Here is a 72089-nt window from a genome sequence, read left to right as displayed (position 1 = left end):
ATCTCTTTTAAGGTTGGATCTCTTTGTGTTTATGTGCTATGTATGTATGTTATGTTTTATGCCATGCTATGTGTGCTAGTTGAGGTACATTCGGGGACGAATGTTCTTAAGGGGGGGAGAATGTAATACCCGGCTAGACTCCGGTATCGGAATTCCTACCGTCCGGTGGAATCTCGGATGTCGGAAGCCTTTAGTAGGGTAGAAACATGTTTTCATAAAATGTTTTAAGGTATTTCATGGTTTTAAGTATGAAGATTTAATGAGTTTTTGCATGAAAAGTCTTTGGAGGAAAACCCAGGTTCGGCCGCCGAAAGTCAAGTTCGGCCGCCGAACATGCATGCGTTTTGGAGGCACGTTAGGCCCCCGAAAGCATGAGTGAGGGAAGTCCAGGTTCGGCCGCCGAACATGGCATGCATGCGGAAGCACTTTCGGCCCCCGAACGTGGCCTGGCCAGCCACTATAAAAGGGTCACTTAGCCGAAATGGGCGAGCTTTCTCCCATTTTCGGCCATAGCTAGCTTCCGACCTCCCTCTCCCCAGATCTTGTGTTCTTTCTTCAAATCTCCTCCATTTTTCTTGAGTTTTCACCTCTCATTGCAAGTTTTGAGCATTTAAGACAAGTTTTGGAGCTTTGGGAACTCATGAGCTCTTTTGCTTGGATCTCCGAGTTTAGGTCGTCTCTCTCTCGATTTTCAAGAGGTAAGAGCCGATCTTAAGCTCATTATATGTTTTAAGTAAGTTTTATGCAAGATCTTTGGGGTAGAGATGCATGTGTAGGTTTTTAGTGAGTTATGGATGATTTTTGAGTTTATGCAAATGTGGCTTGCAAATGCTTGTGTATGTGTGTTGTAGTTGGGGTTTAAGGTAGTTTGAGACCCCTAGGAGCTTGTATGCATGTTTTGGTTGAGTTTATGCATAATTTGAGGTTTTGGGAGGCAAGAGGTTCGTTTGAACCAAGTTTCTGCCCATTTGGGAGAAACCAGGTTCGGCAGCCGAAGGGAGTTTCGGCCGCCGAACCCCCCTTGTGGAGGCAGCATTCGGCTGCCGAAGCTTGCCCCCGAAAGAGGACTTTCGGATCTGTCTGGAACTTTCGGCCGCCGAAGGTGCCGCCGAAAGTGCCTGACTTTTGGATCTGTCTGGGACTTTCGGCCGCCGAACCTGCCGCCGAAAGTGCCCTGTCCAGCCATTTCTTGCATGTTTTTATGTAGTTATTTTATGATGTTTTAGGGGGTTTTTGGGGAGTATATTAGAGTTATGTTTATGTATGTTTGGTCCCTCATTGGAGTCCACCTATGTAGGTTCGGACCCGAGGAACCGAGGACCCCAGCAGTGAGCCAGCTGCTACAGAGTTTGTCAGAGCTAGCCAGAGGTGAGTGGAATAAACCTTAAGTTTTAAAATAAATGAAATATGAATTTTGAGCATGATCCATGCATCATGAATGCCGTGTGATATATTAGGTTGTTTGCATTAGTATTCACGAATATGTTGCATTGCATTTATAATGTTGATGTGGATTGGTTATTGGATGATCCTTTAGTCCTCATATGGCATGATGATGTTACGGCATGATATGGTATGGAAGTCCAGGTTGTACCCATTCTACGTCCCTGGCACGATGTAAGAGAAAGTCCAGGTTGTACCCATTCTACGTCCCTGGCACATTGGTATGTTATGATATGTTATGATAAGGGAAAGACCGGTTGTACCCATTCTAGGTCCCGGCACTGTTGGACTATGTAGAGGACTATTGGTGACAATACCATCCGAGATGTGATTAGTTGTGATGTGTTGCATTACATAATGGCATGAAATTTTAATGTATGTTTTCACTATTCTGCTCACTGGGCTTTGTAGCTCACCCCTCTCCCCTAACCCCAGATGTGCAGGTACAGGGTAGACCAGGAGGTTAGCCAGAGTTTTGAAGTATGTGTATGTAATAGTTAGATGGTGGACATGACAGTTGTACTATAATGTAATGTAAGAGATTACAGTATGTTATGTAATGAGGTATATTGAGGTTATAGATGTGCTTGACCCTATGAGTATTGTAATCCCTTGTTGATGCATGATTTTAGATATTTGATGATACAGATGTTAGCCAACTCAATGCATGTATATCGCCCATTGGGGCATTGATGAGATCCCATAGAGGGGTCAGGTTATGATGATGATTATGTATATGTTCAGTGCATGCACAGGTTGAGTTTGGTGTATGTGAAATGAATGAAAGAAAAGTTTTAAAATTTTATGTATGTTCTTGATCATGTATGGGATTAAACAGGTTTTCAGGATGTATGTTTGGCTTGCTACGGGTCCCGGCGGCCTTAAGTCGACCCGGATCCTAGCGCCGGTAGCGGTCCGATTTTCGGGTCGTTACACCCTCTAGCAAAGCAAGTCAGATTACCATTTCCTAGAAGCCACACCTTGGCTTCAAAACCTTTTGAAATAATTCACATTGATATATGGGGACCTTATAAGACCAGTTCTATTACTGGAGCTAAATTTTTTCTCACAATTGTTGATGACTAGAGTAGGGCTGTCTGGACTTTCATGATGCACTTAAAAGGTCAAATATTTAGCTTAACTAAACACTTAATTCATAAGGTAGAGAACCAATTTGACACTATCATTAAGGTTATTAGAACTGACAATGGGAAAGAATTTCTAAGTCACAATTATAGCTCTTTGCTTATGAAAAAGGGATCATACACTAAAGATCTTGTCTATACACCCCACAACAAAATGGAGTTGTGGAGAGGGAACATAGACATATTCCTGACACTGCCAAAGCACTGAAAATGCAATCACATGTTCCTATTGAATTCTGGTTAGAATATATTCTTACTGCTACTTACTTGATAAATAGAATGCCCATGGAATACTTTGATTGGACCACTCCCTATGAGAGACTCTACGGGACCTCACCTAACTACTGTCATTTAAGAAAGTTTGATAGTTTGTGCTTTGCAACCTCTATAGGGACACAAAAGGATAAATTTCAAGAAAGAGTTGTTAAAGCTGTAATGATAGGCTATTCTAACACACACAAAGCCTATAAATTGTATAACATGAATGATAAGTCCTTTGTGAGTAGGGATGTCATTTTCTATTAAAATATTTTTCCCTTTCAAGGGACTGATATGATCAAAAGACCTGTGGTTCCTCTTCCTGTGGCTGAAGATGATCAAATAGATCCAGATTCCTCTCCTTCTAGTCTCACCATTGAGGATCTTCATAATTTCCCTTCAGTTAGAAGGACACAAAGGCCAAGAAAGGTCCCTACCTGAATGCAAGACTATATTAACTCTTTACAAACATCCTCTATGTCTTTTCACCCCCTGCATAAATCTTATATTTGCAATGTTAACAAAATCACTAAACCTATTACTTATGCTCAAGCATCCAAGGATGCAAATTGGGTAGAGGCCATGAAGCAAGAGCTTTAGGTCTTGGAAAGTAATAACACATGGGTTTTTACTATTCTACCTAAGGGTAAGAAAGCAATAGGCTGCAAGTGGGTCTATAAAGTAAAGTTTAAACTAAATAGAGATATAGAGAGATATAAGGTCCGGTTAGTAGTTAAAGGCTACAACCAAATAGAGGGCCTGGATTATAAGGACAAATTTTCTCCTGTGGCCAAACTTACAACTGTGAGAATTTTTATTGCTTTTGCCACTTCTAGACAGTGGCCAATTTTTCAACTGGACATCAATAATGCCTTTTTGCATGGACATTTGGATGAGGAGGTGTACATGAAACCTCCACAGGGATATCACAAAGCCCAGCCAAGGGAATTTTGCTTGCTAAAAAAATCTTTATGGGCTTAAACAAGCCTTCAGGCAATGGAACATTGAATTCACCAGCTTTCTCAAAAGTTTAGGCTTTGTGCAATCTCCCAATGACCACTGCTTTTTTACACAGCATACTGAAACTTTAACTTTGGTATTACTTGTCTATGTTAATGATGTCATTCTCACTAAAAACTCTATTGATGCTATAACTGAATGCAAGCTTGCTTTACACTCGAAGTTCACTATTAAAGACTTGGGACCCATGAAATATTTTTTGGGTCTAGAGATTGCTAGATCCACTCAAGCAACCTTCATTAGTCAAACTAAATATATTTCAGATATATTGAAGGATGCAGGCATGTTTAATTGTAAGTCTGCCTCATGCTCTTTACCTCAAGGTTTATACTTATTTCCTGATACAGGGGAGCCCTTTGATACACCTGATTTGTATAGAAGGCTTGTTGGCAGATTGCTTTACATTAATCTCACAAGGCTTGATATTTGCTATGTTGTTCAACACTTAAGCCAGTTTATGAGCATGCCCCGAAAGTCCCATTGGGAGGCTGCTTTACATGTGCTTCGTTAAAGGGTCCTTACATCAAGACCTCTGTTTTCCTGTAAGTGTTGATATGCCACTGAATGCATATTGTGACTCTGATTGGGCTACTTGTACATATTCCAGAAAGTCACTTTCTGGTTATTGTATATACTTGGGACCCTGCCTTATCTCTTGGAAAACTAAGAAACAACCTACTGTTTCTAAATCCTCGACCGAGACTGAGTATCGTGTTATAGCTAACACAGTATGTGAACTCCTCTGGATTAGCTATATTTTGTAGGATTTGCAGGTTACTATCCCATTGCCAATCCCATTGCACTGTGACAGCAAGGCATCCATGCACATAGCTGCGAACTCGGTGTTTCATGAACGTACCAAGCACATTGAAATAGACTGTAACGACCCGAAAATCGGACCGCTACCGGCGCTAGGATCTAGATCGGCTTAAGGCCGTCGGGACCCGTAGCAAGCCTGACATGAAACCTGTAAACCTGTTTAATCCCATACATGATCAACAATCATACATAAAAATTAAAGCTTTTCTTTCATTCATTCCTCATACACCAAACTCAACCTGTGCATGCACTAAACATAATCATAATCATAAACTTGACCCCTCTGTGGGATCTCATCAATGCCCCAATGGGCGATACATCATAAGTTGAGTTGGTTAAACATAAACATCAATAGACATTAAGATCATGTATCAACAAGGGATTACAATACTCATAGGGTCAAGCACAACTAAAACCTCCATATACCTCAATACATAACATACTGTAATCTCTTACTTTACATCATAACACAATCGTCATGTCCACAATCTAGCTATTACATAATCATATACTTCAAACTTTGGCTAACCTCTTGGTCTACCCTGTACCTGCACATCTGGGGTTAGGGGAGAGGGGTGAGCTACAAAGCCCAGTGAGCAGAATAGTAGAAAACAATATTTAAAATCTCATGCCATCATGAAATGCAACACATCACAGCAAATCACATCTCGGATGGTATTGTCACCAATAGTCCTCTACATTCCAAAGTGTCGGGACGTAGAATGGGTACAACCGGTCTTTCTCTTAACATAACATATCATAACATACCAATGTGCCAGGGACGTAGAATGGGTACAACCTGGACTTTCTCTTACATAGTGCCAGGGACGTAGAATGGGTACAACCTGGACTTCCATACCATATCATGCCGTAGCATCATCATACCATATGAGGACTAAAGGATCATCCAATAACCAATCCACATCAACATCGAAAATGCAATGCAACATATTCATGATTTCTAATGCATTCAACCTAGAATATCACATGGCATATATGATGCATGAATATGCTCAAAAATTTATATTTCATTAATTTAAAACTTAAGGGTTTATTCCACTCAACTCTGGCTGAAGCTCTACTGACAAAGACTGATGCAGCTAACTCACTGCTGGGGTCCTCGGTTCCTCGGGTCCGAACCTACACAGGTGGACTCAAATGAGGGACCAAACATACATAAACATAACTCTAATATACTCTCCAAAAACCCCCTAAAACATCATGAAAACATCATAGAAGAACATGCATGAAATGGCTGGACAGGGCACTTTCGGCGGCAGGTTCGGCGGCCGAAAGTCCTAGACAGATCCGAAAGTCCTCTTTCGGGGGCAAGTTTCGGCAGCCGAATGCTGCCTCCACAAGGGGGTTCGGCGGCCGAAACTCCCTTCGGCTGCCGAACCTGGTTTCTCCCAAATGGGCAGAAACTTGGTTCAAACGAACCTCTTGCCTCCCAAAACCTCAAATCATGCATAAACTTGTTCTAAAACATGCCTACTTATCATACATCACACCTAGGGGTCTCAAACTATCATATACCCCAACTACAACACTTCAAACACACAAAATCAACATACATTGTTCAAAATCATCATCAAAACCCATAAACTCAACTTATAGCCTAACATGCATTTCTACCCCATAGATCTTGCATAAAACTTACTTTAAACATGAAATGAGCTCAAGATCGGCTCTTACCTCTTGAAGATCGAGAGTAGAGGCGACCAAACTTGGAGTTGGGAGAGATTTGAGTCCTTGAACCTCAAAGCTCCAAAACTTGCTTTAAACTCGAAAATCTTCAAAACGAAGTTAAAACAAGTGAAAAACTTGAAAGATCTAGAGGAAAAACATCAAAGATCAGTGAGGGGCGGCGGAAAGCTCACCTTGGCCGAAAATGGGGAAAAACTCGCCCGTTTTCGGCTAAGGGACCCTTTTATAGCGGCTGGCCAGGCCACGTTCGGGGGCCGAATGTGCCTCCGCATGCATGCCATGTTCGGCGGCCGAACATGAGGTTCGGCGGCCGAACCTGGACTTTCCTCACTTATGCTTTCGGGGGCCTAAAGGCGCTCCCGAAGGCATGCATGTTCGGCGGCCGAACTTAAGGTTCGGCGGCCGAACCTGAGTTTTCCTTCAAGGTTGTTTTTATGCAAAAACTCATTTCCATTTTACTTAAAACCATGAAATACCTTAAAACATTTTATAAAAACATGATTCTACCCTACTAGAGGCTTCCGACATTCGAGATTCCACCGGACGGTAGGAATTCCGATACCGGAGTCTAGCCGGGTATTACATTCTCCCCCCCTTAAGAACATTCGTCCCCGAATGTTCCTCAACTAGCATATAGCATGGCATAAAACATAACATACATACATACATAGCACATAAACACATAGAGATCTAACCTTAAAAGAGATGAGGGTACTACTGGAGCATAGACTCCCGTGTCTCCCAAGTGCATTCCTCCAAATTGTGGTGGTTCCACAGGACTTTCACCATCGGGATTTCCTTGTTTCTAAGCTTCCTAATCTGGGTGTCAATGATCCGCACTGGCTGTTCAACATAGGTGAGATCCTCTTGGACCTCCACATCAGGCTCACTAAGAACCTTGCTCGGATCTGACACAAACTTCCTCAACATTGAAACATGGAAAACCGGATGGATTCTTGCCATTGAAGCAGGTAAATCCAGCTTGTACGACACATTCCCAATCCTTTGCAAGATTTCAAAGGGTCCGATGTATCGTGGGGCTAGTTTACCTTTCTTCCCGAAGCGAACCACTCCTTTCATAGGAGACACCTTGAGCAATACCAGATCCCCCTCCTGAAACTCTAACTGTCTTCTGCGGACGTCTGCATAACTCTTCTGTCTGCTTGCAGCAGTCTTGATTCTTTCTCTGATTATGGGTACTACCCTGCTGGTGATCTCAACTAGCTCAGGCCCTGCCAAGGCCTTTTCTCCAACCTCTTCCCAGCAAACAGGTGATCTGCACTTCCTTCCATATAAAGCTTCATATGGAGCCATCCCGATGCTAGCATGATGGCTGTTATTGTAGGCAAACTCCACCAAAGGTAGATGCTGCCTCCAAGAACCGCCAAAGTCCAGCACACACATTCTAAGCATATCCTCGATAGTCTGGATGGTCCTTTCTGACTGTCCGTCAGTCTGGGGGTGGAAGGCAGTGCTGAAATCCAACCTAGTACCCATGGCATTCTGCAGACTCCGCCAAAACCTGGAGGTGAACTGGGGTCCTCTATCGGACACTATTGAAACAGGAACCCCATGCAGCCTGACGATCTCATCCACATATACCTGCGCCAACTTGTCCACAGAGTAGCCACTCCTGACAGGAATGAAGTGAGCAGATTTGGTGAGTCTGTCCACAATCACCCATACGGAGTCCACTCTGTTGGACGTCGCCGGTAACCCCACTACGAAGTCCATAGCTATATTCTCCCATTTCCACTCTGGAATAGGTAGCGGGTTAAGCATTCCAGCCGGCTTCTGATGTTCCAGCTTCACCCTCTGACACACTTCGCAGGCTGACACGAACTGTGCCACTTCTTTCTTCATCGCTGGCCACCAATAAACTTTCTTCAAATCTTGATACATCTTGGTGGCTCCGGGGTGAATGCTGTATCTTGCATTATGAGCCTCTCTCATAATGTCTCCTTTTAGCCCTATGTCATCTGGTACACATAGTCTGCTCCCATAGCGGAGGATCCCTTTAGTGTCAAATCTGAACTCGCTGTCCTTGCCTGACTGAATAGTCCTGGCAATCTTGACTAACTTTGGGTCCTCATGCTGTTCTAGAAACACGGGTGTCACTCTCATCTGGGCCACTAAAGCACCGGTACCAGACAACTCCAACTGTAGACCTTCATCAATGAGCTTGTAAAACTCCTTCACCACTGGCCTCCTCTCTGCCGATATGTGGGATAAACTGCCGAGTGATTTCCGGCTTAAGGCGTCTGCCACAACATTTGCCTTACCCGGATGGTACTGAATCTTGCAATCATAGTCACTCAGCAGCTCTACCCATCTCCTCTGTCTCAAGTTCAAATCTCTTTGACTCAGGATGTACTGCAGGCTCTTATGATCTGTAAAGATCTCACATTTTACCCCATAGAGGTAGTGCCTCCACATCTTGAGTGCAAAGATTACTGCTGCCATCTCAAGGTCATGCGTGGGGTAATTCAGCTCATGCTTCTTCAGCTGCCTAGAAGCATAAGCAATCACCCTCTCATTCTGCATCAGTACACAACCCAGTCCCACACGGGACACATCACAAAAGACTGTAAAGTCCTCATCACTAGATGGCAGAGCTAAAACTGGTGCTGAAGTCAACCTCTTCTTAAGCTCTTCAAAACTCTCTTCGCACTGGTCGGTCCACAGAAACTTCTGATTCTTCCTGGTTAGACTGGTCAGAGGAGCTGCGATTTTCGAGAAATCCTGAACGAACCTCCTGTAGTAACCTGCCAAACCCAAGAAACTCCTGATCTCCGTCACTGAAGTGGGTCTAGGCCAGTTAGCCACAGTTTCTGTCTTCTTGGGGTCCACCTCAATCCCATTCTTTGACACTACATGCCCCAAGAACGAAATGCTCCTCAGCCAGAACTCACTAAGTTACCTGCCACCACGGTGTTAGATGCATCTGCCTCTTGCTGAGTCATCGTGAAGATCCGTGCTGGAGCTGATGGACCTTCACCTCTGAAACCTGCTGAAGAAGAGGCTGCCCCTCTCCCTCTGCCTCTGCCACTGGCCTGAGTCATGGCTGGAGCTGCTGGCTGAGCCACACTACCAGAAGCTGTCTGCTGAGACTGTGCTCCAAAAGCTGCCCTAGGACACTCCCGAGCCATGTGTCCCTCTTGCCCGCATCTGAAGCAGGCTGTTGTCCCAGCCCGACAAACTCCCCTGTGTAGCCTACCACACTTAGCACAAACTGCATTATCCGCGCCAGAGCTTGAGCCACTCCCTAGTCCCAGACTAGACTTGACCTTGTTCCAAAACTTGTTCTTCTTGGGCTTCCTAGTGGTGTTACTCCACTTTTTGCTACCTGAAGCTGCTGCACTGAAAGAAGAAGAGCCTGGGGTCTTAGAACCAGAAGGCTGTGCCACTGACTGCTTAACTGTTCCCTGAACGATGGCACTGGCCTCCATTTTCCGGGCCATATCCACTATGGCGTGGAAGCTCTCCCTATCTGCCGACTGGATCAAGGAGGAATATCTAGAGTGGAGTTTCATGATATACCTCCTTGACCTTTTCTGATCCGTGTCAAGGTTTTGCCCTGCAAATGGCAACAGCTCCAAGAATCTGTCTGTGAACTCCTCTACACTCATATCATCAGTTTGCCTCAACTGTTCAAACTCTATCATCTTCAGTTCCCTTGAACTATCTGGGAAAGCCCATCCTGCAAACTCGTTTGCAAACTCCTCCCAAGACATGCTGTCTACTCTGGGGTTCACATAATTCTTGAACCACTCCCGTGCCTTCTTGCACTTAAGAGTGAACCCAGCCATCTGAATGGCTCTACTGTCATCAGCCCCAATCTCATCCGTGATCACCTTAACCCTCTCAAGATACACAAACGGGTCATCCCCTTTTTCATACTGGGGAGCACCCAACTTCATGTAGTCTGTCATCTTGACCTTGCTCCCACTGGCTGAGCTAGGTCTAGGAGGTTGAGTAACTGGGGTTGCTGGTTCTGTAGGTGGTGGAGGTGGGGCAACATTTTCTGAGGTAGGGTTTGGATAGTAAGGTGGGGGTGGATACATTGGGTATTGTGGATATGGTGGGTAGTAGGGTGGGTATGGCATCTGTGTGGGATAAGGGGTGAAACTAGGGTAATCCGATGTACCTCCCATCGAATACCCGGGATTTTGTGAGAAGTGTGGGTAGTGGGGTGGTTGAACAAATCCCGAGGCCTGAGTGCCTCCTTGGGACTCTCCCATTCCCTCTTCTGACATACTAACTCCCAAACTGCCATCCCTCCTCTGCTCTACATCCATATCATCCCCCATGCCTTCTGACGCTCCTCCCTGAACTGTTCCTCTGACTGATCTGCTTCTACCCAGATCCAAAGACCTTCTAGGGTCTCTTACTGTTCTGTCCCTGTTGGACCTGCTTGACATTGCCCTAGGCAATGTAGGAGGACGGGCGCTCATGCCCTCATCCTCAGGTGGCACTCCAGTCAATCGAGCAGATCGACGAGTTCCTCTCATCCTATTTCTGAAAAACAGCACATATAACAAGCAAACATTAGCATCATATGGTTCATGTGGGCACACATGAACCCTCATCACATACATCACATATCATTAATGCACATGTATAAAATCATGGCATTTCACATCATCATGCAAGACAGGACTCCACATCCTATCCTAGTGGACATGATCTTCCTATTGTGCTTGACCTTCTATAACATCTATGAGCCCGACACTCTAGGTCCGACCATATGAACCTAGGGCCCTGATACCATTCTATAATGACCAGAAAATCGGACCGCTACCGGCGCTAGGATCCAGATCGGCTTAAGGCCGCCGGGACCCGTAGCAAGCCTGACATGAAACCTGTAAACCTGTTTAATCCCATACATGATCAACAATCATACATAAAAATTAAAGCTTTTCTTTCATTCATTCCTCATACACCAAACTCAACCTGTGCATGCACTAAACATAATCATAATCATAAACTTGACCCCTCTGTGGGATCTCATCAATGCCCCAATGGGCGATACATCATAAGTTGAGTTGGTTAAACATAAACATCAATAGACATTAAGATCATGTATCAACAAGGGATTACAATACTCATAGGGTCAAGCACAACTAAAACCTCAATATACCTCAATACATAACATACTGTAATCTCTTACTTTACATCATAACACAATCGTCATGTCCACAATCTAGCTATTACATAATCATATACTTCAAACTTTGGCTAACCTCTTGGTCTACCCTGTACCTGCACATCTGGGGTTAGGGGAGAGGGGTGAGCTACAAAGCCCAGTGAGCAGAATAGTAGAAAACAATATTTAAAATCTCATGCCATCATGAAATGCAACACATCACAGCAAATCACATCTCGGATGGTATTGTCACCAATAGTCCTCTACATTCCAAAGTGTCGGGACGTAGAATGGGTACAACCGGTCTTTCTCTTAACATAACATATCATAACATACCAATGTGCCAGGGACGTAGAATGGGTACAACCTGGACTTTCTCTTACATAGTGCCAGGGACGTAGAATGGGTACAACCTGGACTTCCATACCATATCATGCCGTAGCATCATCATACCATATGAGGACTAAAGGATCATCCAATAACCAATCCACATCAACATCGAAAATGCAATGCAACATATTCATGATTTCTAATGCATTCAACCTAGAATATCACATGGCATATATGATGCATGAATATGCTCAAAAATTTATATTTCATTAATTTAAAACTTAAGGGTTTACTCCACTCACCTCTGGCTGAAGCTCTACTGACAAAGACTGATGCAGCTAACTCACTGCTGGGGTCCTCGGTTCCTCGGGTCCGAACCTACACAGGTGGACTCAAATGAGGGACCAAACATACATAAACATAACTCTAATATACTCCCCAAAAACCCCCTAAAACATCATGAAAACATCATAGAAGAACATGCATGAAATGGCTGGACAGGGCACTTTCGGCGGCAGGTTCGGCGGCCGAAAGTCCTAGACAGATCCGAAAGTCAGGCACTTTCGGCGGCACCTTCGGCGGCCGAAAGTCCTAGACAGATCCGAAAGTCCTCTTTCGGGGGCAAGTTTCGGCAGCCGAATGCTGCCTCCACAAGGGGGTTCGGCGGCCGAAACTCCCTTCGGCTGCCGAACCTGGTTTCTCCCAAATGGGCAGAAACTTGGTTCAAACGAACCTCTTGCCTCCCAAAACCTCAAATCATGCATAAACTTGTTCTAAAACATGCCTACTTATCATACATCACACCTAGGGGTCTCAAACTATCATATACCCCAACTACAACACTTCAAACACACAAAATCAACATACATTGTTCAAAATCATCATCAAAATCCATAAACTCAACTTATAGCCTAACATGCATTTCTACCCCATAGATCTTGCATAAAACTTACTTTAAACATGAAATGAGCTCAAGATCGGCTCTTACCTCTTGAAGATCGAGAGTAGAGGCGACCAAACTTGGAGTTGGGAGAGATTTGAGTCCTTGAACCTCAAAGCTCCAAAACTTGCTTTAAACTCGAAAATCTTCAAAACGAAGTTAAAACAAGTGAAAAACTTGAAAGATCTAGAGGAAAAACATCAAAGATCAGTGAGGGGCGGCGGAAAGCTCACCTTGGCCAAAAATGGAGAAAAACTCGCCCGTTTTCGGCTAAGGGACCCTTTTATAGCGGCTGGCCAGGCCACGTTCGGGGGCCGAATGTGCCTCCGCATGCATGCCATGTTCGGCGGCCGAACATGAGGTTCGGCGGCCGAACCTGGACTTTCCTCACTTATGCTTTCGGGGGCCTAAAGGCGCTCCCGAAGGCATGCATGTTCGGCGGCCGAACCTGAGTTTTCCTTCAAGGTTGTTTTTATGCAAAAACTCATTTCCATTTTACTTAAAACCATGAAATACCTTAAAACATTTTATAAAAACATGATCCTACCCTACTAGAGGCTTCCGACATCCGAGATTCCACCGGACGGTAGGAATTCCGATACCGGAGTCTAGCCGGGTATTACATAGACTACCACCTAGTCAGAGATCAGCTTCAACAGGGATTCATACTGCCTCATTATCTCCCCACCGAAGAATAGTTGGCAGACATCTTCACAAAAGTCTTGCCTGCATGTCGTCATGACAGTCTCACTCACAAGTTGAATCTTTTACCTTTACGTAATACCCGACTAGACTCTGGTGTTGGAATTCCAACCTTCCGACGGAATCTCCATTGGAATCCGAAATCTCGGATGTCGGAACCTCCTAGAAGGGTAAAAATATGTTTTTACAAAATGATTTTCATGGTTTTATTGTTTGGTTTTGAGTTAAAGTTTTAAAATGAAAGAAAAGAGTTTGAGGGAAAACACTAGGTCCGGCCGCCGAACTTCAAGTTTGGCCGCCGAAAGTGGTGCTGCCGCGGGAGCTCTTTCAGCCCCCGAAGATGGTCTGGCCAGCCACCTATAAGAGGCCTCCAGTCCGAAAACGGGTGAGTTTTTCTCTCTATTTTCAGGCAAAGGTGAGTTCTTGTCCTCCTTTTGTTGATTTTATGATTTTCTTTCAAATCCTTCAATGTTTTTATGATTTTTTATCTTGTTTCTGAAGATTTTAAGCTTAATCCAAGATTTTGAAGTTTGAAGACCATTTCTCCTCATTTCCAAGTTTGGGGTCGCATCTACCCTTGATCTCCTAGAGGTAAGCCTAGATCCTTGCCTCTCTTATATTTTTAATTAAGTTTTATGAAGGATTAAGAGGTATAGATGCATGTGATGGTTGGATCTAGAGCAGTACGGGTTTTTGTTCAATGTATGCCTATGTGATGTTTTTGTTGTTGTTGTTGGGGCTTAAGTTAGTTTTATGCCCCTATTACATGTTTGAGTGAGTATGCATGTTGTAGGAAGTTGGGAGTGAGGATTTGAGAGTTTCGAGGCTGAAATGCATGAGACAGAATCGGGTTCTGCCATTCTGGAGAACCCAGGTTCGGCCGCCGAACCTGCATGGGAGGCAGCCTAACATGCCCCCGAAAGGATGCACTTTCGGATCTGAAAGGGAGTTTCAGCCGCCGAACCCGCCCCCGAAAGTCTTTGACTTTCGGATCTGTGGAGGACTTTCGGCCGCCGAACCTGCCCCCGAAGGACCCTGACTTTCGGATCTGTAAAGGACCTTCGGCCGCCGAAAGTCCCCTGCCCAGCCTTCCTTTGCTTTTTTCTTATGCATGTTTTATGATGTTTTAAGGGGTTTTTGGGGAGATGTTTAAAGTCTTGTTAGAGTATGTTTGGTCCCTCATTTGAGTCCACCTGTGTAGGATCGGACCCGAGAGACCGTAGAGGCCAGCAGTGAGGTAACTGCTCCTTTGTCAGTAAAGCGTCAGCTAAAGATGAGTAGAACTAAACTAATCTACTGTTTTTAAGTAATCAAACTTTTGAGCATGTTCATGCATCACGATTGCCATGTTTATAGAATGTTTGCATTAGAATTCACAAATATGATGCATTGCATGATTTTACTGTTGGTGTGGATGGATGTTGGATGGCCCACTAGCCCTCAAACAGGTTATGATATGATACGGATACGGAAGTCCAGGGCTTGCCCATTCTACGCCCCTGGCACAATGTAAGGGAAAGACCAGGTCTTACCCATTCTATGCCCCTGGTACAGTTGGACATGTTATGTTTAAGAGGAAGTCCTGAGGAGCTCCGTCGAGGGCCGGGCATTATTTGGATATGTAGGGGGTTACTGTGACAAGTCCATCCTTGATGTGTATTGTTTGTGTAACGGCCCGAAATCGGACCGCTACCAGCGCTAGGATTCAGATCGACTTAAGGTCGCCAAGACCCGTAGCAAGCCTAACATACAACCTATCATACCTGATAAATCCCATACATGATCATACATTTTCATAAAAATTTTAAACTTTCCATCTACCAAGCTTGACCTCTGCATGCACTAATACTGGATACATAAAAACCCCACACTACAGCCCTCATCAAATGCTCTAGTTGGGTCAACATTACATACATCAAGCTTGGTTTACATCACATAAAAGAAAAACATTACATAAAGATCATGTATCGAAGGGATTAACCATAAACTCTAGGGTCAAGCACAATACTAATCCTCAATACAAATTTATACAATATCTTACAATACATTACATTACAATATCTTTCATGTCCACAACTAACTATTACATACACTATGCCTTTACTCTTGCTGACCTCCTGGTCTATCCCGAACCTGCAAGCCTGGGGGTTAAGGGAAAGGGGTGAGCTACTAGAGCCCAGTGAGCAGAATAGTAAAATAATATATTAAAACACATGCTTTCATGGAATGTGTCACATCACAAACAATTCACATCAAGGATAGACTTGTCACCAATAGCCCTCTACACATTCCAATGGTGCTAGGGGCGTAGAATGGGCCTCACTGGTCTTTCTCTTAACATAACATAACATAACATAATATTCCAATGTACCAGGGGCGTAGAATGGGCCTCACTGGTCTTTCTCTTACTCTGTGCCAGGGGCGTAGAATGGGCCTCACTGGACTTCCGTACCGTATCATCGTCATCATATCATATCGAGGACTACTGGGTCATCCAACATCCATCCACATCAACATCATAATATGCAATGCAACATATTCGTGATTTCTAATGCAAACAACCTAGTATATATTATGGCATTCGTGATGCATGAACATGCTCGAAATTCATTTGCTTTGAAACATAAAGATCCATTCTACTCACCTCAGGCTGACTCTGAACAGACTCTGAAGCAGCTATCTCACTGCTGGGGTCCTCGGTTCCTCGGGTCTGAACCTACACAGATGGACTCAAATGAGGGACCAAACATATACTATCATGACTCTAAACATCTCCCCAAAAACCCCCTAAAACATCATAAAACAATCATAGAAAACATGCAAAAGAAGGCTGGACAGGGCACTTTCGGCGGCAGGTTCGGCGGTCGAAAGTCCCTCCAGAGCCGAAACTCAGCCACTTTCAGCGGCAGGTTCGGCGGCCGAAAGTGGTTCCAGAGCCTAAACTCGCCAACCTTCGGAGGCAGGTTCGGCGGCCGAAACTCCCTTCCAGAGCCGAAAGTCCAAACTTTTAGGGGCAGGGTTCGGCAGCCGGAACTGCCTCCCTAGGCAGGTTCGGCGGTCGAACATGGCTTCGGCTGCCGAACCTGAGTTCTTCCAGAATGGCAGAACTCAAGCCTCTCTCACACATTCAGCCAACCAAACCTCCAAACTCAAACCAACTCATGCAAAAACATGCATAAACACATTCTTAAGCATATAGAGGTCTCAAACTATCCTATACCCCAACAAACATCACATAGCAACACATTTAACATGCATTTCATACTTAAACTCACATAAACCCTAACATATACAACTAACCTAAACATGCATCACTACTCCTTAAAACCCCTCAAAACTTTCATAAAACGTAAAAGAAAGGTAGGACTCCACTTACCTCTTGAAAATCGAGAGGAGAGGCGATCCAAACTCGGAGATGGGAGAAATCGGGCTCCGGAGTCTCCAAGCTTCAAAACTTCGTTCTTTGCTCAAAAATCTTCAAAACCAAGTTAAAACTCATCAAAAACATGAACGATTTGAAGGAAAACATCAAAACTAACCATGGAAGGGCATGGACTTACCTTTGCCCAAAAATGGGGAAGAAAACTCGCCCATTTTCGGACATGGGGCCTTTTATAGGTGGCTGGCCAGACCACCTTCGGGGCCAAAGGTGCTCCCCTAAACTGCACCATGTTCGGCGGCCGAACCTAGTTTTCCTTCCTTGGTACTTTTCTTTCAAAAAATCAATTTCTTTCTTACTTAAAACCTTAAAGCACATGAAAACATTTTAGAAAAAATATATTTTACCCTTCTAGAGGTTTTCGACATTCGAGATTCCACCGAAAAATAGGAATTCTAATGCCGGAGTCTAGCCGGGTATTACATTCTCCCCCCCTTAAGAACATTCGTCCCCGAATGTTCACCAAACAAGCATAACACACATAAACACACCAAAACACATAAATACTAACCTTAAAAGAGATGAGGGTATTGCTGGAGCATAGACTCCCGTGTCTCCCAGGTACATTCTTCTACATTATGGTGATTCCAAAGGACTTTCACCATCGGGATTTTCTTGTTTCTCAACTTTCTGATCTGCGTGTCTAAGATCCGCACTGGCTGCTCAACATAGGTGAGATCTCCTAGGATCTCCACATCAGGCTCACTAAGAACCTTGCCCGGATCTGACACAAACTTCTGTAATATGGAAGCATGGAAAATCGGATGGATTCTTTCCATTGAAGCAGGTAAGTCCAACTTGTACGATACATTCCCAATCTTCTGCAAGATTTCAAAGGGTCCGATGTACTGTGGAGCTAGCTTACCTTTCTTCTCAAAACGAATCACCCCTTTCATAGGAGACACCTTGAGCAACACCAAATCTCCCTCCTGAAACTCTATTTGCTTCCTGCGGACATCTGCATAACTCTTTTGCCTGCTCACGGCAGTTCTGATCCTTTCTCTGATAATGGGTACTACCCTGCTGGTGATCTCTACTAGCTCAGACCCTACTAAGGCCCTTTCTCCAACTTCCTCCCAACAGACAGGTGACCTGCACTTCCTTCCATACAAAGCTTCATATGGAGCCATCCCGATGCTAACATGATAGCTGTTATTGTAGGCAAACTCCACCAAAGGTAAATGCTGCCTCCAAGAACCGCCAAAATCTAGCACACACATTCTGAGCATATCTTCAATTGTCTGGATGGTCCTCTCTGACTGTCCGTCCATCTGAGGATGGAAAGTAGTGCTAAAGTCCAATCTGGTACCCATAGCACTTTGCAGACTCTGCCAAAACCTGGAGGTGAACTGGGGTCCTCTATCAAACACTATTGAAACAGGAGCCCCATGCAACCTGACCACTTCATCAACAAATACCTGCGCCAATTTGTCCACAGAATAGCTACTCCTGACAGGGATGAAGTGAGCAGATTTGGTCAGTCTGTCCACAATCACCCATATGGAGTCCAATCTGTTGGACGTTGCCGGTAACCCCACCACAAAATCCATAGCTATATTCTCCCATTTTCACTCTGGAATCGGCAGTGGGTTAAGTATTCCAGCCAGCTTCTGATGTTCCAGCTTCACCCTCTAACATACTTCGCAGGCGGACACGAACTGTGCCACTTCTCTCTTCATAGCTGGCCATCAATAAACTCTCTTCATATCTTGATACAGCTTGGTGGCTCCAGGGTGAACACTATATCTAGCATTATGAGCTTCCCTCATAATGTCTCCTTTCAGACTCACGTCATCTGGTACACATAACCTGTTTCCATAGCGGAGGATCCCCTTACTGTCAAATCTGAACTCTTCATTCTTGCCTGACTGAACAGTCTTGGTAATTTTCACTAACTCTGTGTCCTCATGATGTTTCTGAGCCACCTGCTCCAGAAACACGGGTGTCACTCTCATCTGGGCTATTAAAGCACCTGTACCAGACAACTCCAACTGCAGCCCTTCATCAATGAGCTTGTAGAACTCCCTCACCACCGGTCTTCTCTCTGCTGTGATATGGGATAGACTGCCAAGTGACTTCCGGCTTAGGGCATCTGCCACAACATTTGCCTTATCCGGATGGTATTGAATTTTGCAATCATAGTCACTAAGCAGTTCTACCCATCTCCTCTATCTCAGATTCAACTCTCTCTGACTCAAGATGTACTGCAAGCTTTTATGATCTGTGAAGATCTCACACTTTACCCTATAAAGGTAATGTCTCCACATCTTGAGTGCAAAGATCACAGCTATCATCTCTAGGTCATGTGTAGGATAATTCAACTCATGCTTCTTCAGCTGCCTAGAAGCATAAGCAATTACCCTCTCATTCTGCATCAACACACAGCCCAATCCCACATGGGACGCATCACAAAACACTATGAAGTCTTCATTACTGGTAGGCAGAGCTAACACCAGTGCTGACGTCAATCTCTTCTTCAGTTCTTCAAAACTTTCCTCGCACTAATCAGACCACACAAACCTCTGATTCTTCTTGGTTAATCTGGTCATAGGAGCGGCAATTTTAGAGAAGTTCTGAACGAACCTCCTATAGTAACCTGCCAAACCCAAAAAGCTCTTGATCTCTGTTACTGTAGTGGGTCTAAGCCAGTTAGCTACAGCTTCTACCTTCTTGGGGTCCACTTTAATTCCGTTCTCTGGTACAACATGCCCCAAGAATGAGATGCTCCTCAACCAGAATTCACATTTGGAGAACTTGGCATACAAGCCATGCTCCCTCAGGGTCTGCAAAACTAACCTCAGATGATGGGCATGCTCATCTGCATTTCTGGAATACACTAAGATATCATCAATGAAGACAATAACAAAGTGATCCAGATACTAGCTAAACACTCTGTTCATGAGATCCATGAATGCTGCAAGGGCATTGGTCAGCCCGAACGGCATTACTAGGAACTCATAATGCCCATATCTGGTCTTGAACGCCGTCTTCGGCACATCTTCTTCTCTTATTCTCAGCTGGTGGTATCCGGATCTCAGATCTATCTTGGAGAAATAACCTGCTCCTGTTAGCTGGTCGAATAGATCGTCGATCCTAGGTAACAGATATTTATTCTTGGTAGTGACTTTATTCAACTACCTGTAGTCGATACAAAGTCTCAAGGATCCATCCTTCTTCTTTACAAACAGCACTGGAGCACCCCAAGGTGAGGTACTCGGTCGGATGAAACCCTTGTCTACCAACTCTTGCAACTGCTCCTTTAGCTCCTTCAACTCTGCTGGTGCCATCCTGTAGGGAGGGATAGAAATTGGTATGGTTCCAGGCATCAATTATATTTCAAACTCTATCTCCCTAGCAGGTTGTAATATCCGGCTAGACTCCGGCACCGAAATTCCTACCGTCCAGCGGAATCTCAGATGTCGAAACTCTCTAGAAAGATAAGAATATGTTTTTCTAAAATATTTTTACATGTTTTCAAGGTTTTAAGTATGAAAGAAATCGAGTTTTGAAAGAAAAACACCATGGAGGAAAATCTAGGTTCATCCGCCGAACCTCAAGTTCGGCCGCCGAACTTGGTGGAGTTTTGGAGTCACCTTTGGCTTCCGAAGGTGGTCTGGCCAGCCACCTATAAAAGGCCCCATGTCCAAAAATGGGCGAGTTTTCTCCTCCATTTTCGGGCAAAGGTGAGTCCATACCCTTCCATGGTTGATTTTGAGGTTTTCCTTCAAATCCTACAAGTTTCTAACAAGTTTTAACTTGGTTTTGAAGTTTTTGAGCAAAGATCGAAGTTTGAAGGCTTGGAGACCTCCGGAACCCATTTTCCCCAAATCTCCAAGTTGGGTCACGTTTTCTCTCGATCTTCAAGAGGTAAGCATCGATCCTCGCCTCCTTCGATGTCTTAAGTAAGCTTTATGAAGGTTTATGGGGTAGAAATGCATGTTTAGGCTAGTTGTATAAATGTTAGTTTAAGGATAAATGTGTGCTTAAATGAGTTGCCATGTTGATGTTTGTTGGGGTATAGGATAGTTTGAGACCCCTATATGCTTATGAATGTGTTTATGCATGTTTGGGAGTATTGTGCTTGAGTTTGGAAGGTTTGGGAGGCAAAATGTGCCTAAGGGCTGAGTTCTGCCACTTCTGGAAGAACTCAGGTTCAGCAGCCGAAGGCACTTTCGGCTGCCGAACCTGCCTGTGGAGGCAAGCTTTTGGCTGCCAAACCCTGCCCCCGAAAGTTGAACTTTCAGCTCTGGAGGGGAGTTTCGGCTGCCGAAGGTGCCGCCGAAGGTGCATGAGTTTCGTCTCTGGAAGGGACTTTCGGCCGCCGAAGGTGCCGTCGAAAGTGGCTGAGTTTCGGCTCTGGAGGGACTTTCGGCCTCCAAATCTGCCGCCAAAAGTGCCCTGTTCAGCCTTCCTTTGCATGTTTTCTATGATTGTTTTACGGTGTTTTAGGGGGATTTTTGGGGAGTAGTTTAGAGTTATGTTAGTGTATGTTCGGTCCCTCATTTTGAGTCCACCTGTGTAGGTTCGGACCCGAGGAACCGAGGACCCCAGCAGTGAGCTACCTACTTCAGAGTCAACCTGAGGTGAGTAGAATGGATCTTTATGTTTCAAAATAAATTAATTTTGAGCATGTTCATGCATCATAAATTCCATGTTATATATATTAGGTTGTTCGCAATAGAATACACGAATATGTTGCATTGCATATTATGATGTTGATGTGGATGGATGTTGGATGACCCATTAGTCCTTGATATGATGAGATATGATATGATATGATGTGGAAGTCCAGGTGTGGCCTGCACTACGCCCCTGGCACAATGTAAGAGAAAGTCCGGGTGTGGCCTGTACTACGCCCCCGGCATGATTGGATATGTATGATATGTTGTGTAAGAGAAAGACCATGTGTAATACCCGACTAGACTCCGGCATCGGAATTCCTACTGTCCGGTGGAATCTCGGATGTCGGAAACCTCTAGAAGGGTAAAACCATGTTTTCATAAAATATTTTAATGTATTTTATGGTGTTAAGCAAGAAAGAAATTAAGTTTTGAATGAAAATGGTCTTGAGAGGAAGACTCAGGTTCGGCCGCCGAACATGCATGCACTTCGGGAGTGCTTTAGGCCCCCGAAGGCATAAGTGAGGGAAGTCCAGGTTCGGCCGCCGAACATGGCATGCATGCGGAGGCGCGTTAGGCCCCCGAAAGTGGCCTGGCCAGCCACCTATAAAGGGGTCCCTTGTCCGAAATGGGCGAACTTTTCTCCCCATTGTCGGCCAAGGTGAGCTCTCCGCCGTCCCCCATCGATTTTGAGTCTCTTCCTACAAATCTTTTATGATTTTCATGAGATTTCACTTTGTTTTGAAGATTTTTTAGCATTTAAGTAAGTTTTGAGGCTTGAAAGACTCAGGAGCTCTTTTCCTTAGTTCTCCAAGTTTAGGTCGTCTCTCTCTCGATTTTCAAGAGGTAAGAGCCGATCTTGAACTCATTTTATGTTTTAAGTAAGTTTTAAGTTGATTCATGGGGTAGAAATGCATGTTTAGGATAGTTGAGCTTGGTTAGGTTTTATGTGAACTTGTGGACAATGTATGATATTTGTGTATGTTTGATGTGTTGTAGTTGGGGTTTAGGATAGTTTGAGACCCCTAGGTGTTGATGTATGTGTGTATGCATGCTTTGGGAGAGTTGGATGCTTGATTGGAAGGTTTGGGAGGAAAGTGTGCATTGAAGAGCTGAGTTTCTGCCCTTTGGGAGAAACCAGGTTCGGCAGCCGAAAGGATTTTCGGCCGCCGAACCTGTCTGTGAGGCAAGCCTTTCGGCTGCCGAAGCCTGCCCCCGAAAATGGACTTTCGTCTCTAGAGGGCACTTTCGGCCACCGAAGGTGCCACCGAACCTGCATGACTTTCGGCTCTGGAGGGACTTTCGGCCGCCGAACCTGCCGCCGAAAGTGCCCTGTCCATCCTTCCTTTGCATGTTTTCTATGGATGTTTTGAGGTTTTTTAGGGGGTTTTTTGGGGATTATTTTAGAGTCATATTCATGTTTGTTAGGTCCCTCATTTGAGTCCACCTGTGTAGGTTCGGACCCGAGGAACCGAGGGCCCCAGCAGTGAGATAGCTGCTTTCGAGTCTTGTCAGAGCTAGCCAGAGGTGAGTGGAATAACTCTCTATGTTTTCAAAGTAAATAATGAAAGTTTTAGCATGATTCACGCATCATGAATGCCATGAGATATATTAGGGTGCTTGCATTAGAATTCACGAATCTGTTGTATTGCACACTATGCTGTTGATGTGGATGAATGTTGAATGATCCATTAGCCCTTATATGGTATGACATGACAGACTACTAAAGTCCAGATGAGCCTGCACTACGCCCCCGGCATGACTGGATATGTATGGTATGCTATGGAAGTCCAGGCGAGCCTGCACTACGCCCCTGGCATAATTAGACTGTATAGAGGGCTAAGTGGTGACAAGTTCATCCTTGATGTGAAATGTTTGTATTGTGATGCATTTCATGATATCATATGTTTTAAATACTACGTGTTATTATTCTGCTCACTGGGCTCTAGTAGCTCACCCCTCTCCCTTAACCCCCAGGCTTGCAGGTACAGGGTAGACCAGGAGGTCAGCAGGAGTAGAGTTATGTTATATGTAATAGCTAGATGTGGACATGAAAGTGATGTAATGTAAAAGTATAGTATAGAAATGTAATGTAATGATGTCTATTGAGGTTATAGTTGTGCTTGACCCTAGTATGTTGTTAATCCCTTTGAGTACATGATTTTAATGATGCTTATGTAACCAAACTCAATATATGTTATGTCACCCCATTGGGGCATTGTTGAGACTCCAAAGAGGAGTTAATGTTTATGATCATGTTTATGTATAGTGCATGCACAGGTTGAGTTTGGTGAATGAATGAAAGAATGAATGAATGAAAGAATGAATGAATGTAAGGAAAAGTTCAAAATTATTATGTATGTGTTGATCATGTATGGGATTAAACAGGTTTACAGGATGAATGTTAGGCTTGCTACGAGTCCCGGAGGCCTTATGCCGACCTGGATCCTAGCGCCGGTGGCGGTCCGGATTTTCAGGTCGTTATACCAGGTGTGGCCTGCACTACGCCCTTGGCATGATTGGATTATGTAGAGGACTATTGGTGACAAGTCCATCCTTGATGTGATTTGTTTGTGACGTGATGCATTCCATGAAAGCATATGTTTTAAATTTAATATTATACTATTATGCTCACTAGGCTCTATTAGCTCACCTCATTCCCTTAACCCCCAGGTTTGCAGGTACGGGCTAGGCTAGGAAGTCTTCAAGAGTAGAAGTTATGTTTGTAATAGTTAGTCGTTGACATGAATTACAAGATGATGTATTGTAAAATAGTGTAAAATAATGTATTGAGGATTAGTATTGTGCTTGGCCCTAATGTATGAGAATTCCCTGTTATACATGATCTTTTGTTAATGTTTTGATGTTAAATTATGTTGAACCAAGCTTAGCATATGTTATGTTGACCCAACTAGAGCATTTGATGAGGGCTCTAGTATGGGAGTTTTTATGTATTCAGTTTTAGTGCATGCACAGGTTGAGCTTGGTGAATGAAAAAGTTTGAGTTTTTATGTATATGTATGATCATGTATGGGATTATCAGGTATGATAGGTTGTATGTTAGGCTTGCTACGGGTCCCGGCGACCTTAAGTCGATCTGGATCCTAGCGCCGGTAGCGGTCCAATTTTGGGTCGTTACACAGGTGGTAGTCCTGAAAGTTTATCTGGAAAGACATCCGGAAACTCTCTGACCACGGGCACTGAGGCGGGCTTCCTAACCTGACTATCCAGCTCTCTCACATGAGCTAGAAACCCCTAACAACCTCTCCTGAGCAACCTACGAGCCTGTAGGGCTGATATCAGACCTCTAGGCGTACCCCTCCTATCTCCTCTGAAGACAACCTCTGACCCATCGTGATCTCTGAACCTGAATACCTTGTCTCTACAGTCCAAAGTAGCACCATGAGCAGATAGCCAATCCATCCCTAGAATGACATCAAAATCCGTCAAGTCTAGAACCACAAGGTCGGCTGGAAGGCATCTACTTTCCACAAACACTGGACTATACCGGCAGACTGACTCTGCCACTAATGGGTCACACTTGGGTCCACTGACCCAGAGGGGACACTCTAACCCAGAGACTATCAAACCCAACCTCTCTACGGCTCTCGGAGTAATAAAAGAATGAGAAGCACCAGGGTCCATTAAAGCATACACATCCGAGCAACCAATGATGAGATTACCTGACACCACGGTGTTAGATGTGTTCGCCTCCTGTTGTGTCATAGTGAAGATCCGAGCTGGAGCTGATGGACCTTCACCTCGGGAACCTGCTGAAGAAGAGGCTGCCCCTCTCCCTCTGCCTCTGCCACTGCCCTGAGTCATGGCTGGAGCTGCTGGCTGAGCCACACTGCCAGAAGCTGTCTGCTGGGACTGTGCCATAAAAGGTGCCCTAGGACACTCCCGTGCCATGTGTCCCTCCTGCCCACATCTGAAGCAGGCTGTGGTCCCAAACCGACACACTCCCTTGTGTAGCTTACCACACCTCAAACACTCTGCGCCATCTGAACCCGAGCTCGAGCCACCACCGAGTCCCAGACCTGATTTCAAGCGATTCCAGAACTTATTATTCTTTGGCTTTTTGGTGGTGCTACTCCACCTCTTACTACCTGAAGCTGCTGCACTCAAAGAAGAGGGATCTAGCTTTCCCCTACCTGGGGTCTTAGAACCCGAAGACTGTGCCACAGACTGCTTAACTATTCCCTGAATGAAGGCACTAGCCTCCATCTTCCGTGCTGCATCTACTATAGTGTGGAAGCTCTCCCTCTCTATTGCAAGGATTAGGGAGGAATACCTAGAGTGGAGCCTCATGGTATATCTCCTTACTTTCTTCTGGTCCGTATCATAAGTTTGCTCCACAAACGGCAACAACTCCAAGAACTTATCTGTAAACTCATCCACACTCATCTCTTCAGTCTGTCTCAACTGTTCAAACTCAATTATCCTTAACTCCCTTGAGCTATCAGAGAAAGCCCATTCTGCAAATTCATTAGCAAACTCCTTCCAGGTTAAACTGTCCAATCTCGGGTCCACATAGTTTTTAAACCACTCACGGGCCTTTTTTCCATTTTAGAGTGAACTCCGCCATCTGAATGGCTCTACTGTCATCTGCCCCTAACTCATCCGTAATCATTTTAACCGTCTTCAGATACTCAAACGGATCGTCTCCCATCTTGAACTTGGGAGCATCCAGCTTCAAGTAATCAGTCATCTTAACTCTGCTTCCTCTAGATGAGCTAGGCTTGGGTACTTGGACTTCAGGAGCTACAGATTCAGGGGGTGGTGGAGGAGGTGCAACATTCCCTTGATTAGGGTTTGTTACATTTGGATAGAAAGGTGAGGATGGATACATTGGGTACTGGGGGTATGGTGGATAGAAAGGAGGGTAAGGCATGAAAGAGGGATAAGGGTTAAAGCTGGGGTAATCCGATGTACCTCCCATCGAATACCCGGGGCCCTGTGGGAAGGGTTGATATTGGGGTGGTTGAGCAAACCCCGAGGCCTGAGTGCCTCCTTGAGATTCTCTCATGCCCTCTTCAGACATGCTTACTCCCAGACTTCCATCCCTTCTCTGGTCAACATCCATTTCATCCCCCTCAACTGACACTCCTCCCTGAACTGCTCCTCTTCTGCTTGCATTAAAAGACCTTCTAGGGTCCTTTGACACTCTCTCCCTACTAGATCTGCAGGACATTGCCCTCGGTAATGCAGGGGGACGGGCATCCATGCCCTCATTTTCTGGTGGGACTCCAGTCAATCGTCCAGATCGACGAGTGCCTCGCATTCTGTTTAGTGAAAAACAACTCACATCACATAAAACATTAGCATCATATGGTTCATGTGGAAACACATGAACCCGCATTACATACATCACATATCATTAATGCACATGCATAGAATCATGGCATTTCACATCATCATTCAAGACAGGACTCTACATCCTATCCTAGTGGACATGATTTTCCTATTATGCTTGCCCTTCTAGAATATCTATGAGCCCGACACTCTCTAGGTCCGACCATATGAACCTAGGGCTTTGATACCAATCTGTAACGATCCGAAATCGGACCGCTACTGGCGCTAGGATCCAGATCGACTTAAGGTCGCCGGGACCCGTAGCAAGCCTAACATACAACCTGTCATACCTGATAAATCCCATACATGATCATACATTTTCATAAAAATTTTAAACTTTCCATCAACCAAGCTTGACATGTGCATGCACTAATATTGGATACATAAAAACCCCACACTAGAGCCCTCATCAAATGCTCTAGCTGGGTCAACATTACATACATCAAGCTTGGTTTACATCACATAAAAGAAAAACATTACATAAAGATCATGTATCGAAGGGATTAACCATAAACTCTAGGGTCAAGTACAATACTAATCCTCAATACAAATTTATACAATATCTTACAATACATTACATTACAATATCTTTTATGTCCACAACTAACTATTACATACACTATGCCTTTACTCTTGCTGACCTCCTGATCTATGCCGAACCTACAAGTCTGGGGGTTAAGGGAAAGGGGTGAGCTACTAGAGCCCAGTGAGCAGAATAGTAAAACAATATATTAAAACACATGCTTTCATGGAATGCGTCACATCACAAACAATTCACATCAAGGATGGATTTGTCACCAATAGCCCTCTACACATTCCAATGGTGCCAGGGGCATAGAATGGGCCTCACTGGTCTTTCTCTTAACATAATATAACATAACATAACATTCCAATATGCCAGGGGCGTAGAATGGGCCTCACTGGTCTTTCTCTTACTCTGTGCCAGGGGCGTAGAATGGGCCTCACTGGACTTCCGTACTGTATCATCGTCATCATATCATATCGAGGACTACTGGGTCATCCAACATCCATCCACATCAACATCATAATATGCAATGCAACATATTCGTGATTTCTAATGCAAACAACCTAGTATATATCATGGCATTCGTGATGCATGAACATGCTCGAAATTCATTTGCTTTGAAACATAAAGATCCATTCTACTCACCTCAGGCTAACTCTAAACAGACTTTGAAGCAGCTATCTCACTGCTGGGGTCCTCGGTTCCTCGGGTCCGAACCTACACAGGTGGACTCAAATGAGGGACCAAACATATACTATCATGACTCTAAACATCTCCCCAAAAACCCCCTAAAACATCATAAAACAATCATAGAAAACATGCAAAGGAAGGCTGGACAGGGCACTTTCGGCGGCAGTTCGGCGACCGAAAGTCCCTCCAAAGCCGAAACTCAGCCACTTTCAGCGGCAGGTTCGGCGGCCGAAAGTGGTTCCAGAGCCGAAACTCGCCAACCTTCGGGGGCAGGTTCGGCGGCCGAAACTCCCTTCCAGAGCCGAAAGTCCAAACTTTCAGGGGCAGGGTTCGGCAGCCAGAACTGCCTCCCCAGGCAGGTTCGGCGGCCAAACATGGCTTCGGCTGCTGAACCTGAGTTCTTCCAGAATGGTAGAACTCAAGCCTCTCTCACACATTCAGCCAACCAAACCTCCAAACTCAAACCAACTCATGCAAAAACATGCATAAACACATTCTTAAGCATATAGGGGTCTCAAATTATCCTATACCCCAACAAACATCACATAGCAACACATTTAACATGCATTTCATACTTAAACTCACATAAACCCTAACATATACAACTAACCTAAACATGCATCACTACTCCTTAAAACCCCTCAAAACTTTCATAAAACATAAAAGAAAGGTAGGATCTCCACTTACCTCTTGAAAATCGAGAGGAGAGGCGATCCAAACTCGGAGATGGGAGAAATCGGGCTCCGAGGTCTCCAAGCTTCAAAACTTCGTTCTTTGCTCAAAAATCTTCAAAACCAAGTTAAAACTCATAAAAAACATGAACGATTTGAAGGAAAACTTCAAAACTAACCATGGAAGGGCATGGACTCACCTTTGCCTGAAAATGGAAAAAAAAACTCGCCCATTTTCGGACATGGGGCCTTTTATAGGTGGCTGGCCAGACCACCTTCGGGGCCAAAGGTGCTCCCCTAAACTGCACCATGTTCGGCGGCCGAACCTAGCTTTCCTTCCTTGGTGCTTTTCTTTCAAAAACTCAATTTCTTTCTTACTTAAAACCTTAAAACACATGAAAACATTTTAGAAAAAATATATTTTACCCTTCTAGAGGTTTTCGACATCCGAGATTCCACCGGAAAATAGGAATTCCTATGCCGGGGTCTAGCCAGGTATTACAGTTTGTGTTGTGATGCATTTCATGAGAGCATATATTTATTAAATTGTTTGTATGGTTCTGCTCACTAGGCTCTTGTAGCTTATCCCTTTCTCCTAACCCCAGGTTTGCAGGGTCAAGATTAGCTCGGGAGGTCGGCTAGAGGCTGGTATAAGTGTATGTAATAGATTAGTAGTGGACATGTAATATGTAATGGATAGATTTGTGTTTTGCCTAGTTTATGTTTCTGTAAATCCCAGTGAACATGATTATTATGTAAAAGTTTAATGATGAGTTATGTTAATCCAAGCTTGATGTACATGATGTTGACCATACGAGAGCGTTTGATGAGGGCTCTAGTGTGGGTTTTATGTTTACAGTTTATGAGGAATGCACAGATCGAGCTTGGTATATGAAAAGTTTAAAATTTTATGAAAATGTATGTTTATGTATGGGATTTTATCAGGTACACAGAATGCATAGTAGGCTTGCTACGGGTTCCGGCGACCTTAAGTCGATCTGAATTCTAGCGCCGGTAGCAGTCCGATTTCCGGATCATTACACTTTACCAGTTTCAACTTGAGAAGAGGGTATTAAAACTACATCGTTTATATTATTTTAGTTTGCAACTATGTATTGATTAAACTATGTCATTTTATTGTTGACTTCTCTACTACTAGTGTAGGGCTGATATGTAACTCTGTGATTAGGTTTCTATGCACATGATGTGCGCGAGCTGTTGTCTGGTTTATAAGGAAGCTACAAGTTTCCAGAATATTTTTGTAACATCATTCTTTCTCTTTGAAATAAAATAATTTGGCTTTCTCTCTCGTGTTTTTGAGCAGTCTATTATTAAAAATACTAAAAATTATATTAAATATGGTATATGGTAAATTTTTAAAACTAATTAAGGAGAATATAATAATTTATTTAATTAAAATTTAGCACGAAAAGTTAATCCCTTTAATTTTATTTATTTTAGCTTACAAGTCGAATATATAAGAAAATAAAATTATAAACATATAATTCCATTAATATTTAGAGCTTATAATATGGTTTAATCAACATATGAGTTAAGATAAACATCGGCCAGCCCACACTTTTTATTACTAAACATGATATATAGGGCATTAATATGATCTAGATTTTTTGTAAAATCAACTGAGCACCATATTCTGGCCGAAGAGTTACAAATGTACGAGGAGCATGAGAATAGGAGGGAGAAAGTTGAAAAGAGAAGTGCTGTAATATTATAGCCAAAGCCATTTTCGCTTCCAGCAGAGAAAAGTTTTGTCCAATGCAAATTCTAGGACCCCATCCGAATGGGAAGAATGAAACTTGATTCTTTGTTGCTTTTGAAACTCCTTCAGAAAATCTCTCTGGTTTGAATTCTAATGCATCTTTCCCCCACAGTTCAGGGTCTTGATGTATAATGAAAACGGGCAAGTTAATTTCCATCCCTGCAGGTAATATCAAATCTCCAAGTCTTATTTCTTGACAAACTACTCGAGTAAGTATAGCGGCAGGTGGATAGAGCCTGAGAACCTCGTATAAGATCATAGTTACCTATAAAAATAAGTCTCGTAAATTAAATTCTTATTTCTTTTTAATACAATTCTATAAAGCAGACAAGGAAGGTATATATAAACTTACAACTTTAAGGCGGTTTAGACCATCAAATTCTGGCCTTTTGCCACCAAAAACCTGTAAAACCTCTTCTCTAGCTTGTGCTTGCCAATGGGGATACTTGCTGAGTAAGATCATAGTCCAAACAAGCAATACTGAGGTTGTCTCTTGGCCAGCAAAGTAAAATAGTTTACACTCACCGATCACATCTTGAATATTTAGACGTTCTTTTGCTTGTTTTAAATTAGACTCAATGAGTAATACTAATAAATCATCATTCGGGGCTTCACCTGCTTTCATTGCATCTTCACGCTGATTGATCATTCTTTTAAATGAGGCTTGTATTTCTCTATCAATTTCTTTTGTCTTTCTATTGGCTTTAGTTGGCATAAACCTACGCGAGGTAAAATATAATTATTAATTATCGAGGATTCCATGCAGATCCTATGATAACTTCTCAGACTAGCAAATTATGCTTACCACCAACCAGGTATAATAACTGATTGTGCAACTTGGATTACGAGAATGGTGAGCTCATCGAGGAGTTGGAAAATTCTATGTCCTTGTTCATGATTGCTTCCAAATGCTGCTTGAGAAATACAATCACGTGACAGATCTTGAAGATAAGGCCACACATCTAACTCACACGACTCCTTTGAGGAGATCAACTTCTCCCACTTCTCAATCATCTCAATACAGCATTCATGGAATAAAGGTAACATAAGCTGTAAGAAGCACCATGCATGTAACATATATATCAAAATTTAATAGATGAATTTGAATGGTTATATAAAGATTTTTTTTAGAGAGATTTATAATTTAGTCTTTGAATATTGTTATTATTAATAAGTCAGTTTCTGTATTTTTAAAAACCTATTAAAACATTCTTATATTTTCTTTCCGTTAATGAAATAGTCCTTCCGTTCTCTTTTTCGTTAAAATTAGATAATTAGATAAAGGAGGAGAGAAAAAATTTTTAAAATCCTATTTTACCTTTAAATAAAATCTTTTATTTAGTCCTTGGATATTGTTATTATTAACAAGTTAGTCCTTATATTTTCAAAAATCTATTAAAACGTTTTTATCTTTTTCCATATCTATTAAAACGTTCTTATCATTTTTTTTCGTCAATAAAATAGTCCCTATCTTTTCTCATATCTATTAAAACGTCCTTATCATTTCTTTCCATCAACAAAATAGTCATTTCTTATCGTTTCTTTATGTCAACGAAATCGTCCCTCCCTATATTTTTAGAAATCTATTAAAACGTCCTTATCGTTTCTGTTTGTCAACAAAATAGTCTCTATCTTTTCTCACATCTATTAAAATGTTCTTATCGTGTCTTTTTGTCAACGAAATAGTCCCTATCTTTTTTTTTTTCTCATCCTCCTCCTCCTCCTTCGAAAAAGAAGAAAAAGAAGAAAAAGGAGAAGAAGAGGAAGAGAAAGAAGAAGAAGAAGAAGAAGAAGAAGAAGAAGGAGGAAGAATTGATGAAGAAGAAAAGGAAGGAGGAGGAGGAGGAAGAGGAGAAGGAGGAGGAAAATAATAGGGGTAATTTAGTCTTTTACTATATTTTTAATGTCAAAAATAGACGGAATGACTATTTTGTTGACGGAGAGAAAAGATAAGAACGTTTTAATAGGTTTCTAAAAATACAGGAACTGACTTGTTAATAATGACAATATTCAAAGATTAAATTGTAAATCTCCTTTTGTTTTTTAATTACCTTTAGCTTCTCTAGATGGAATGCTGGGTTGATAATCTTCCTATGCTTAGCCCATTTGTCACCTTCATGGTTTGCAAGTCCTGGAGCTAACACCTGGAACTGTGGATTCGTCTTTACTTTCTGAAATTCATTTATTTTTGCAAATACTTCTTTTATATGCTCAGGATTGGTGATGTTCACCCTCGGTACTGGTCCAATCCAAATAAAAGAATTCTTACCTGCAGTAATATTATATATATATGTAATGATTGCTAATATGTCTGAAGAAATCACTTAAAACTCATTTCTACATCTATAAGGTCTCAGACTCTCATGTCACGAGACTACAAAAAATTTCAAAAGAAAAATGATGGTGGAAGAAGTTGAATCACTGTTATATAATCAAAAGTTATAATCAAGTTGGGTCATTAAATAAATGAAAAATAAAATAACCAAACTGAATCAAAGATTTATATTTTCAGGTTTGTTTCAAGTATGCTATCTTTTTATTGTAAGAACAAGTTGATTATAATTTTTAACAACAATTACGACATATATTCATAAAAGTTTTATAAAATAATAATAATGAAAATGAGAGGAAGAAGCAGCAAATATATAATACCATAATTGTTGAGTGTTTGAAGGAGAAAGGGAGCAACTCGGAGAGCAAGAGGTTGAGAAAAATCAAAGGGCTGAGATCTGGCTTGTTTGATCATCTCCACACTCTGTTTCAAGTCTCCATGAAAAAACCTATATGGATTGCCTGCAATTCCCTGTTTTCTCAGAAATCTCTCAAGATTCTTTGGCCTAAACCACACCCAGTTGAGCACTCTCCATGCCAACGTCCCTATTATCACCAATATAATCGCTACTACAACTGAACTGCTTCTGCTTGATGTCTCCATTTGCATCTCTGTTTCACAGACTCTGGAATCAGGAAATGTCCTCTGTGCTTTTAAAAGCTTCCTTTTTTGTCTTTCTCGTTCATGCAGAGATAACAGAAGCGTGCGGTTGACATGCACTCACTTGTCTTTCAATTATTGAATCTTCAATGGTTTACAGATTTTTTTTTATAGTTTAAAATATCTTCTTTTTTTTTTTAATTTAATAAGTAACACTGCTCTGTTCAAGGTCACTGTCTATTATAATGCTCACTGATGTTCCAATGATTTGAAAAGTTTAACTCATATTTATACCTAAGCCTACTTTTTTTCTTTTTTTAATTTTTTTCTGGTGAAACAAGAGAGCAAAGCTTAGAAGCTATCCCAGTAGCGTGTTTCACAAGTAACAGAATAAGATCCATCGACGGAGAACTCAGCACTTGCAACCCCAAACAGCTTCTGGATACCACATGATTAACACACAGATTACGAAATGGACATACGGCACAGACGTTCTGCCATAGATCACCCCTTGTAATCTCTGAAAATGCCTGCTCCTGCTGCCTTACCATCAACCATCTGTTCAGTTTTATCATTGCAGCTGTGGGGTTTGCACCATAATAGATTCTTGTCTTAGAGATTCCTTGCATTAATTCAATTTATAATATACAGTTTTCATGCTGGACTTGCAAGTTGATAATTGTATTAGAGTGAATTTGAGAAGTCCTATATTCAAATCTTTCCCATCCCCTTTGTAACTTTTCAAGACAAAAAAAGAATAACTATGATTAATTTAATTAGTAATACATGTATATTTTGCAAGCTATCATTTTTATTAATATATCTAAGAAAAACTTTGAATGTTTTATCTAATAAAATGGTATTTACAGTTTAGTTAATTTATAAAAATTATCATTTTGAAGTTTATGCCCTGTTTTGGAATAGAAAATTTTAAAGGAATTCAATTTTATTTTATTTAATTTTTTTATCAAAATTTTTTTATTTGAAATAGAAAAATATTTTAACTTACAAAATTTTTATTTTTAAATAAAATAATATGTGATTTTAAAAAATTTTATTTAAATATTTTTCATATAAAATGATGGAAACTTAATTAAATTTAAATGATACTACATTTATAAGCAGTAATGGTTGTCTTGTCTTACGAACATGGTAACCAATTGAAAAATTAAATAAAAAAATAAAATAAAAATCTTATGATCGGTTTGATTTAAAATTAAACTTAACCAAATAAACTAATAAAATTTTAATATTTATGAAAGTCGAATCAAATCGATTTTGATTAAAAATTAAATCGAATTAAATTAATCTGATTCGATTTAATTAGTTTGAATTTTTAATAAATTTTTTATTTTTTATATTTTTTTAATATTTTAAAATTTAATTAAAATATTTTAATTTTAATATGATGTGATATCTATATTATTAAAAATAATATATTATTATCCTGATGGATTCGATTTGATTTCTTTAATTTTTTTTCTGATTAAAATCGAACCGAATTAAAATAATTAAAATTTTTAAAATTAAAAATCAAATCGAAATAAATAAAAAAATAAATCAAAATTTTAAATTAATTCAATTTAATTGATTTTTTTATTTTAGTCGAATTCTATTCGCTCTACAGGTAATATATATGTATTATGGCTATTTCTTGGTTTTTGTTTTCCTTATTTTAAGAAACTGATTTTTATTTTTTATTTTGTGTTTTTATGAAAACGGTTCTTTTTTTCAGAAGCATTCTATTTTTTTAATGTCATATTCATTATCAAATACATTAAAAATTTATTGAATTCCATATTTCTCTCAATGGCATTGCTAAGAAATTCAATACCAAAATTCTCAATAATCAAAAGATCTTAAATATTGAAAGGCTAATAAAGAAAAATACTGAAAGGATTTTAACATTCAATAAAATAATTTTATAGAATTATTAATAAAAAAATATTTGAAAATAAATCACAAAAACAGATGGGAAATCAAGTTAAAGAAAAGCCATTAATTTAAGTAAATGGATATAATTGTGAATAAATTATATAAATATATTATTAAATAAGTATGTTATCATTTTTATATTTTTTTATGTAAAGTATTATTTTTAGCTAAACATTTATGTTGTTTTTTTAATGTTAACTAATTTTTTTCTTATCATTTCAGCCAAATTAAAAAGTTGTTAACGATTTTATCCAGATATAGAAATAAATTATTAAATAAAATTGTGGAGTCCATATCACTAGAAATAAATTATGTATTTTAACTAATTTTTTGTGCAATTTTACAATTTTAATTAATTAATTATTTAATTTTAATTAAAATTTTATATGATCAAACCATATTTATGCAGTAATTAAAATAAAAATAGTTCAATTAAACCATTTTTGGATAGAACACTTGTTAAAAATTGACACCAACTTAGCTTAAAATTAATAGGTAATTATTTATAAATTAAGTATAACTTAATAGTGAATAAAAATTACTTTTTTGGCTAAAATAATTTATTAACATGAGGTTTATTTCTCATACTTGTGAGAAGTCAATTTATAATAAAAGGCTACTTTTGTAAAATTGTGTGAATTTGAATTTAGAGTGAAAAAAATTTTTTATTTTAGTATATTAATAAAATATCTCTATTCTATTTATTAGTATAAAATTAATATAAATGGTTGAATTTATTATATCAAACTATATTTAGATGAATACAGTAATAAAAAAAATATAAATTATAGATGATTTAAGTGGATTATATATTTAAAAATTAATTTTTACGTTAACCCAATAATCACAATCACAATCACGTCAGTTTCTGTTATATTTTTTTTTTATATTTAAATTAAAATTGATTGAAAAAAGAATTGGCTAAAATTATCAATTTACATAAATATTTAGTTAAAATAAAAATTTATCAAATTATTACATAAGCAAAATTTATTGGTTTTTTTGTTTTAAAAAGCGCTTTTAAGTAATTAAAGGGACTAATTTATTATAAATATTTTAATGTTAATTAATTATCAACTAAAAAATTAATTCAAATTGAAAAAGGTTATTTTGTTATAAATATTAAAATTATTAAATTGTTAATGTATAACAATAAATTTTATTTGAACGATTATTTTATTAATAGAATAAAATTTTAATGTTTAAATTATTTCACATTTTATACAAGTATTTTATTAAATATTTTCTTCATCATGTTAACATAAAGCTTTCATTTATTTTATAAAAAAATATTATTGAAAAAAATATTTTTTAGGTTTTATAATATTTAAATATTTAAAAAAATTAGTTAAGTCTAAACAAACAAAAAAATTAAGTCATAAAAATGATTTTATCTTTTCAAACGAGAAAGTCTATTTTATTTTTAAATCAAAATTAAATAATAAAAAATAAATTGTTTTATTAAAAATATTTCTCATTAAAATTATTTTTTTATTAAAAATATTTTTAAGATATAAATTATTTTCCATAAATAAATGAGGCTTGAGTGATTATATTTTATTATTTTTTCAAACTTCAACCATTTGTAATATATTTAATATGAATTTATATAAATTTATAAAACTAATTTGTTAATTTGTATTAAATTTACTTACTTTAATAAAATTAAAAAATATTTTGATATAAATTAAAATTTAGAAAATTTAAAAGTTAAAAGTTTGAAATCTATATAGTGAATAAAATGTTATCATAAAATATTTTAATATATATTAGAAATTAAGAAAATTGAGATAAGTTTTCAAAGTCTAGTGGATTCCTTCATAACTAATAGTGAATTTAATAAAATAAATATTTTATTGATAAACTATAAATTTTAAAACTAAACTATTTAGTTTGATTCAAAAAAAAAAAAAAAACTAAACTATTTAGTATTTAAAAAGTAGGATTAAATAGTAAGTTTTATTAATTTTTTATGAAATTCATCTATTAATTTTATCTTAATTGATTATTATCTTATTTTTAATATAATCTCTAATTATTAATTAATAATAATGATTTTACTGTTTCAATAAAATATAAATGAAAAAATTATTTTTTAACTAAAATAATAATTATTTTTTAATTTATATGAAAATGTAAAATAAATAAAAATTTTAAAATGGAGAAAATAAATAAATTTGTGAATGAAGAGGGAACAATAATAGAAGATTGTGAATGACACGTAATAAATTTGTAGCCAATTTGAACCAAAATTTTCTACTAGAGAATTTGACAATTTTCTTCAATACTTCCACAACTTTCTTGAATTTTCTTCAATACTTTGTTTGGTATCTTACAAAGTGGTTCATTTTATATCTTCTACCAAAATTAAAAATATTATAATTGAGAAAAATACTTCTTTAAAAATGACAATTAAAAAATGTTTTAAAAAATAATTTCAAATTAAATTTCATAAGTTTTAATTATTATTATTATTATTATTATACAGCTTTTTTAAGATATTTTTTTAAGGAAAATATTTTTTAAATTTTAAAATTTTTATTTACATTATTATATATAATTTTATTAATATCCTTTATTTTTCAATGAAAAATACTTGTCTAAATTCCACGGAAGAATACGCTTCCAAAACATAAATAAATAAATAAATTCTTCTAAAAAAAACCACTTTTATTTTTCAAACTATAAAAGTTTGAAAAAGTAAAAGTATATTATTTTCTTAAAAATATTCTCCTTTAAAAATTATTTTTTATCAAAAATATTTTTCAAATACAAATTATTTTATCAGAAAAATGGTATTTCTTTCTGAAAAATAGTTTTAACTCTCAAATTCCAATGGGGCTATACATAGATCAAAATCTTGTGGGCAATAAATAAGAAAATAAATGCTGCATCTATATATATGTCAAAACTGTTCTAGAGGCGAAATAGACCTGGCCATAGTCCAAATTGGACCAGTAACCAGTCTGGTCAAACTCTCAAGAGCTCAAATCAGACCTGAACTGAGAATACAAAGGACCAAGTACAGTTCTCTCCCGCGACCACGAACAATCTTTTTTTTTTTGTCGAAAGAACAATCAACTTTTCAGTTGTATAATCCAGTGAAGCATTTAAAAGATAAAATAAAATAAAAACAAAAATTTATTAGGATTGAATTGCCGCAACCAGGATCGAACCAAAACATAATCCACCAGGAAGGAAACCAACCCATGGCCAGGACTAAGGGGAACCTAATAAATGATTTGCAATTTACAAACAGGTCCTCAACATCATCAGGAAATCAACTTAAGTAATAACGGATAAATAGAGATGAAAAACAAGAGAGGAGATTGACCCTCATGCTGCAAGAATAATAATACTAACTTTGAAAAAAAAAAAAAATGCAAAAATCTTTAAGAGTGTTGGGAAATGAAAATTATACTGTCACTTATTTCTTGTGATAACTCTGTGGGTGAGATCTATTAGAGCCCGCCTCGACTTTCTAACTTCTTCATCACCAGTTTCTGGTAGCGAATCAATAGTTGCAGCAGCAATGCTTGCGTGCTTTGCAGCCAGCTCCCTTGTTCTTTGTATTCCCCGGCTCTTTCCAAGGTACGCCAGAGCCTGTGTGTTCAAATATCAACACTTCCATTGGTGCATATAGTAACAATTGCCTATTAAGTTTCTCGAAATAGAAGTGATTATAAGTGCAACAGAGCTATCCAAGCCCAAGAAATCGGTGAACGTCTTAGATGAAGACATTGATCTTCTCATTTATATACCCATGAAGAAAATTTTCATATTAAAACCTAAAAAGAAAAAAAGGGGGCACTGAGGTTCAACATCTTAATTGACTTTCTGATGATATTGAAGGAAAAACTAGAAGAATAGAGCGACGGAAATAGAAAGCTTAGATTTCCTTACAGTAGCGTTCATCAAGAGATTAATATCATCCATCAACATTATTTTCTATATCAACTTGTATAGTTGTGTTAAAGCAAAAAAATCATACAAACTTACGATTTCAACATTTTCAGGTTCATCAAAGCCCTGTTGAACAACTGCAAGCAATTGAGGGAACTCCTCTATAGCAAATAATATTGGAGCTGTCACGATTCCCTACAAAATTATCATATATCTGCACATTAATATGACGTAAAATTATCATATTTATTCACGCATGATTATGATAGGCAAATTAATTTACAAAGACTAGTGCAATTCAAGCAGACAAATAAAATGTGCATCAACCAAATTGACTTGAAGTACAATGCAAAACACCTCTATGTAAAGTATAGTTCCCTCTTTAAAATAAAGGTAAAATTGGAGAATACGAACATTCATTTTAGCTTTTAATTGTAATAGAATCGAAAAGAATCATCCAAATTAAATTGAATTCTATCACATTAATTTTTCCAGAGTGTTCAAAGGCATGCAAGCATAGTTGCTTCTCCCTTCGCTCACACAAATCCAAATGCTCAAAAAGGTTGAACTTTTTCCATCAACAAAAATAATGCAAAATATTTAACAAGCTTGCTGACCATATCTTATAAAAGCTTAAAAGTTAAAAACCATCTAGTATTTCCATAATTTGGATATCAAATCAGGATTAGACAGATTACATGTCGAATGTCTGATAATGAACCCTTTCCAAGTGAAGCAGATGTGCCTGTGAAATCAAGGACATCATCTATCAACTGAAATGCCAATCCCTGAAAGAGGAAGCAAATTCAATGATACACAAGTAAACTGCATGAAACCAAGGGTAACCATAAAGAAGCATTAGCAGCTAATACAAAGATATGTAGAGTTACAAAATCGGTCAGTTTAGTTCCAGACTGAATCAGGCTAACTGATTAACCAAAATTATGAACAGAACGAAAAATAATTGAACCAATTAGGTCATGTTCGGCCTTTTGGTCTTGGCATTCAATCACATTCCCTCATTTTCTTCACTTTCTTGCATTACTCTGAAACAAACAATCCCTAGTCAAAATAAAAAACCACAGATTTCTTTCACTTGCCTGCATGTTCCCTCACTTTGTTAGATTATTACAATATACTCCCAGTTAGGTTTAAGTACCTTTGGTTGTCTATAAAAATAGTAATAGAAATGTGAACCAATTGCCATGTCCCAAAATATCAATATAAATTAGATCATGGATCTTTACATAAACAGAAATCACAAACCCTAAATACTTGAGAAATAAGATAAAATATAGAAATACAGATGTCAAAATAAATGTCTAATATTAGTATATTGGATAAAATTCAGAATGACCACATCCACCAAAAAGTGCATGTAGCACACTGGGGATAAAATGAGATAGGATCAATTAAGATCGTTTGGTCATATCCAATATAGAGCATCGAATATCTCAATTCAGCAGTGTGATAAGTTAGTGGTGAAAGAAACGAGAAGAGCAAGTGAGAGACAAATTGAATAAGAGGTAAGCAGTGTTAAAGATTTATAATTTTTGAATATTGATATGGAATTGATTTCAAGTAGAGTTGAACGGCAAAAAAAGAATCTATAGCCCTAACTATTTTGGGATTAAGGCTTAGTTGCTATTGTTGTTGCTACATATAATATAATGAAAGATGATAGACATTCTCATAGTAGAAATAATGTGTCCTGAGAAATTTTTAAGAGATGTCCTGGTACTCCATCTAACGTTGTTAACCAAACATTTGATCATGTTGATGCTCATTTTCCTAGCCTAGGTTGTGATACAAATAATTAGGGTGTTTATAAATTAAAAATGTAATGTTGTATAAGCATTCAATAATGCCACACTAAACACCTCCTGCTATTCATCATTAAACTTCATATTTCTTATTGAAACTGTAAACACTGTTACAACTTTAAAGAAAACGAAAATAATAAAGAATTCAGGGAATTATTAGTACAACAAAAACCTGGCTCAATTATTTTAAAGGAAGTCCTTTAACTTTTTTTTTTTTAATCCTATATCAAGAATAGATGATTTATTTAATTATTTGATAGACGGCTGCAGATGCTTAGGCATAGAAATAAATGCTATTAAAATTTTTCAAGAGTTTAAGGCAACTAGCTATAGATATATAAGAGCCCATCATGCAGTTTGTTCAGACATAAGCCTCCCATTCTTCTTCCCAATTGGAGGTTCATTGCATGTACAGTCAACTACGACAACAGACATTGATGCTACCACATAAAAATTAAGAGTTCTAGTCAATTTTGTTAAATTTGAACTATATCTAACCACTTTTTTGAGTTTGGTGATAGCTCCAATTTTATTTTCCCACCATCCTTCAAAGCCGGAAAAAAATACAAATCTCATTTTCCAATACCATGCAACTCGCAGCACCCATTCAATAATGGCAAATGAACAAGCATTTACTGTTGTTGGTGAGGAAAATACTGGGTCTAATCTAGTTTGAAACTGAAACCATTGCAAAAAGGAGCACCGAGTCAAAGACTGGACCAAGGTTGTGCACAGAAAACAAGAAAATACAGTCTATGACAATCATTGACGACTTCACAAGTCAAGATGCAATGGGTACAAAAACTAAGTTAAGGAATATAGTAAGGATAAGAGCGCTGCAGGGGTTTTGATTCCTCTACTCCAAGCAGATATGTTGACAGTAGGCATCTTTATTATCAAATAATTAACATCAATAACTTTTTTTAAATTTATTTTCCTTTAATTAGCAATACATGTTTGTCTATCTTATTGATAATTAAAACATACACGTATAACAATTTCAATAACTAATAATTTATATCCTTTTTCCTCCTTTCGTTTGCAAATACATGCTTTTTTTTTTACCTATCTTTGTAATTAATAATATATATCATCCAATTTTTTTCATATCATTTATAAATACATGTTTTGCTATCTTTGTAATTAAAAATAAATATACAATGAATTTCTTTTGTTAAAATAAGCATTTAATTTTTTTTCTAAATCAATTTTCAGCAGGTTCATAAATGGAAAGGAACTAGAATAAACTCAACCGAAAACAAAATTGGACTACCTCCTTGAACCAAAAATAGATTGGAACCATATTTATCCAGACCAAAACCTTTGGGAACCAGCCCCTAGTTATCTGGTTCAGGCTTTTGGTTCCACGGACCAGAACTGGACCATAGCTGGGGCTAGGTCAAGTGTAATGGTGCAATTAACCTAAAACATTTTATAGAAGTTAGACTGTAAGTATCAGCAAAGTGCAAAGCAAAGACATTCAAGAATGCACGCTGTCCTAATTGGTTGATCAAGTTGACTAGCAAAATATTAGCACAGAAATGAACAATTTCAATCTACTTGGCCTTCTCTAAGGCCTATTGAAAAGAAAACTACTTGAGCTGATCAATGAGTTCACTAATTCTAAAACTATAGTTACCTTAACACTGTGTTTGTGAAAGAAAAGTGGAGAGAGAAAATGATGATATAGAAGGTTGGAACCTGAGGTCTTCTCTATTGTTTAGATAGGAGGATGAGGTGAGGGAAAAAAGAGGGGATTCTCTTGGTAATAAAAATTAATTATAATTATAGACCCTAAAGAGCACAAACATCTACTACACATGAAAGCAAAACGTAATAAAATGTATAAGTTGCTTCCTAATGCATCCTATGCCATTGTGGGAGAATAGAATCAGTGAACCTAAGAGAGAACTTTAGCCATTTTTTTCCCTTTCATTACCTTTCAATAAGTTTTCCATGCAATAAAATAAGTTAAATTCTCGTCTTCCCCCCCCCCCCAAACCAAAAATCTCCAGTTCCTTCAGCCTAATTTCTTCCATTCCCAAACAATGGGTAAAAGAAAAATCCACTATAAAGTTCACAATTGGAAGTTGTTAAATTCGGGTCAGGCCTAACTCACCCCAAAAGCTAACACTAGGAGGAGGAATGCCTATGGCCCATATAAGGGGCACATTACCCTTTTCACAATCGATGTGGGATTTAACACACACCCTCACGCCCATGCTCAGAATTTTACCGATGCGTGACATATTTATAGAAGACCCAACATCGGATGGAGAGGCTCTGATACAGTGTTAAATTTGGGTCAGGCCTAACTCACCCCAAAAGCTAGCTCCGGGGGGGAAGAGTGCCTATAGCCCATATAAGGGGCACATTACCCTTTTCCACAACTGATGTGGAATTCAATACACCCCTCACGCCCAGAATTTTACTGGTGCGTGACATATTTATAGGAGACCCAACATCGGATGGGGAGGCTCTGATACCATGTTAAATTTGGACCAGGCCTAACTCACCCCAAAAGCTAGCTCCAGGGGGAGGAGTGCCTATGGCCCATATAAGGGGCACATTAGCCCTTTCCACAACCGATATGAGATTCAACAGAAGTAACCAAGGGCAAAAATAGAACTCAGTGAAGAATTACAAACCAGATTTTTCCCATACTCAAAAGCCAACATTGCAACTTCTGTTGTTTGCCCAGCAAGAAGAGCAATAGCTTTGCAGCTGTTTGAAATCAGAGATGCAGTCTTGTAGTATGTCTTTTGCATATAGTAATCCATGCTGCGTTAGCATCAATGACTTTGAGTTAAACAAAGTTAAAAAAAAATGAACATCATGTAGGTACAATTGCAAATCAAGGCATAAAAAATGTAACAGATGCCACACCATGCCATCAGACAGTGTGTGTGTGTGTGTGTGTGTGTGTGTGTGTGTGTGTGTGTGATATACGAGAGCACAAGTATTATCCCATACACCACAAGTCTACCCAGCTGTATGCATTCATATTTGCAACTTACATTGATAGATATCTGGACATTGCCTAACCATTTATTAAATTGGACACCAATTTCATAGTTTTTTCAGGGACACACATTGGCACATGCAATACAACTTTGCTAAGGATTTTATTTTTCTAATTATATTGGTCTGTATAATCCAGAAACACCTTTTGGACATCAGAGGAATTCATTCAGTTGCAAGGATCCTTTTCTCTTTTTTTTTTTTCAAACTAGGAAAAACTTGCAGTCACAAAGCCTCATTCATATAGAACAGATATTAAGCTAAACCAGGAAATGTGTTTTGGTATAAGCAAACAATTGCATCCATAGCTGAAGTTAATGACTGAGAAGGGCAAAAAAAGTTAAAGAATTTTGACCAATAAAAAAGCTTCCAGTCAGTCAAATTTTTATAGGCAACTAGGTCCACAACAATTAGCAATTAATTGAGCTAAAACTAAGATTTGTGATGAGATGTAACTAATTTTGCGGAATTAAACATGCAAGTCTCATCAAAATTAGCACATAAAAATTTGATCCCTTGTTCAGAACAGCAACTCGCATTCCCTGGACAAGGATTCCAGTTTCTGTTGTCCATTGTAAAAGAACAACTAGCAAAGAATAAATTTTTAAAAAATGGACCCCGAGGAAAGATTGTTTGTACAAAAGAGAAATAATGATTGGCATCTTAAGATGCAAATGTTTCAGATAAAAAAGAAACTTCTATGTCATACAACTTTAAATTCAGCAGAACTCCATAAACTGTAGTGAGACTACCTACAAATGGAAGGGAAGAGCAAAGCAGCATACCTACAACGTTGCTCAGATGTACTAGTCATCTGCATGGTTTCACCTGTCACAAGATGCTCTACAACTGTTGCTAAAAGTGAAACAACCTACAAAATTAATGAAGTAAGGGTGAAAACTTGAAAAAATAAACAAATGAATAAATAATAAAAGGAAAAAAGATCCAACATGTTGATAATTTCATAATTACATCCTCTCCATGTGGCTACTAGTAGCAAATTCAGCTCTCCAGGCACCACGCACATTCATGGTCAAAGTAGTATATATTGAAGTGGACAGCAAAAATGAGGCAATTCAACCACAGTTGCATTGCAGAAGCAAAAAGATAAGGATCAGGTAAGTAACTTGGGCAGATAAAGGACGTCCAATGTGCTAGACATCCCAGTGATTTTTCACCAGCTATTTTTACCAGGACGAAAGAGTAATTCTCAAGAAAATTGATGAATATGTGATTGTCAAGAAAATTTAAGAATAATTTGAGAAAGTTAAGATGACAAAGGTCATAATACATGCTATTGCTCAATGTGAATTGCAACAAAAATAAAACGAAAATATATACCTCAGCATTTTTCAAAGAAGCAAGGGCTACACAAGCTCGTGAAAGCAGAAAATCCCCAGCTAACACAGCTACCTGTAATATAAATGAAGAGAAGAAACTTCAATTAGAACCATTAGTGGTTTTATTCTCCTAAAGCAAACACAATATTGACATAGATCTTGATTTAGATATATTTAAAAACAAAAAGGAACAGCTTTCACAATCATGAAACAGAAATTTCTGAAATATCTGGTGCTCATGAGCGGAATAACTCATCCCTACCCTTACTAGCATGCATTAGGAAGAACACAAATAGATTAACTAGGATGATGATATACATTCATATATATATATATTATTGCTATTCCTTACTTGATCATCACTATTTTTCCAAATATATACTCAACTCCATTTAACAAAGTTTTACTCACAAACAGCTGGGAAAACTATATGAATAATTTTTCCTTCTTTTGTGCAGTTTGGGAACACATCTTACAGAAAATTAGGGTGATGTAGGATACCTTCAGATGCCTGCCTAATGTCTAGTAATGTTTTCATGGTGGAATCTGCAATAATTTTGTAAAAGTATTGTTTTTCCACTATGTAATACTCACTGCATGCATCATAAATGATCAATTCAGAGTCATGTAGAACCTCCTCTTCAAATTAGTTTTTGCAGCACCAGCATCAAACAAAATTATTTCATTCACCACTTTGTACAATGATGATATTAGTTCAATTTCTAAGTTCTATTTTAACTTAAGAACTATTAAAGTTCCCAAAGACATCCATATTTTAAGAATTTAGTATGATGCTCAACTTCCATATTTTTATTTCTTGGGTCTAGCACAGCAAGAAATCAGACATATTGGAGAAGCCATTAATGAGTTGTGGTCTCATTGAAGCAGTGCCCTGGAAGGTTCGTGGACAGTTTTAGAATATGAAGAGGCTGCTCTCGAGCCTTAAACTTGTAGTCTCTTGGTTGTGCATCCAAGGACTCTTGTCACTAAATTAGACAATGGCTTTTTAAGGGTTGCAAAGTATGAATTTTAAATGCCTAATCATCCAAAGAGAGAGGAAATAAAACCAGAGTCCATCCAATAGGTTCATAGTTCATACCATCACAGCGTATGAGAGTAGGAGTGAACCATTTACTAGCAGTACCAGACAAATAAAGCACATAAAATGATGATCTGAGCCTCCCTAACTACTTGAATACCCAACTTTAGAACCCAAAATTTTAGAAAAGGGGAAGCGTGTAAAAGGGAAAGAAAATGACATTTTGCATCTATATATTTCACTGATGATTAGGATTGAGAAGAAATATATGATTGAAGTAACCTAGAAATCTACCACAACAAATTGTAAAAAACATAGAAATAAGAAAAAAATATATATTATCAATTCAAGTTGAGGAGTGAACAAAAATAGTTGTACCTTATTGCCCATGACGAAATTCAATGAACCAATACCACGCCTAGTTTCTGCATCATCCAGAACATCATCGTGAAGGAGACTCGCCACCTGAGACATGAAAATGATTGCATTAGTCTCAACATGACCTGCTTGAAATAAAAACAAGGCATTGATCAAGGAAAATACAATAAAATAAAATGATAATTTACATGGATCATTTCTGTAATTTCAGCTATGCACTGCTGCCTTGTACGCAGTTCTGCACCCAAAGTGTCTCCAACACCATTTGATGTTGGTTCATGTATGTGAACATTTAAAGCTGTAGCCATCAGCAACAAAACCTGCACATGATGTGCCCCTTGCTCCATATCAGAATTCAATGAATGATGAGGAACAAAAACACTCAAAACAGTAGATGTCATAAACGTATATGGCTATGGCCAAGCACTTCATAATTTTTCTTAGATGTAAACTTATTAAAAAGTGTGAGATAAATAGATAACTAATTAAAGCCCAGAAAAAACTATCAAGAAAAAGAATAAACATCATCAGATATTTGATAACAGGCAGATATTGCAAACAGGAGGCAAGTTTCAAGAGACAAGGTTATCAACAGATACAGACTTTATGGAGCAAGCTATGCTAGCCATGAGTATGGAACTATAGATGTTTTCTGGAGCATCTTCTCAAAAAAACCCTGAAAAGCCATTTTGAACTGCTACAATTACATTATGAAATACTACCAAGTGAACATACAAAGTACAGTTAGCCCAATATTGGCATCATAAATATCTTGATCAATTCTCCCAAGTAACAAGCACAATTGAGAAAGAACCCAAATAGCAATAACATTAATTGTACATACCGTAGGACGAAACCTTTTTCCTTCTACTCCCATTTTGAAGAAGTATTCAGCCGCTGAGGCAAGCTTAGGAACCTAAATGACATTGAAATCAAATTTTAGAAAATATCATCGCAAATATATACTTCATCTATATATATATATATATATGAGTCAACTTTTTGATTTTGTTGCAATTACACCCTATATTTTTTTCTTTTTTTGCCAATTAAAACATAACCTTTTAAAATTGCTCTAATTGTACCCCACAATTACTTGTGCCGTTAAAAAACTAACGGAATTACCACGTCACTCGCTGCGTCAACGCCATATCACCATACCACGTCAATAAAATTTAGAATTAACCGTAAAAAAAACTCTATTCTTTACTTTTGTTGCAATTCCACCCTATACTTTTATTTTTTGCCAATTAAACTCTGTCTTTTTAATGTCTGACCAAATACACCCTACCGTTACTTATAAATTATCAAGTTATTCTTTCTCATTATTAAATATATTTAAAAATTACTATTTATGTTATTATTCAATTTTTTTTATTAATAATTTTATAATAATAATTTATCTTGATCTTATTTTAATTAAAATCATTATTAGCCGATTTTTCTTGAATCTGTCTAATATGCTTACTATTTAACATTACTTTTAAAACTATCGTTGAAAAAATAATCTTATTAAATGCATTAGTTATGAAATATTTAAAATAATATTTAACATGATGCAGTTTTAAAATATTAAAAATAATAAAATAATTTTTTAGAATGCTTTTTTTAAATTATATTTTAACTCTCAAGTATAATGTTAATCCACCACTTTTTTCTAAATTATACTAATAGTTAAAACGAATTTCAAAAAAATTAATAATATATAGATTAAGTATTTGATTGTGCTAAAAGAATATGTAATTTATCTAAAATTATAAATTCAATTTTCATTCCTCCATCTCCTAAAAAAATTATTAATAAAATAAATCATTATCAAAAAAATCCTACATTTTTAGTTTTGTTGCAATTCTACCCTAAATTTTTAAATTATTATCAATTTTACCCTGAAATTTACAAATACCAGCAGGCTACAATTGCAACAAAAAAAAAGTACAGAGTACAATTGCAACAAAGTCAAAAATTTAGGGTTTTTTTGGCCATTAACTATATATATATAGACACACACGCACACACAGAGAGAGAGAGAGAGAGAGAAAGAGAGATATCCAACATTCCCAACAACAAGCAAAAATAAATCAAAGAAATGACAGGATAGAAAGGAGTAGATACCTCAGCAACTAACATAGCCCGTAACCTATTAGCAAGGATTGATAGTTCATCAGCAACAAGTGAGAACGGATCAAGCGGCTCCTGGAAAATAGAATTTCCTTATCCAATTGAGAGGGCAAACAAATTGTGTGCAGAAATATCAATATGATATGCAAGAGGTATTTGAGCAGTATCAGATAACCAAACAGAACAGGCATAAACAGATCCCATGGTTATTGGTTCCTACAATCAGGACTCTCAGCCTCTCATGCTGCATGTTAATGTTACAAGTGAAAGGAAATGTTGCAAACACAAAGGGACAAGAAAAGGGGGAGAAAAAGAGTAGCATATGGACAGGAATATATTGTTGTACTTCACCTCAATCAAGGAACTGCTCTGATGACGAATTTGCTGTTTGAAGCTATGCAAGGCAGCCAAACTCCAGGAATAAGTTTCTCTGCTATTGAAGACCTACTAATCAACAGAAACATTCGAAAGGTTATATAAATTGTTAATGCATAGGTAGGATAACCATAAAAAGCATCTCTATGGAATTTTTTATGGAAGTTTTATATCCATTGGGTTTTCTAAACGTAGACTGGATATATCTATCACCGATCAAAAACATGAAGATCAGAGGGAAGATTGGGTCGTAAAGGGTATAATAACATCGGGAAGAACAAGTGTACCATTGCAATCATTTCTATTACAAAAGTAACATCTAATTAAGAAGAGAACACAAACTCTAAATATGCTCCAACCTACCCAAGATTGACCAGATAAATGCCACTGCAATTCCTATAAATCTCAAATTCCCAATTACATCTTCTGAATTTCAGTCTCCAAATATCCATCATAATTCATCATTTTAACTTACTCCCTACTCCCAACAGAGAAATAAACAATAGCTCTTATCTTGAACGCGCGCAAATTAAATAATTAACCAGTAGAAATGAGATGAATAAAATAATTATTATTCATAGAGACTGTCCTACGTTACCGGGTTCCACTTGGACAATATCATATCTTGCTTGCATTTGTAAAACAACTGAGCGTCAATTCAAGCAGATATAAAAGCTACCCATTTAAATTACATCTAAATCCCGTCCACAACAACCCAACAATAACTTGTTTGATAACCCCCAAAAACGAAACCCATCACCGGATTAGCACCTCCCTAATAACTCACAACTTCAGGCAATCATTTTAAGCTCAATCCATCACTTCAATCCCTGATTTTAAGCCATTTATTTTCACAGTCGCCTGGCCAAACCGCTGTTTCTTTAACAGCTACACTTTCACCTCCAGTCTTGTTTAACAACACAAAATAAATAAATATATACTCCGCCGCCGCCGCCCAAAGGAAAAAAATACGAAGAGCTTCAATTGGTTGCAAATGAACATTTAAGAACCCATTAATAACAACTTAAAACCCAGTAAATTCCACTTTCTGATTTCCTTTGTCTCCGCAATCAAACAGTATAAAACAGAAAGGGTCGACATAGTCAACCGCAATGATTATTACCTTATGAATAGAGTCTCCAAGAAGGTGGGAACTATTAGTGAGAAGAAACAGGTCTAGTTGCCGAGAAAGAAACAAACGCCGTCCGCTTCTCGAAATCAGAGACAAACCCCGCATGAACTGCATCGCCGCCGGTTCTCCTTATTGCAGCTTCTCAAGGGAAAGCAAGCAGAAAGTAAAAGAAAGAGAGAGAGGGTGTGGGGTGGAGAGAGGGAGCGTGTCAAATAAAAAATTAATTTTAAATCAATATTGTCTTATTAATTTTATTTAGTTTTTATTTAAAAAAATATAGTAATATTTTTGACATACTAAAATGTTTTTATTAAAAAATATTTATTAATTTCTTCAAATTAAAAAAATAATAATTTTCAAATAAATCACTATCTACTATTCTCAACGAGTACCGTTAGCGCTTACTTCAAAAGGAAGCTCTACATTTAAACACAATCTCATCTTTTAAAGAAATGTGGATGGCAAGAGATTTGATCAATGGGTAAATGATTTAATTAATTTATTATAAATTAATTAAAATTAATTAGTATTTATTAATATAACTAAATGTATAATTAATTAATTAATTAAATGTTAGTTTTTAAAATTAAAATTTTAGTTTTATTATATTATATTCACATAAATTTTATCGAAAGAACTTGCCCATAACTCTTGTGATTGTAAATTACCAAATTTTAATACTCATTTGATAACAATGGTGGACCTACGTTGAAACCAAATAAGTAAAACACATGAAAGGCATGAGTGATTTGTGACGAATAGGATTATGCAAGTAATGCGTCATGAGACTTTTTATGAATGGTATTATAGGTTATGAGCAGAGTCTCTTTATGAAGAATAGATTTATTTTTGATAATATTCTACTTAACTATGAGATTATGCATAATCAAATATTGCAAGGGAAAGCAAAATTTTGTGTATGGCTCTTAAACTTGATGTCAATAAAATATATTATTATGTCGAATGGCCTTTATCTTTGTCATATGCTTTTAGTCTTTAGTTTTCATGATATTGTTACGGGATGGATTATGAAATGTGTAACCACCGTTTTTTACTTTGTGCAAATCAATGTTCATCGTTCTGGTTATATTATTCTTTCCAGAGATTTTAGACAGTTCACCTTTTTTATTTAATTTTTGTGTTGAGAGTCTATCTTACTTTATTAAACATTCTATCTTACAAGGAATCTTTATTGCCCGTCACGGTCCTTCTATCTCATATCCCTTCTGACTTCTATCTCATATCTCCTCTTTGCAGATGATTCAATTTTGTATTTAAAGACTTCAATGGAAGAGGCAAGCAAGATCAACAACATTTTGACAAACTATACTTAAGTCAATGGCTAAAGGATGAATCTTCAAAAATCATCATCATTTTCAGTAACAATGCTCCTCCAGAGCTCAAAAGAAGGATTGCATGTTTCTGTGAATTGAGAGGATGGATATTCTTGATAAATTTCTTAGCTTACCAGTCAACTTTCCAAGATCCAAGAGACGAGTTTTCTTTAATATCAAAGTTAACATTCTTAATAAAGCAATGGGCTGGAAGGAACAACTCCTTTTTAAAGGAGACAAAGAAGTATTGATTAAATCAGTTATGACAGCCATTCCAATATACGTTATGTCATCTTTTAGGATACCTACTCAGATTTGTTGCTCTATTAATTTCATAATTTCCAACTTCTAGTGGAGACAACAGAAAGAGGAAAGGGCATCCTGGGACTCCATGTGTGAACCTAATAGTAAGGGAGGGCTTGGTTTTAAGCATTTAAAATATTTCAATAAAGTTGTTGAACGATGGAATCTATGAATGATTCAGTTGTTGTGTATTCTTCTCCGGAAAGAAAGTTATATATAGATACATTTACAATACAAAATCAGGAGAGAAAAATAAAGCAATCATATTCTAAGAAAACAAGATAAGTCTGTATAAGAAACAATATATATCAGATCTGTTAATTGTGCAAATCTCTATGATTACGTAATTTACTCCTAATTAGGCAGTTCATTCCAACACTCCCCCCAAGTTGGAGCATGGATATTTATCATGCCCAATTTGTCAACCATATCATGGAATATCTTCCTAGATACTGCTTTTGTGAGTTTATTAGCTAATTGGTCTTCTGACTTGACAAACGAGAACTGTATAATCTTCTGGTCTAGCTTTTCCTTGATGAAATGCCGATCAGCTTCAACATGTTTGGTGTGATCGTGTTGTTCAGGATTCTGTGCAATCTCAATTGCAGCCTTTGTCCATTTTGGATCTACTAAGGCATCCTGCACACTACTAGAAATAGATACTTTGGATAATTGATTAATAGTAAGTGCATACGACTTGGACAATCTATGAGTAGAAAGATAATTACTAATTGGATACTTGACATTGGCTCTAAGGTCAAGTTCATACTGTTTCATTGGTACACCCTTATTTGATCTTTATGGATATCTAGGAGCCAAATTGTCACGAGAGTTACTTGTTTCATTACACTCATTAAGTATAGGACTGGGGTTTATCTGAGTAGAAATGTTGGTGCTTAGGACATTCTGAGTTGATTCTTTAGTCAATGGTGTTATCATGGGCAACTCTTCAGATGTTGGTGATTTTTCATCAGATATTGGTGATTCTTCAGTAAATGTTGGTATTTGTAATTTTTCAGAAGGAACTAATAAATCTTCATCACATCTTTCAGGGAGACCTTGCTTACTGTTATGCTAAAACTTTCACTTACTTTCTCTAGTTCTAAGAAATCTGTCATGTTTTCTTGTGGCACATTCTCTTCACTAAAACTCTCCTCCTGAATAGAAGGAGGTGTGACTCCCCTTAAATAGTGTAGAATGATAATATTTGTTGTATTTCACAATAGAGATTACAATCTATTTATACATGAGAGAGGGTATCTAAATAGGAAGGAAAATCAAGTCTATTATTATACAATCCTTAGGATTAAGCAACTGATCCATCTATCAATATTTACTTCCTATATTAACATATTTACTTTCTATAACTTATAACACTCCCCCTCAAGTTGGATCATAAATGTTAATCATGCCCAACTTGTTACATATATAATCTACTCGAGTCCCATTTAGAGCTTTAGTGAAAATATCTCCTAATTGTTCTCCAGTTCGGATATGTTCTGTTGATATTATCTTTTGTTGAACCTTTTCACGAACAAAATGACAATCAATCTCGATGTGTTTGGTCCTCTCGTGAAATATTGGATTGGAGGCAATGTGGATAGCTGCTTGATTATCACACCACAACTTAGCAGGCACCGAATTTGAAAACCCAACTTCTTCCAACAGTTGACGTACCCACAAGATTTCACAAACGGCTTGTGCCATGGCTCGATATTCAGATTCAGCACTAGAACGGGAGACCACATTTTGCTTCTTACTTTTCCATGAGACCAAGTTACCTCCCACAAAAACACAATACCCAGTAGTTGACCTCCTATCAACTTTCGAGCCTGCCCAATCAGTATCAGAAAAGTATTCAATATTTGAGTGCCCATGGTTACCATAGAATAGGCCTCACCCTGGGGCCCCTTTAAGGTAACAAAGAATCTGTCCCAGAGCATCCCACTGGGCAACAGTAGGAGAGGACATAAACTGACTTACCACACTCACTGAATATGCAATATCAGGACGAGTCACAGTTAAATAATTCAGCTTACCAACTAATCTTCTGTACCTTCCAGGATCTGCAAATGGCTCACTGTCTTCTGTGGTAAGTTGAAGGTTAGGGGTCATTGGGGTACTACAAGGCTCAGCACCCAATTTTCCTGTTTCTGCCAACAAATCAAGAACATATTTTCTTTGAGATAAGAAGATGCCTTTCTTACACCGCATAACTTTAATTCCCAAGAAATATTTCAAGGAACCCAAATCCTTTGTATGAAACTGTGTTTTAAGAAATTCTTTTAGGGATGTGATGCCAGCAATGTCACTTCCTGTAATAACGATATCATCCACATATACTACAAGCAGAATTACTCCACTATCAGAATTTCTATAAAACACTGAGTGATCACACTTACTCATTTTCATTCCAAACTATTGGACCACCTCACTAAACCTGCCAAACCATGCTCGAGGACTCTGTTTCAAGCCATAAAGGGATTTTCGAAGTCTACAAACCTTACCTGACTCCCCCTGAGCAACAAAACCAGGTGGTTGCTCAATATAAACCTCCTCCTGAAGATCACCATGAAGAAAAGCATTTTTAATATCCAGTTGATGCAAGGGCCAATCATGAGTAGCCGCTAAGGAAATAAACAATCGGACAGATGCGAGCTTGGCAACTGGAGAGAATGTATCAGAATAGTCAACTCCATAAGTTTGTGCATAACCTTTGGCCACTAAACGGGCCTTGAGGTGAGCAATAGATCCATCAGGGTTTACTTTTATCGTAAACACCCATTTGCACCCAATAGCCCGCTTTCCTGGGGGCAAGGACATCAACTCCCAAGTACATTAGTGTCAAGGGCCATCATTTCCTCTTCCATTGCAGCACGCCAATCAGGATGGGACAAAGCCTCAATAACAGTTTTGGGAATTGAAATAGAATCTAAAGCAGTGACAAAACAACGAGAAGAGGAGGATAATTGATCATAAGAGACACAAGATGAAATAGGATAAGTGCAAGTACGTTTACCTTTGCAAAGAGCAATGGGCAAATCCAAATCAGACGGTGAAGGATCAGTGGGAGCAGGATCTGTCGACGAAGAAGCAGGTAGCGGAACGGAGTCAGAGTCCTCTAAGCGTCTGGAATACACATGAAAGATGGGAGGGCGACCTGGCACATGAGCGAAAGGTGTAGGAGTAGTCTGAGGAGACAAAGAGCGAACAGTGTATAACAAGATGTCATCTTCCTCCCCCTCGGTGTTATAAACAGATGATGGCGGAAAAAATGGAGTGGACTCAAAGAATGTTACATCCGCAGACACAAGATACCGATTCAGATCAGGAGAAAAACAACGATACCCTTTCTGACGTCGAGAGTAGCCAAGGAAGACACATTTGAGTGATTTAGGATCCAATTTAGTAATCTGTGGACGAACATCACGAACAAAACATGTACAACCAAACATACGTGGCTCAATAGGAAACAAAGATTTAGTGGGAAACAAAATGTTATAAGGGATATCACCATGAAGGATGGAGGAAGGCATGCGATTGATCAAAAAACAAGCAGTGGATACAGCATCAGCCCAAAAACATTTAGGTACCTTCATTTGGAATAAGAGAGCTCTGGCTACTTCAAAAAGATGTCGATTTTTTCTTTCAGCAACTCCATTTTGTGAAGGAGTGGCAACACAAGATGACTGATGAAGAATCCTTTTTTGTAACAAATAAGATTGAAATTCCCCAGAGAGATACTCTTTAGCATTATCACTTTGTAATATACGGATGGAAGTATTGAATTGGGTTTGGATTTCAGCATAAAATGCACAAAAAACAGAAAATAATTCTGAACGACTCTTCATTAAAAATAACCAAGTAGTACGAGAGAAATCATCAACAAAAGTAACAAAATACTTAAAGCCAGACTTAGACACAACAGGACAAGGACCCCAAACATCTGAATGTACTAACTCAAAGGGAGACGAAGCCCGTTTATTGACTCGAGGCAGTGTAGGTAAACGATGATGTTTAGCAAATTGACAAGACTCACAATCTAGAGTAGACAAAGAATGAAACTGTGGATATAACTTCTTTAAAACTGAGAGAGAAGGATGCCCCAAACGACAATGAACATCAAAAGGTGTTAAACGCGTGGAGCATACCAGAGATCGAGGAGATCGAGGTAGTGGCTGATCCAAGACGTAAAGACCCTCTGACTCACTCCATCTACCAATAATCTGCTTCGTCGAAAGATCCTGAAAAACACAGTGATCAGGAAAGAATGAGACACAATAATTCAATGCACGAGTGAGTTTACTAACGGAAAGCAAATTAAATGCGAACTTAGGGAGACATAACACAGAGGATACAGAAAGAGAAGGGGTTAAGTTGACATGACCAGAACCAATGACAGAAGATTTAGTGCCATCAGCAAGAGTAACATAAGAAGGCGATGTACGAGACTCAAGATTGGACAAAAGGGTAGAATTACCTGACATATGATCGGTAGCACCAGAATCAATAACCCATTTTGAGGATGAAGACACAAGACATGTAGTAGAGTTACCTGACTCGGCAATTGCAGTGATAGAGGAGGAATTAGAGGATTTTAGAGATGCCTGGTATTGGACGAATTGTGCATACTCATCTGCAGATATCAAAATTCCTTGATTGGAAGATCCATTCAATTTGTGTTCCGTGATTTTAGTCATCATAGGAATCACATCAGTTACGGTGGTGGTTTTCACTTCAACCATGACAACAAACCCAAAACAACAGCAACAAAAGAAACACAGAATCAGAAAACAGTACCCGGCGTGAACAGTACCACGTGAACAGTACCGATGAACAGTACCACGTGAACAGTGTCGATGAACAGTACTCGTGAACAGTACCGATGAACAGTAACCGTGAACAGTTCCGATGAACAGTACCGATAAAAACACCTCCCCCAAAACCCGAACGGCAAATAAACCTCAGATCTGACAAGGGAACGATGTGGCGGCTCCAGCGATGGTGAGATCCAAATATTACCCGTTATGGGTAACCCAAATAAACAGAGCCCTAAGTCTCCAAAAAAAAATTTTTTTTTTTTCTTAAAAAACTTTGACGGGAGAGAAAAATTAAATCTCTACGAGAAAGGCTCTGATACCATGTAGAATGATAATATTTTTTGTGAAGTCCCACCATTCAGGATAGCCTATGATTTCATAGTATCTTTGTTTTGAATGCCCTATCTCGCCACAATAACTACAGACAAAATTATTAGACTTGACACTTTGAGTTTTTGTTGAGCCAGATGATGGTCCTTGCTGAGTTCGTTTGGCTACCATAACAGAGCTTTCAGGGATAGGTCGAGAACCTTCCATCGTCTGTCTTTGTTGGTATTCTCTTCGTACATATGTATAAGTGCTTTCTAGATTAAGTTTGGGGTCCTTCCGAAGGATTTCTCCACAAATGTGATCAAACTCAGGATCAAGCCCATTTAAAAAAATATGAACTCGAAGCCTAGCCATTGCGGAATGCAATTGGACCACCCCTTCGACGGTTTCTTCTTGAGAGGTCATCTTGTGATCTATTTCCTGGAAAATAGCAACAAATTTATTATAATATGTGGATAATGGTCTACTATTCTGTGTGGTGGAGAAGGATTTCTGATTGAATTCAAAGAGACAAGTCTCATCCGATCCGTCATAAAAGGTCTTTGCTATAGCCTCCCAAATTTCCTTGGCCGTGGAAAGACAAATGAACCGCTGCATCAGCAATGGATCCATTGAATCAATAAGCCAACTTTTCACTTTGTGATTTTCGATGACCCATATTGCGTAACTAGGATCTTCGAGTGGTGGCTTCTTCGCTTCTCCAGTGAGATTTCTAGCTTTATTACGAGAGCCAATGCGCATCTCCATGATTTGTGACCATAATGGGTAGTTGGTTTTATTAAGTATAACACTGGTGGGAAATGCAAAACTATCTTGGTTGATGATAATCGATGGTGTTTGGTAGAGCTGGGACAATAATTTTGGTCTCAGCCATTTAGGTCCAGAATAGTATTTGGGCAATGACTTGGTGGAAAGAAAAAATGGGAACGCAGATGGTGGTTGAGCAATAATGGTGTTGGGAAATACAAAATACGATATTGCAGATGATAAGCTATGATGGTGGTTTCAAGATATGAAATTCGGGAAGCAATTCTTCCAGGATCAGAATTGCTCTGATACCATGTTGAACGATAGAATCTGTGAATAATTCAGTTGTTGTGTATTCTTCTACGGAAAGGAGGTTATATATAGATATATTTACAACACAAAATCAGGAGAGAAAAATGAAGCAATCCTATTCTAAGGAAACAAGATAAGCCTGTACAGGAAATAATATATATCAGATTTGTTAATTGTGCAAATCCCTATAATTAAGTAATTTACTCCTAATTAGACAGTTCATTCCAACAAAAGCCTTGTTAACAAAACAAGGATGGAGACTCATTGATGAGCCAACTAGCCTTTTAGCAAGGGTGCTTAAAGGAAAATATTATCTCCAAACCTCCTTCATGCAAGCTAGAACAGGTTATAGACCCCCTTGGGGTTGGAAGAGTATTATTCAGGGAAGACAAATTCTTGAGAAAGGCATTAAGTGGCAAGTACGTGATGGTTGTTCTGTTTTATGCAAGGAAGACACGTGGATTCCTCAATCTTTTCCTATATAGCCGCGCTAAAGAAGAGCATGATTGTTATATTTTTTGGATGTCACAACTGTTGGATCCCTTCTCCCACCACTAGAACGAGAATCCGGTAAGAAATAACTTTGAGAATGATGATGTTAACTATATTCTTGCTATTCCTATTGATATTTATAGACAAGAGGACCAGTTCATTTGGTATTTTACTAGATATGGATGATACAAGGTTAAATCCGGCTATCACATAGCGTGACAAATACGGAAGGAGGCTACCAACGCAACTATAGAGAGTCATGGTCCTAATTCTCAATATTTTTTGGGGTCCTTCCAGAAGGAAACCTAGAGCATCAAGCTCCCAAGAAAATTGGCAGTCTTTTATGGTGTGCCATTAATGAAAAGTCAGCTACCAACCTTGCAATCAATAGACGAATTCCTTCAAGTTCTCTCAAATACAATTTCTACAACGCAAAGGAATCGATTAGACATATCTTCTTTGATTGTCCTCAAATAGTGGCTACGTAATTTATGTCTCCTTTTCAGCTCAGATCAACTATGCTACAAGGAAGTTCTTTTATGGAATGTTAGGAGGAACTAAAGGATGGGTTTATATAATGCCAACTCGGACAGTCATCTTATTCAGTGTTTGGGCTTCATCTGCTGGTGTATATGGAAAGCTAGGAACCACCTAGTCTTCTGAGGATCTTCACAGTGTGAATTAGTGATGTTAGCTTTAAATATTGTGACTCCTTCAACACAGCAAACGCTATAGCTCAAAATCAGATTTTGGAGCCACCACCTCCCACAAGGTAATGGAGTCCCCCTTCATCGGGTATGCTCAAAGCTAATTTGGATGCAGCCTTTAACAAAACCACCAACAAAGGAGCTTCAGCAGTTGTGGTGAGAAACCACATGGGTCAAATAATCGATTAGAGGTGCAACATTTATCGGAACATCCCTGACCCCCTCACTGCAGAGAGTTTTGCTTGCTAAGAAGCTGTGAGCCTAGCTTGCGCCAAAGTTACAATCATGTCATCTTTAAGAGTGACCGTTAGGAATTCATTTCTACTACCAATTGTGAAGGTGCACCTTTATCCATTTACAACATTATGCACGACATTATAACCCTTTGTCAAAATCTTATTTATGCTACCTTTGAGTGGATAAGTAAGACAGAATACCACAATACACAATATTGCCAAAAAGATGATTACTAATCACCACCTTATGATGGACCAGGCATATCAAGCATATTTATTTTGAACTTGTTGTAACTCTCTTGTCTTTGATAAAAAAAAATTTTAAAAAAAAAACAAATAGGTGGAACACTTATAAACGCTAAATCCTCTAATTCATTAGCTGGTACTAGTTGGATTTCTAAAAAATTCTATAACCAACTCCATCTCCTTACAGTATAAAAGTAATTGTGCACATAGATCAAAAGATCAAAGTACACATTCTTACACACTAATTCTAAGCTAAAAGTAATTTATTACATTCGCTCATTCTATCAGCTACTAACTTGAGCATCGGATTGGATAGGTGTCAATCATATTATATCTTCTCATTTGCATATTGACCAATCACCGTTTAATTCTATTTTCGACTATTAAGTTATATGAAATATGTCGTCTTATTAATATTTCTATAATAGCTTGAGAAATTTATGTATATTTATTTTATGTATAATACTTTTACAAATCACAGGCCACTTAGAATAGCTAATTTAGATATAAGACTTATTGTCTCTCTTATTTCATTTCAAGATTGTTTTTCTTGACAAAAAATGGTACTAATTTTGTATTTTATATAAAAGATAGTTAATTTAATCTTGTTATTAATTTTTTTTAATATTTATGAATAATATATAAAATTTTTATAAATATATAGTTGGAATTTTTATTTTTAACATTTAGCCCTTATTTGAAATATCAAATTTTAAAATAATTCAAAAAAAATGAATTTTTTTTTTAAAATTTTTATATTTGGTAAAATCAATAAAATAAAAATTCAATTTCATAAATATATAGTGAGATTTTTTGTTTTTAACATTTAACCCTTATTTGGAATGTCAAATTTTGAAAGAGTTTAAAAGAAATGAATTTTTTTTCTTAAATTTTTGTATTTGACAAAATACATAATATAAAAATTCAATTTCTCTGTGAAAATTGATTTTGAATTTGAAGTAAATCTTGTCAAAATTATTAAAATTTTATAAAAAATAATTTCACTAAAAATTATTTCTATGGAAATTACTTAATTAGCTTTTGAATTTTTTTTTCTTCTATCCTTTACTTTTTTTAATTTTAAATTTATTTCTTATTTTAAATTTTACTCTTTATAAAAAATATTTTAATTTAATAATGACTATTAATACCTAATATATTTATAATTAATATTAAAAATTTATTATATTATTTTTTTAATTTTAAAAATAATTTTTATATTTTTAATGATAAAAATTCATTTAAAATTCAAATTTTAAATATTACCAAAATATTAACAATATTTTTTTTTATGAATGTGGTAATGATTATTATTTATAAGAATAAATATTTATATTTAATTTTAAAATAATAAGAATAATGAATAAATTAAATCAATTTAAATTTTATTATTAATTTATTTAATATAAAAGATTTCAAATGGAATTTTATTATATTTAAATTGATTCTAAATATTTTTTTTTTGAATAGAAATGAATTGAATTTTATTGATAGAATTTAAATTTTTTTAAAAAAAAACGTGCATACCAAATAAGACTTATGAAATATTATTTAAGGTAAATAAATAAATATATCATTATTAGATCTTTAAACATTTTTTATGGGGTATTGGGTTTAATTTGTGCTATTAACATTAAAAGAAAATTGCTCTTATTATCAACCCGTCGAATTAAAATACTTTTAAATAAAACATTTAAAATAAATATATAAATTTTATTTATAAAAAATTATTAATTAATTAAAATTTTAGCTTATTACAACTCATTTATTGTAAAAATTTGTATACCTTAACCTGGCTTTCCAACCAAATTAAAAAAATATATCAAACTAAATTAAAATTAAAAAAATAATAATAATATAAAAATTGAATTATATTAAACTAAATTTATTTAGTTATTTAGTTTTGGTTCTGATTTTAATTTTAATTCTAATTTTTTTATTTACAATCATATCAAAATCGTATCAAAAACTTATATATATATATATATATATATATATATATTTTTAAATAATTTATAATAATATTATAATTCTAATATATAGTTTCAGTAATATATTTTATACATTATATAATTTCAATAAAATTATACACATATAATTATAATATTATTTAATTATTAAGTCAATTTAATTAATTTTATTCTATTTAAATAGATTATATATATATATATATATATATATATTAATAGAATTATATTATTAAAATATAAATTATTAAAATAATTATATATATGTATTCGTAATTATAATTGTTATAGTTATATATATATATAATAATAATAAATAATAATAAATAATAATAATAATAATAATAATAACATAAAATTACTATATCTTTAATCATTAGTTAATGATTAAATATTTATAATAATGTAATTTAACTAATTTAATTAGTTAATTAAAGTTAATTCAAACTAAATAAATTATTATTTTAATATTAATAAAATTATATTAATAAAATATAAATTACTAAAAATTATATATACTTGTATATATATAGTTAATTATTACAAATTTATAATAATATAATTTAACTAATTTAATTCATTAATTATATTTTATTTTATTTAAATAGATTATTTTATATATTATTAATAAAATTTATATTAATAGAATATAAATTATTAAAATCAAATATATATATATACTTATTATTTTTTGAAAGCAAAACTACGGATTATATTAATAAAATTTCATTAAATAAAGAGGGATCATTCCAAATAAAGAGACGATTATGCTTGACTCTAGCCAAAATATGAGCAGTTAGAGTAGTACTACGACGAACACATATAACAGAAATATCAATTCTAAACTCTAACAAAAATTTACAATAATTCAAAATCAAATCTCTGTATAAGATAATTTAACAAAAATGCTTCTAAGTGACTGTCTAAATTCCTGTATAAGATAATTTGACAAACATACTCATAATTTTTTCTCATCTCTCGAGTATAAATTATTAAAGTCTCATGAACAGAGTCACGAAAGAAAGTTTCTACGAAATAAATCCCGAATAAGGTTTCAAGACTGACGTCGTCGTTGCAATTCCAGAAACCCATAATAACTAGTAAACCTCCATTGAACATTACCTTCCGAAACAACCGAATCGATAAAATTTGAAGAAAAGCCAACCACAAAAACAGACTCATGACTCTTCCACATTAACGAAATGTTTCCTCCTAATCTTTGTCTATTGACTGAGAAGCAACCATCAAAATATAAAAAATTACGAAAAAATTTCATACGAGAACTAAGAGTTTTTATTTCCATCAAAAATAAAATATCCGGCTTATAACTAGAAACCAAATCCTTCAATACAATAACTGTCCGAGAATTGCCGTCATAAATCTGCCAAAGAGGTCTGTATATTTTGAAAATTGATTGGATTGTATGTGAGAAACATTCTCACCATACAGAAATTATAAATGACGATCGGAATATCTCTAGAGTTCTTAATAGGAGCAATAATATTTTTTTTTATTGATAGTCAATTGACGCAGATCGTATTCCATGAAAAAGGAGAAAGAATAAGTTAGATTTAAAAAAAAAAAAAAAATGCGAGAGCATCAAGTCACCAAAAAATCACAAAGGGAAACTTGCATAAAAAATAATATAATAAAATAAAAATTGATATTAAAATCAAATTGAAACTGAAAATATATAAAATTATAATTTGATTTTGATTTCAAAAGTTTAAAAAATTAATTTTCAATTTTGATTCTAACTCCTATAAGAAATCGTTATCAAATCGAAATTGAAACGGACACAAATCCCTACCTAACATTGCATTATTCTCTTGAAATAAAAGTCTAACCAACTAAATCATCATCATAAATAAATGTTAAGATATTAAATCTTCACTATTTTGTCTAATCGATTGGTCAATAAAAAGATATCAATCGGCAAAGTATGTAAGGAATTGAGAATTAAAATTTTCGATAACGATTAATTTAGAATGCATTTAGTAACGTTTGCAGAATTTTTATTTTTTATTTTCTTAAAATTAAAAGTAATTATTTAATTTTTATTATTTATTTTTAAAAAAATTGATTGCATAAAAATAACATTTATAGAAAGCAAGAGCGGATTTTTGAAAACTTGCCGAAGCCGCCAATAGCTCTTGAATTTTTGCCGATTGTGATTCCACCGGAATGTCAGATTCCGGCAATGAGGGTATGGAAGAGGATAATATTTTGCAACATAATGGCCGTAGGAAGCGTAAAGATGGTGAAAGAGGTTTCTCTTTAGAAGAACAAGACGGTAGAAAGTTTGAGTCTGTTGGATAACCGTCTCCAATGGGTCCTTCGTTTAGGGATATGCTAGTCAATGGGAGTCCTAATAACGAGACTGTGATTGCTGACACAGTTGAAGGGAATGATGAGGAGTCGTATGAGCTTTCTGATGGGGAAGAGGATGAGGAGGATGAAAAGTGCCCTAATATTAAACTTACTAAAATTGAGAAATCTCGTTATTGTAAACCATGGAAGAACTCCTTGATTATCAAGCTGATTGGAAGATCAATAGGGTATGCCTATTTATTGCGAAGGGTGAAGGAACTCTGGAAACCTAAATCCCCTATTGACTTAATTGCTCTGGACAACGATTTTTTCCTTGCTCGATTTAATAGTAGGGAAGATTTTGATTTTGCACTGGAGGGTGGACCATGGATTATAGCTGATCATTATTTGTCAGTTCGCCAATGGTGCCCGGATTTTGATCCATTTAATGTTTCCTTGGAACGCTTGGTAGTTTGGGTTCAATTTCCATGCCTTCCAATTGAACACTTTAATGAGGATTTTCTTATGCGATTGGGGAGGAAGATAGGAGATCCTATCAGAGTGGATAATAACACTAGCCGAGTGACAAGAGGGCATTTTGCGAGATTATGTGTTGAAGTTGATGTTACGAAGCCTCTTTTGTCGAAATTCAAGCTGAACCGGAGAGTTCGACGTATTGAATATGAGGCGTTGCATATGGTTTGTTTTTCATGTGGAATTTTTGGGCATATGAAGGATAATTGTCCTTCGTTGCGGAAAGAGTTGCAGCCAGAGAATGTAGAGAATGTGCCTAATTCGGTTCATAGTAACCCTGCTCCTAAGGTGGCTCAGTTACCCGAGAATCAGGTAGTTAATCCAGCTGTTTTAGATGATTTTGGTGATTGGATGCTGGTTAAGAAAGATAGAAGACGTAATCAACGTCCTCAGGAAAAACCTGTATTTAAATTTGGGTCAGGTGATCATGGTCCGAGGGAGTCAAACAAGGGTAAATCAACGATGAAGGCCAATAATAACCCCTTTAGTTCTCTAGTTATTCTCCAGGATTCTGAGACTCATATAGAACATAATGCTACTCCACCAGTGGTACAAGATTTTCGTCCTGTCTTGGGCAAAAAAAAGCTACGGGATTCTAAAGGGAAAGGTCAAGTGGTTTCTACTGTGACAAGAGAGGAGACTCCCAATATTGCTTTAGATTCCTATGTGAGATCTAATGGGCCTGCTGTGCAAAGTTCAGTTCTAAAAATTAGAGGGGTTTCGAGTGGATCAGGGGGATCTTCTAGAAAAGCTGCTGCACAAGATGACCATGTAGTTGTTCAAGGGAATAATAGAACGAATCAGTCAAAGACTTGGGTTGTTTCTAACCCGAAATTGGTGGGACTTGCAAATTTAGAAACAGAATTGGATAGGAATCAACATGATAATTTTAATGATCCTTCGTTTCCTCATCCAACCCATCCCAATATCCCAGCAGCTAATGGAGATGGTAATCAGGATATGAATCTTGACAATGATGCGATGATAATTATTGCTCAGACTTCCTTGAATGAATTTCAGAATAGTGGTTTAATTGGTAAGATGCCTTCTAATGAGGGGTCTTACTAGATTTTTCGTTCTATTATAGGTTCAGTCATCCTCATGGCTTTCTTTTCTCTCTTATTTTTAATGATTATTGGAGTTTGGAATTGTCAGGGTGCTGCTTCTTCTAATTTTCTGAGAGCTTTTAAGGAATAGAATCGTATCTATAAGCCTCAGATTTTTTGTTTGGTTGAGCCTCGAATTTCTGGCCATTCAGCTGATAATGTTTGTAAACAGCTAGGTTATGATAATTGGGTTCGTGTTGAGACTTTTGGTTTCAGTGGAGGCATCTGGATTTTATGGTCAGAAATATTTTTTAAGTTAACGCTTGTGTCGACAGATCCGCAATTTATTACATGCAATGTGTTACTTGATAATGGAGACTCGTGGTTAGTGAGTTTTGTGTATGCCAGCCCTGACATTAGTTTACGAAGACGTTTGTGGCATTCGGTTCTGGGTTTCAATGGAAGTGAGAAAAGTTGGTTACTGTTGGGAGATTTCAATTCTTTTACAAGCGAGAATGAACAAACCGGCTATGTTAATGTTCACAGTATTGGGGCTAGTGATTTTCGGCAATGGATTTTTGATAACTCACTTATTGATTTGGGTTTTGAAGGTACCCCTTTTACTTGGAGTAAGGGTGGTATTAATTCTTCTTATAAAGCTGCTCGATTAGACCATTGCTTGTGTACTGAGATTTGGCGCATGACATTTTCTAGAGCTACAGTTATTCATGCTCCAAAGTTGCATTCTGATCATTGTCCTATTTTTATGAATTGCTTTGGAGTTACAAATTCTTATGTTCGTCGTTTTCATTTTCAAGCGGCTTGGACAGCTCACAAAGATTTTGTTGATGTTGTTTCCCGTGGTTGGAAGCAAAATACTTCTTTATTTGATAATTTGAAATCAACCAAAGACTCATTAAGCCAATAAAACCGATCTGAGTTTGGGAATATTTTTCATAATAAGCAGAGGTTGATCCGTCGAATTGATGGTGTTCAAAAAAGCTTAGCTATCCGGCGAACGAGAGGTTTAGTGAAGCTGGAATTTAATCTGAGACGACAGCTTGAAGATGTTTTGAAGCAGGAAGAATTATACTGGTTTCAACAATCTAGGGAGGAATGGATTGTTTCTGGTGAGAGAAATACAAGGTTTTATCATCTTTCTACCGTGATTAAACGCAAGAAGCAACAAATTCTCAAGCTGAGAAATGGGAACAATGTGTGGATTGAAGATTCTAGTCAACTTAAAGAGCTTGCTAGCGGTTACTATCAGGAGCTGTATTCGAAAGATCTGGCGATTGACTGCAGCTATTTTGTTAGACCTGATGGGCCTGCTCTTTCTTCTTCTCAACGGTTGCTTCTGAATCGTCCTTTTTCTCATGATGAAGTATATGATGCTTTGCGCCTTATGTCTCCTTACAAGGCTCCAGGACCTGATGGTCTACAAGCAGTTTTCTTTCAGAAATCTTGGTCTGCGGTAGGTTCACAGGTTTCAGCGTTTATTATTGAGGTCTTGGGCGGGAGGGAGATTCCAGAGGAAGTTAATGAAACGGTGCTGACTCTTATTCCTAAAATTGCTTGTCCAGAATTTATTTCTTAGTTCAGACCAATTAGCTTATGTAACGTGATCTATAAGCTTGTTACAAAAGTGTTGATTAACAGATTGAAAGATGTTTTGAGCTCTCTCATTGGATTGGAACAAAGTAGTTTCGTTCCTGGCCGACAAATTATTGATAACATTGTGGTGTTTCAAGAAGTTTTGCACACTATGAGAACGTCTAAGCGATCAGGGGGTTTTATGGCGATTAAAATTGATCTTGAAAAGGCTTATGATAGACTAGATTGGGATTTTATTCAGTGGGTGCTGGGTTCTTACCACTTTTTCGATGCTTGGATTTCTAATATTATGAATTGTGTTAGAACATCTTCTATGTCAGTGTTATGGAATGGTGAGAAGTTAGAATCTTTTAAACCGACTCGTGGTGTGCGACAAGGCGATCCAATGTCTTCATATCTTTTTGTTATGTGTATTGAACAACTTTCGAGAATGTTTAAACAGCTTGTTCGTCAAGGCAGATGGAAGCCGATTCCTATCTCGAGTAATGGTCCGATGATTTCTCATCTTATGTTCGCGGATGATATGGTTTTATTCGCAGAAGCTTCTGTGGAACAGTTGGATTTGATTTTATCATGTTTGGATGACTTTGCTAAGGCTTCCGGGCAGAAAGTGAATTTAGCTAAGTCTTCTCTTTATTTGTCGCCTTTTGTTGATAGTGATTTGGCGTCACTTTTGTCTTCAAGGTCAGGTATTCCTTTGACTGCTGATTTGGGAAAATACTTGGGTGTGCCATCTATTCATGGGAGGATTTCAGTCTCGACATATAGTAGTATTTTGGATAAAATGAGAGGCAGACTTGATGGCTGGAAGGCGAGAGCTCTATCAAAAGCTGGACGACTAACGTTAGTTTAATCAGTTCTTAATGCTATTCCTGTTTTTGTGATGCAGAGTGCTCTTTTACCGGTATCGCTTTACAATGAAATAGAGAAAATATGCAGGAACTTTATTTGGCATGGGAAGGATATGAAGCCAGCTATACATCTGATTAATTGGTATACAATGTCCTTGCCGAAGCGGTTAGGTGGTCTTGGCATCAGAAATATGCGACAAATGAATCAGGCTCTATTAGGGAAGTTGTGTTGGCGAGCTTACAAGAATCCACAAGCTTTGTGGGTTAGGTGCCTTTTCAATAAATATGAGTCGGGTTTTGTTCATTGGGAAGTCGCTAAGCGAGCTAATGGTTCAGTCAATTGGAAATCTTTTTGTTATGGTTTGGAGCTACTTCGAAAAGGGATAGTTGTAGATGTGAATAATGGGATGCACACTAGATTTTGGCTGGATGATTAGCTTCCGGTTGGGCCTCTTTGGAATTTTGCACTTAAACCGTTGATTGAGTTGAATATGCAGGTTTGTGTTCGATATTTCTGGGTTCCTAATATAGGCTGGAATTGGGACATTTTAAATTCTCTTCTTCCTACTGATGTCCTTTTATATTTCCAATCAATTACTTTAGTTGATGATATGTCGTGTTTGGATGGTTTTGCGTGGAAGCATTCTTCTTCTGGCTTATATACAGTTAAGTCAGGGTTTGATACGTTTTATTCAGAAGTGTCAGGATCAAATATGGATTGGCAAGGGCTGTGAAAGGTTAGGGTGCCACAGCGAATTCAAGTGTTTTTGTGGGAAGTGGCACATGAGAAAATCATGGTTAATGTTCAACGCCAAAAGCGAGAATTTATTGATTATGATTTATGTCCTCTTTGTGGAGTTGCAAGTGAATCTGTTTTGCATGCTCTACGAGATTGCCAACATGTGAAACAAATTTGGAATTCCCTTTTACCTACCAATTTCGTTTCTCCATTTTTTGATATTTTGAATGTGCCTATATGGCTATCTGCTAATATAGAAAAAGTAGGGTTATTGGCTAATGGAATACCATGGGATGTGCTTTTTAGTTCGACTGTTTGGTGGTTATGGAAGCGAAGAAACTTGTTGGTTTTTAATGAGAATAATGACCAGAATACTATTGATGCGACCTTTATTCAGTTTCGAGCAAAAGAATATGTTCATGCATGGAGGTTTTCGATGCAGGCTGGGTCTGGACCGAGAGGTCGGTCTTTGAAGTATGTTGGGTGGAAGCCGCCAGAAACAGGCTGGGTGGTAGTGAATTCCGATGGTAGTGCATTGTTGTCAGCAGGAAGGGCAAGTTGTGCAGGTTTTTTTCGAAACAATGAAGGTAGATGGCTTTGGGCTTTCAACGGTTTTTGGGCAATTGTGGAGCAATGGAAGCTGAGCTATGGGGAATATATTATGCTTTAGTATTAGCATGGGGTTCAGGGTGGAAGAAGATTGAAGTTCAAACGGATTCTCAACTCGCGTTAGATTTACTTGCAGGTAGAGGTGCAGGAGTTTTTAGAGTTGCTAATTTGGTGAGGAATTGTCGTGATCTTATCAATAGAAGCTGGGAAGTCAAGATGATAAAAATTTACAGGGAAGCAAATGCGGTAGCGGATCGTTTGACTAATTTAACCATTGGTGATGATTTTAATTTGAAAATTCATCAGTGGCCTCCTGTTACTATTAAATTTTTACTGGATGCTGATAGGTTGGGACTTTTATGGTCTAGATTAATAAAATAAGGGCTCTATCCCTCTTTTATTAAAAAAAAATATATATATATTTTTTTAAAATATGATATTTACTAATAAAATAAAAATACAAGTAATTTTATAAATAGTTGTATATAAAAATAAATAAATTATTTTTATAAAATATATAATATTATAATAAAAAATAATATTATTATTTGATTTTTATGTTATATAAAAATTTATTAATTAATTTCTTAATTTTAAAAAATATATTAAAATATTTTTAAAATTTTAAAAAATCTATTAATTAATCACCTCATTATTTTTAATGATTAAATATTATAAAAATAAAAAATTATTTTTTAAATTTATAACATATAAAAAAATTATTAATTAATTTATTAATTTTAAAAATATATATTAAAATATTTCAAAAATTATAAAAAAAAACTATTAATTAATCTTTTCATCATCTTAATTAAAATTCTCCACGATAGAAAGAGATTAAACTAAATTGTAATAAGAAAATTAATATTTATGGGTTCGATTCAGTAACATCTTAAGATTTTTATTTCTTATTTTTTAAAAAATTAAAAATAATTTTTTAATTTTTATTATTTATTTCTTAAAATTATTTTTTATAAAAATAAATAATAAAACATATATTTTTTAAAATATGATATTTAAAAATAAAATATAAATATAAATAATTTTATAAATAGTTGTATATAAAAATAATAATTTAATAATAATAAATTATTATTATAAAATAGACAAATTACTAATAGGTCTTGTAATATAAAAAAATTTTATTAATTAGTATTTTGATTTTGAGAAATATATTAAAATATTCTTAGAATTTTAAAAAATCTATTAGTTAGTCACTCTATTAATTTTAATCTCTAAATATTATAAAAATAAAAAATTACTATTTAATATTTATAATATAGAAAAAATTAGTAATTAATTAATTAATATTTTTAAAAATATTCTAAAATATCCTTGAAATTTTAAAAAATATAATAAAAATCTATTTATCAATTGTAGTCGTTAAGTATTACAAAAAAGTTCAAAATGCTTTTAATATGAATAAATTATTTAGTATATATTTTACAAAATTAAGAGATTAGCTAATAAATTTTTTTTATCACATAAATTAAATCTAATAGTAAAATACTTAATAATTAGTTAATAGAAGGACTAATTAATATATTTTTAATATATTAATAATATTTTAATATATTTTATAAAATTAATAGATTAATTAATAAGTTTTTTATATTATATGAACTAAATAATAAATTTTTTTTATATAAAAATTTAAAATGCATTTAATATAAATAGAATAAACAGTAGATATTTTTATAAAATCGAAGAATTAATTAATAAATTTTTTCATATTATAAAATAGTAAAATATTTAATAATTAAAACTAATAAAATACTATTAGTAGATTTTTTTTTTAAAATTTTAAGAATATTTTAATATATTTTTAAAATTAAAAATTTAATTAATATATATTAATTAGATTAAATAGTAAATTTTTTATGATTTTAAAATAAAAATATATTTTATAAATTAATTGAATGAATATGTATTTAAAAATATAAATTTGATTGATAAAAATAAAATTTTAGAATTATTAATAATAATTTGATAAAAATTACAAATAAAAATAATAATTTGATAATTTTCAATTTTTAGTTTTTTGATTTCAAATACGTTTTATAATAAGTAGTAAAAATAAAAACATAATAATAAATCAACAAGTTTTCTATTTTTTTTATTAAATTAAAACAGAAAATAGAAAACAGAAACGACAACAAAAGCGAACACATCTTATAATTTTCAATTTTTTTGATTTAACAAAATTTTTATTTTTTATTAAAAAAGAAAAAGAAAACCATAATGTAAATGAACGGTCCTTTAGTTTTTCGTTTTTATATGTAATTAATTCATGAACATTTATTTTT

At 36.6% G+C, this 72089-nt stretch overlaps 3 protein-coding genes across 6 annotated transcripts; all 3 read right to left on the bottom strand.

Annotated features, from left to right (window-relative positions):
• Nucleotides 1-30288: 30288 nt before the first annotated feature.
• On the bottom strand, nt 30289-33603 carry LOC110610871 (cytochrome P450 72A397). Of its 2 annotated transcripts, none has more exons than XM_021750948.2 (5): nt 33243-33603; nt 32642-32859; nt 31396-31640; nt 30943-31309; nt 30289-30855 (listed from the first exon to the last, which is right to left on the bottom strand). In XM_021750948.2, the coding sequence occupies exons 1-5, from the start codon at nt 33529-33531 to the stop codon at nt 30430-30432; spliced, it is 1545 nt and encodes a 514-aa protein (XP_021606640.1). In that variant the 5' UTR covers nt 33532-33603; the 3' UTR covers nt 30289-30429. The 2 variants fall into 2 exon arrangements, with proteins under 2 accessions (XP_021606640.1, XP_043810637.1); XM_043954702.1 differs by having other exon boundaries at nt 32642-32734; nt 33243-33370.
• Nucleotides 33604-38580: 4977 nt separating this feature from the next.
• On the bottom strand, nt 38581-50802 carry LOC110612034 (solanesyl diphosphate synthase 3, chloroplastic/mitochondrial). Of its 3 annotated transcripts, none has more exons than XM_021752671.2 (12): nt 50578-50801; nt 49431-49523; nt 49074-49154; nt 47806-47877; nt 47150-47281; nt 46962-47048; nt 45546-45617; nt 44990-45075; nt 43832-43964; nt 40059-40148; nt 39457-39555; nt 38581-39060 (listed from the first exon to the last, which is right to left on the bottom strand). In XM_021752671.2, the coding sequence occupies exons 1-12, from the start codon at nt 50698-50700 to the stop codon at nt 38881-38883; spliced, it is 1248 nt and encodes a 415-aa protein (XP_021608363.1). In that variant the 5' UTR covers nt 50701-50801; the 3' UTR covers nt 38581-38880. The 3 variants fall into 3 exon arrangements, with proteins under 3 accessions (XP_021608363.1, XP_021608365.1, XP_021608364.1); XM_021752673.2 differs by having other exon boundaries at nt 49431-49526; nt 50578-50716; XM_021752672.2 differs by lacking the exon at nt 38581-39060 and adding an exon at nt 39074-39245 and having other exon boundaries at nt 50578-50802.
• A 2219-nt stretch (nt 50803-53021) lies between these two features.
• LOC110611537 lies at nt 53022-58120 on the bottom strand. The gene is made up of 2 exons (XM_021751926.1): nt 57364-58120; nt 53022-53209 (listed from the first exon to the last, which is right to left on the bottom strand). Exons 1-2 carry the CDS (start codon nt 58118-58120, stop codon nt 53022-53024), a joined length of 945 nt encoding a protein of 314 aa, XP_021607618.1.
• Between the last annotated feature and the right edge of the window lie 13969 nt (nt 58121-72089).

Source organism: Manihot esculenta, chromosome 3, assembly GCF_001659605.2.
Source record: "Manihot esculenta cultivar AM560-2 chromosome 3, M.esculenta_v8, whole genome shotgun sequence".
Classification (NCBI taxonomy): Eukaryota; Viridiplantae; Streptophyta; class Magnoliopsida; order Malpighiales; family Euphorbiaceae; genus Manihot; species Manihot esculenta.
The sequence above is the reverse complement of the archived record's forward strand: the minus strand, read 5'-3'. Positions and strand labels throughout refer to the sequence as shown.

Excerpts from the sequence above, each read along its gene's own strand:
- LOC110611537 (XM_021751926.1), bottom strand. The coding sequence starts at position 58,120 with ATGGAGATGCGCATTGGCTCTCGTAATAAAGCTAGAAATCTCACTGGA. Across the intron at positions 53,210-57,363 it reads AAATATTATCATTCTACATG|AATCACCAATATCTGATGAA; the intron begins GTATCAGAGCCT and ends CATTTACTGAAG.
- LOC110610871 (XM_021750948.2), bottom strand. The coding sequence starts at position 33,531 with ATGCAAATGGAGACATCAAGCAGAAGCAGTTCAGTTGTAGTAGCGATT. Across the intron at positions 31,310-31,395 it reads GTTATTATACCTGGTTGGTG|GTTTATGCCAACTAAAGCCA; the intron begins GTAAGCATAATT and ends TACCTCGCGTAG. Across the intron at positions 30,856-30,942 it reads GTCTAAACCGCCTTAAAGTT|GTAACTATGATCTTATACGA; the intron begins GTAAGTTTATAT and ends TTATTTTTATAG.
- LOC110612034 (XM_021752671.2), bottom strand. The coding sequence starts at position 50,700 with ATGCAGTTCATGCGGGGTTTGTCTCTGATTTCGAGAAGCGGACGGCGT. Across the intron at positions 47,282-47,805 it reads GAAAAAGGTTTCGTCCTACG|GTTTTGTTGCTGATGGCTAC; the intron begins GTATGTACAATT and ends CATCATGTGCAG. Across the intron at positions 39,556-40,058 it reads CATTATCAGACATTCGACAT|GGAATCGTGACAGCTCCAAT; the intron begins GTAATCTGTCTA and ends ATAATTTTGTAG.